General features: G+C 43.0%; 1 protein-coding gene across 1 annotated transcript; it reads left to right on the top strand.

Annotated features, from left to right (window-relative positions):
- Positions 1–14,151: 14,151 nt before the first annotated feature.
- Positions 14,152–37,181, top strand: LOC121009415 (cytochrome P450 2A13-like). Its single transcript, XM_040442523.1, has 9 exons — positions 14,152–14,356; positions 16,341–16,503; positions 18,532–18,681; positions 19,275–19,435; positions 27,033–27,209; positions 27,485–27,626; positions 33,880–34,067; positions 35,700–35,841; positions 36,940–37,181. The coding sequence occupies exons 1-9, from the start codon at positions 14,177–14,179 to the stop codon at positions 37,122–37,124; spliced, it is 1,488 nt and encodes a 495-aa protein (XP_040298457.1). The 5' UTR covers positions 14,152–14,176; the 3' UTR covers positions 37,125–37,181.
- The last annotated feature ends 13,448 nt before the right edge of the window (positions 37,182–50,629 follow it).

Here is a 50,629-nt window from a genome sequence, read left to right as displayed (position 1 = left end):
ACCTGCACTGCATATGTGCCAGACGAAGGGAAAATAATATAGGGAATCGTTCTGTGAGTTCAGGGACCCAGGGGGTGACATATTTATTGTTTTTTCTGTAAAGTACAGATTCTGTGGGGACAAATTATTTATTTTTTGCAAAAAAGTACATTTGCGCCCTAAACAGAATTTGTGACAGTCCAATACAAGTGTTAAATACTGCTGTTATATTCTGGTTTTAAAATAACACCCATTTTGTGCAAGACCCTACATTTGCGGCCTTTGCTGCATTTCTGTGAGTCCAATACAAGTGTTAAATACTACTGTTATATTCTGGTTTTAAAAAAACACCCATTTTGAGAAAAACCCTACATTTGGGGCCTTTGCTGCATTTCTGAGAGTCCAATACAAGCCTTAAATACTGCTGTTATATTGTGGTTTTAAAAAACACCCATTTTGTGCAAGACACTACATTTGCTGCCTTTGCTGCATTTGCGACAGTCCTATACAATCTTTAAATATTGTTGTTATATTCTGGTTTTAAAAAAACACCCATTTTGTGCAAGATACTACATTTGCGGCCTTTGCTGCATTTCTGAGAGTCCAATACAAGCGTTAGATACTGCTGTTATATTTTGAGTTTAAAAAACACCCATTTTGTGCAGACCCTACATTTGGGGCCTTTGCTGCATTTGTGACAGTCAAATACAAGCTTAAAATACTGCAATTATATTCTGGGTTTAAAAAAACACCCATTTTGTGAAAGAAACTACATTTGGGGCCTTTGCTGCATTTGTGACAGTTCAATACAAGCATTAAAGGGGTATTCTCATCTTGCTCTTTCAGCCTCACCTGCAGTCACTCTGTTGTTCACTTCCTGGTTTTCTGCAGCTAAGGCTGGGCGGGCTTAGGCTGTTCGAGTGAAGGTTACACCTCCTTATGACATCACACTGAGCACTGAGTTCTTACATGCTAGTTCATGTGAATAGTATGACTCATCAGTCTGGCAGCCTGCAGTGTCTGAGGCCCCTCCCCCCTGCTGGGGAATCATCTGAGAGCCATGTGAAGTGAGCTCAGTGTACAGGAACATATTCTGTCCTGCAGTCTAAGGGTCCATTCACACATCCGTAATTTGGGTCCGCATTCGTTCCGCAATTTGCGGACCCATTCACTTTCAATGGGGCTGGAACGGATGCGAATCCGCATTTCCAGGATCCGCATCTGTTTTTTCAGGATCTGTTTTTTCGGGATCCACAATTCCGTTCCTGAAAAAAATAGAACTTGTCCTATTCTTGTCCGCAATTGCGGTCCAGAAAAGGCATTTTCTATTTTAGTGTCTGTGATGTGCGGTCCGCAAATTGCGGATCGCACATTGCAGGTGTCCGTGATTTGCGGATCCGCAATTTGCGGATCCACAAAACACTTACGGACGTGCAAATGGACTCTAATACAGTTTTACACATAGAACCTGTCTTATCTTTTACAAACCCATTCTGTGCAGCTAAACAGTAGTTCACTACTATACATTAGTTCAAAAGCTTGTTAGCCAGTAGCCGTATGATCTGTGCTTTTGACGTCCATAAAACATGACCATCCCCCACTGACGCAGATTTTTATCCAATACAGCTCTACTACAGCTATGTATAAACCTTAGACCTTTTATCTGTAATATGCATATACAGCTCTGCTCTGTCTTCCCTGAATCTCTTCTCTTACAGCTCTGCTACATCTGTATTATTCACCAATATCAGCATTTTGTTGGAATCACTTCATATACAGCTCTGCTACATCTGTCTATTTCTCTCTCCCACCACCACTGTGCCTGAACCACCTCCTATACAGCTCTGCTACACCAGTCTTCTCTGAATCGCTTTATATACAGCTCTGCTACATCTGTCTTTTCCTCCCCCGCTAGCACTGTGGCTGAACTGCTTCACATACAGCTCTGCTACATCTGTCTTTCTCTCCACTACCAGTACTGTGTTTGAATTACTTCATATACAGCTCTGCTACACCTATCTTCCCTGAACCTCTTTATATAGATCTCAGCTACATCTGTCGTCTGTGCGCCCTCGCATCACGGACCCATTCACTTCAATGGGTCCGCGATCCAGGAGATGCGGTGCACTGAGAGAAACCCCACGGAAGCTCCTCAGAGTGCTTCCATGGTGTTTCTGGTCGTGCCTATGCATTGCAAAAAAGTAGTGCTTTCACTACTTTTTTGCGGAACGGATGGAACACGGACCCATTCAAGCGAATGGGTCTGGGATCCGTCTGCGGCAGCTGCACGGATGTTGCCCGTGCATAGGGTACCGCAAATTGCAGTCCCCAATGCATGAAACGGCCGACACATTCATGTAGATGAGCCCTAACGGAGAGATGGTGGGGCATTTATCCGTGTAGAGAAAGCAGAAGGGGGGAATGGGAAATTCTTGCTTTGTAAAGTCTCAAGTACACTCTTTGTGCCGCCATATGGTTTTATATAGCACCATAATTCAGAAGTATTCTCTCCTAGAACAGTCCATAATGCAATTAGAGGCATGCAGAGGTAGTGTATAGCCCCATAGACTTCTATTGGAACATAACAGAGAGATGGCGGGGCATTTGGCATTTATAACAGAGATGGCGGGGCATTTATAACATTTGGGGGGGCATTTGGCATTTATAACAGAGAGATGGCGGGGCATTTATCCGTGTAGAGAAAGTAGAATGGGGGATGGGAAATTCTTGCTTTGTAAAGACTCAAGTACACTCTTTGTGCCGCCATATGGTTTTATATAGCACCATAATTCAGAAGTATTCTCTCCTAGAACAGTCCATAATGCAATTAGAGGCATGCAGAGGTAGTGTATAGCCCCATAGACTTCTATTGGAGCCATATTGCAGTTCTGTTCTCTGTGTGCTGCCATATGGTGCCATTATATGGCACTATGATACAAAAGTGCCGCCATATAGTGCAAATATAGGACACTTCTATCCAGCAGTATTCTCCCCTAGAACATGTCACAATGAAAGCAGAGGCATGTGGAGGTGCAGTGTGGCCCCGTTGACTTCTCTTGGGGCCACATTACTATTTCATACAACTAGCAGCTTGTGTGGGGCAGTTGGACATCGGCCCATGCTAATGTCAGGAACTCCTGCTAATGTCAAGAAGCGCAAAGCAGGGGGCACCTTATCAGAGAAGGAGTGGGACCAGCTGTTATGTGACTTTTAGTTCAAGGTGCCAGTGACAAGGGGACAGAGCACATAGCGAGGTCTGCTCAGTGAGAGCTGGAGGACGCTGAGCACATTCTGTCACTACACGGCACAGCAGAGTGTAATCGGTCACCACTCCAGCACCTCCTCGCTCTCTCCCAAGTCTGCACTGCAAACAGAGCATGCGCGGCACTGTTTCAGAAGCAGCACAAGGAAATGAACAGCCGGCCGTGCGCGTTCATGAAAAAAAGGAGAGGCCAGCCACTGGATCGATGTGGTTACTCTGCGCATGCGCGGCTCCTGCATTCGGCAGGCGAGAGGTGGCCGTAACTAGGGGAGACACAATGACAACACAGAGGTAGGAGGGCAAGGATTTTATCAAAAAGGGAGGGAATTGGCTAATACATTATATTTACAAAAATGATCACTGTTATATCATTAGCAGATTAAACAGTGATCATTGGGATGAGAATACCCCTTTAGATACTGCTGTTATATTCTGGTTTAAAAAAAACACCCATTTTGTGCAAGACACTAGATTTGCGGCCTTTGCTGCATTTGTGACAGTCCAATACAACCAGTCAATACTGCTGTTACATTGTTGGTTGACAAATTCACATTTTTTGTGACCGTGAAGTAATTGCATGAAATTCGCCTGTCACACTGCTGTGTGAAATCCAAAAAAGTTTCCTCTTTATGACACCGGCACAGCCTTACTGTCAGTGAACTTAATTGTTGACTATTGGCGGTTACATTGTCGCCTGACATAAACCATCTGTTAGTTTGGTGGGTGAACGCAAAGAATGAGGAAAGCGTCAAATAAGGGACGTGGCCGCGGTCGTAGTGCTGCTGGTGGAGCTCCTGTTGCAGGCAGAGGACGTGGTCGATCTGTGCCAGCTACACGCACAAGTGAAACACCTTCCTCAGGTGCGAGTAGGCGACAAAACCTTCAGCGTTATTTAGTAGGGTTGAATGCGGCTCTACGAATGATGAGGCCAGAACAAGTACAGGCGATAGTAGATTGGGTGGCTGACAGTGCCTCCAGTTCCTTCACATTGTCTCCCACCCAGTCTCCTGCTGAAAGACCACAGTTGGCACCTGCAGCCCATGTCCATCAGTCCTTCACCTCACCCCCTTGCAAATCAGCCAAGCAGTCTGAGCCCCAAGTCACGCAGCAGTCTCTTCTGCTTTTTGATGACTCTGCTAGCAGGGTTTCCAAGGGCCATCCACATAGCCCTCCCCCAGAAGTGGAAGAGATTGAGTGCACCGATGCCCAACCACTTATGTTTCAGGATGAGTACATGGGAAGACCACCGCAGCACGTCTCTGATGATGAAAAAACACAGGTGCCAACTGTTTCTGCAGTCCGACAAGGAGGGCAGGGGTAAAGAGTGGGTGGAAGATGATGTGGAGGATGATGAGGTACTAGAAACCACATGGAATCAAGGTCATGCGAGTGACCTGTCTAGTTCGGAGGAAGAGGTGGTGGTCGCAGAGAGGCACCAGCACAGCAAAAGAGGGAGCAGGTTGCAAAAGCATCTGTTACGTTCTTGGGTGACATTTTACCATTTTTGCTGTGAATAAACCCCATGCTCTGGATAATTGACAGGGACCGAAATTTTTAAAAATCGTCTGTTCCATTGGTGGGTGACATTAACCCATTTTTGCAGTTGAAAAACCCCTGCTCTGCATAGGTGACAGGGACTTACATTTCTAAAATTTGAATCTAATTGACGCGCGCCCCTCCTTTCTTTCGATCCTTCCGCTTTAATAACTTGTCCCCCATTTCCGCTCGATCACATTTCAGCCATTGACCTCCCTTGGATGTGGTATCCCTTTCTCACGCTACCTCGTAGAAAAGAACATCGAAAGTTAATAGAGAAGATATCCGTTTACGTTACCGGGCATTGTGATTAGGCAGAAGTTATCTAGAGTCAACAAAGCGGCAGCAGGGCCTCTCCTGTATAACGTTTCCAAATCAAAAATACCCCAGTGACATTCCCTGTAATTTTTTATTAATCATTCCAATAACAGGGCATCTTAAGAGTCCTGTATTGTTATTTATCGTCACTACCTCCCCGAGTCGGGAGTGGGTAATTGCCCTGCGCCCCCTCCTTTACTTGGACGCTTCGGCTTCAATAATTTGACCCACATTTCCGCTCGATCACATTTAATTTCATCCATTGACCTTATTTGGATGTTGTATACCTTTCTCAGACTCCCTCTCTGACATGGAACCCTGATTACCTGTGATCACCATGATAGGTGCATAAAAGAACATCGAAAGTTGATAGGGAAGATTTCCAATTGGATCAAGGCCGTCACGGGGACGTGCGACATGGTTGAGCAGTATGTGAGCGCACGCCTACACGTACTGACTGATGGGTCTGCCCCTTCAACTTCTGGGTCTCCAAATTGGGCACATGGCCTGAGCTTGCCCTTTATGCCTTGGAGGTGCTGGCCTGCCCTGCAGCCAGTGTATTGTCTGAACGTTTGTTTAGCATGGCAGGGGCCGTTATCACAGACAAGCGCAGCCGCCTGTCCACAACCAATGTGGACAAGCTCACGTTTATTAAAATGAACCAGTCATTGATCACACAGGACTTGTCCGTACCTTGTGCAGAATAGACATGTATACCGGCCTCACCCAGCCATTGTTGTACTCCAGCGCACTTTCTCTTTGTTTTATTTTTTATATTTCCCAATGTTTTGGGATATCCCCAAATTTAAATAAAAAATAAAATAAAATAAAAAAACAAAAACTAGTGTTGGCTACCTCCTCCTCCTCCACCACCACCGCTTCCACCTACACCGCTACGTCCAGGGCCTCCTCAACCTTCTACTCCATATAGACCTCCTCCTAGAACAAGATTATTATTATTATTTTTTACGTATTCTATTCATTTCCCTATCCACATTTGTTTGCAGAGCACTTGCCATGCTCTTAACCACATTTTGCTGCCATTTGCAGTCATCTAGCCCTTTCCATTACTTTTTTAGAGCCATTTTAGTTCTCCAAAGTTCGGGTCCCCATTGTCTTCAATGGGGTTCGGGTTCGGGGTCAAGTTCGGGTAAAGTTCGGGTAAAGTTCGGCTGAATCCGTCGAACCTGAACATCCAGGTGTCCGCTCAATTCTACTTACAATCACTGATGGAAATAACTGACCAAATAACTGAAGTGTGAACTCAGCCTTGAAGCTCATGCACACGTACGTTGTTTGGGTCCGCATCCCAGCTAGATATTTTTTTCAGTTGCGGTCCCATTCACTTCTCTGTTGTTCCATTCCGTGGCCCCGCAAAAAAAAATAGAACATGTCGTACTCTTGCCCGTTTTGCGGACAATAATAGGCATTTCTATTATGGGCGGCCCGATCTGTTCTGCAAATGGTGGAACGCACGCGGCCGGCATCCGTGTTTTGCGGATCCGCAATTTGTGGACTGCAAAACATGGCGCGGTCATGTGCATGAGGCTTTAATGGTATGATTGTTGTATAAGACGTTTATCCCGGTGTATACAAAATAAATAGTGCGTTTGTTACTATTACCAATGCGACTCCACTACAATGTCCATCACATCCTGCCCCAGAGTGGTAATATGGTGCTACAGGCGGTATTTCCCACAATTAGCTAGTCATGTCCAGGGCCTGTGAGCATAGAATGTTTTACTATATCTAATGCAGTGCCTTCTCTTGTGGTACACCATCTTGTATTTCCCTGCAGTATAAGGGTTCATGCACACGGACATATTTTTTTTCCATGTACGTTCTCTTTTTTTTTTTTTGCAGTCCGTACGCGGAACCATTAATTTCAATGGGTCCGCAAAAAAAAAAAAAACGGAAGTTACTCAGTGCATTTCATTTCCGTAATTCTGTATGTCAGTTCCGCAAACAAATAGTACATGTCCTATTATTGTCCACATTATGGAGAAGGATAGGACTGTGCTATTAGGGGCATCATCCGTATTTTTTTGTGGATCCGTGTTTTGCGGACCACAAAGTACTTAGGTTCGTGTGCATGAGCCCTAATACACACTTTGCACATGTAACATATCACTTTACATAAATAACATGAGGCATTAAGATTGTTCCATGGTACACTATGTAGCGTACCGTATGTAGTTTGCAGTCTGCCAAACACGGATCCGCAAAAAATACAGTGCATGGTACACCTGCTGCTGATTCCAAATCAGTAACATGTATTACACTACTCAGTCCCATTCCCAAGCTACATATGTGCCCCCAAACCGGCTGTGGAAAGCATAGAGAGGACCTCTCCTGGAGTCCTCTCTATTATGTCGGAAGGAACAGGAGTCCTCACAATGTATTCCATTGCTGGTTTGTGGGCAAACAAACCAGATACAAATTAAAGGTATGTGGTTACAAAAAGTGATCACACCAAAGAATATACAAATATTCCCTACAGGAAAAAATGCTGGGACAAAATTATTTGTGTTGAGCGAATCGACCTTCGGATCCAAGACCAGAGTTGATTGGCTCGAAACTTCATTTGAACGCTGTACGGAGATTCGTCTCTGTACATCATCCAAATGTATAGGCTCCAGAGAGGGAAGTTAGTTATCAATGAAGTCTCGCAAGACTTTGGTGAATAACTTCGGGATTTGATTTTTCAACTTTAAAACCATTTTAAAACATTTTTCCGAATCAGTTTCAGTACCGAGATACCAGCCTGTACCAAAGCCGACTTTGAATTCCTGTTTAAAAATAGTTTTAAAGTTTAAAAATTGAATGCCGAAGACTTTGGTGATAACTAATTTCAACTCGCCCAAGCCCATACAGGTCTCTGTACAGCGTTAAAACAAAGTTTTGAGCGAATCATCTTCGGATCTCTGATCCCAAGGTCGATTCTCTCATCCCTACAAAAAATAAATGTAGTGACAGATATGCTGAGCAGATAACCGACTGGATGGGTCAGAACCGGAACAGAACTAAACAGAATATAGTCATACAAGCCAAAGCCAATACCAGGCGAATCTAAAGCCAAATCAGAAACCGTGAAGTCCTGTCAAGTCCAAATCGTCAGGCAAAATGGGAAGTATTCAGAAAATGTTGAGGTCCAGAAATCCAGAGGTCAAAACTTAATGGCAGGGTATATGAAAAAACACCTTAATTACAGGCAATTGTGGCCAGCAGTTGCCTGCTTGAATAGAGCGCTCCCCAGGTCACCTGGAACGTCCTCCCACGTGACCTGAGATGTTATGACTGTTAAAGACATCCCCCCTGATTGGTCGGCAAGTACCCAGACAAAGTATGCCGGCAGGGCAGCCCGCAATGGAACGCGCCTGACGGCATAATACAGTTGGGCCGAGACACAGCAACAAGAAGAGTGCACCTGCCAGCCAGGTAGGCCCGTTACCATAGAGATGAGGCAGAAATGTCAGCAGCACTGCCTGCCAGCAGGGCACCGGCTATCGTCTGTTTACCCCTGTCACTTGGATATTACTAATGCTATCTTGGCATTACTGAGCCTGAAATGGCTTGAATACAATCCAGGAGACCTCAGGGTGTCATACATGACTATTCAGGGCAATCTATGTGTAGTGTCCCACTAGGTAGGGGTGGGCACTACACAAGGGTCAATTGGGTCACGTGTTACTCCTACTCCTAAGGGACAGTAATATTACATTTAACCATGTACTTTAATGTATTTTCTATGTGTTTTTACATGTATTGTTCCCCTGTGACATGCATAGCAGGCCTATTAGGGTGTAGTTAGGCATCCTAGACACTAGAGGGAGATAGGGAGCCCCTAGTATAAATGTTCAGGCCCAGACAGGGAGGAGTTAGTCTGTAGTCAGGAGTCTGTGGACACAGAAGTGAGAGGGCATCTTAGCCAGAGATATGCTGAGGGCCTCCTCCTGACATGCAGCTAGATAGTCCAGGCTTCTAGTTGCCACCAGGAGGCTAGTGAAGGACCATAGCCTGCCTGAAGTAGTATTGAGATGATAGCACAAGAAGAAGTCACCCCAGTAGAAGAGATGTGCCTCCTGGGAGAAAACTGCAGTACCCTCAATCCAAGCAGTGCCAGCACAACCAGCTCAGATAAGTAACCTGATGGGCAGAAGTACTTTAAAATAGAAGCAAGGGTCAATACGGGAGGAAGATTTATTTACCAAGGATTAAAGCCAGCATTTAGGCATCCGGGCCTTGGGATACAGCCAGCCAGAATAGCTGTGGAGATAGTGCAGCCTGGACTGTGAAGCATTAATTGTATACCCTCCAAGTATCTTGCAAGATTATTACCTGCCATTATTGAATGTAAGCCTGCTTGTGGAACATTGATATAAGGAACTGCATCACCATCTGTATGTACAAAGTTGGACTGTTTAAAGTAAAGCAACATTTGGTTCACTATACCACCTGTGTACCTCACTTATTGCTACTGGAAAACCGGTGTGCCACCGTTACAGGCACTGGCGTCACGATTCTTAAAGGGACCTTGCCCCAGGCACTCAAAACACCTGCAACATCCAGGGCACCTCATTCACCATCAGGCCTGGTCCCTATATACAGAGTGTGCCCCAGAGGAACTTTGTGTCAGCCTCTCCTTCACTGTCGCATGCCTGCCCAGGGTTCTCCTATGAACAGTGAGTAACCCTTGATTGCCCGTGACCTCACAATCGCAATACCCTGCAGGTCTGGCGTGCTGCATATGCACTTTAAAGTCAGGTAGAATTAATTAGAATGTGCTGAGTCCTAATCAAATTGTTCGAATCTGCCCTGAAACACATTTAAAAATAATGTCCTCATCTATAGTGTTCGCTTTTTCTTAGTCACCTCCCTATTCTCCTTTGACCTAACCTTCCTTGTGCATAGCCGTGCCCAGCCACGCCCGCCTGTGAAGGAGCCCAGCACCGACTATGTCTCCTCCTTTCATCAGCGATAGATAGCCGTAATCTCGCGCATGCGCAGTGCCTGTATAGTGTTCCTTCCCTGTGCTGGCATCAGCTTCAGGGAAAGAACTGCGCATGCGTGAGCTCGCGCATCGCGAGATTACGGCTATCTATTGTTGATGAAAGGAGGAGACATAGGCGGTGCTGGGCTCCTTCACAGGCGGGCGTGGCTGGGCACGGCTGGGCACAAAGGAAGGTTAGTGCAGCCCCTTGGACACATTCAACACTCATTTACATATCTATAAAATCCTTTTTTAAAGAAATTAAAACCACACAGCCCTATATAGGACACATATATTGCAGACATGCTAGCGGCGATCTATCCGTGCATGTCCGTATCTCTATAGCCCCAAACCTGGTGACAGAATCCCTTTAACATTATTAATGCCAGCATGCTGTCCGATTACACCAAGTGTGGGTACATTTACTTTATTACTGCCATAGTAAAATCAAAAAAGTTCAAAAAGTTATCAGTTTCTTAGGGCTTGTTCACACGACCGTGTGAAGCACGTGCCCATGCTGTTCATTGCTGATCGCAGCATCTGAGATGACCATTGAGGGCTGTCAGAGGTTAATCTGTTAAAAAAATAAAAATACTCACCTTATCCACTTGATCGTGAAGAGTCCGATGCAGCCATCTTGATTTAAGATCCAGGACAAAATATTGCGCGGTGCGTGATGATGTCATCACTAGGGATGAGCGAATGGACTTCGTTCTTATACTGTACGGAGCAGGAGCTCCTTACGGTATTAGAATGTATTGGCTCCGATGAGCCAAAGTTATTGCTTTGCAAAGTTTTGTGAGACTTTGCGCAATAACTTCCTAAATTAATTTGTACTGTAAAAAAGCATTTCCAGAACTCGTGTTCGGTCTCAAGTGGAACCTGTTTTGGCGCTTGAGCAGCACAGCACATTCTTCAAAAGAACTGTACCGTGCATGAAACGATTACTTACAGTATGGTGGAGGTGTGAGATTACTGTGCCGGGTAAGTGGAGGATTTGAATGCCAAGCCCTGTTTATTAGCCAAGGCCAGGTAAGGTTTCAACAAAAGTGATGAAGATGGTTGCACCGATGGGTTAGAGATAGAGATGGCCTTGCGGTTCACCCGCCGGTCGGTTCGCTGCGAACTTTGCTCATTCGCGATTCACCGAACATATGGCGATATTTGCGCCCGCCATATTCTTTTACATTGTGAAGAACTTTGACCCATGACACATCCATCAGGTGGTACAGGACAGCCAATTGAGACGTTTCAGCACATGGACATACCCCCTACCTTATAAATGAACCTGATCTGGGCGCCATTTTACATTCAGTGTTTTGCCAGTGTAGGAAGAGGTTGCTGTGTGGAGCAGGGACAGGCTGTTAGGGACACCAAACGCTAGCTAATAGGGCCACAAAAGTCATTTTAAGGACTGGTATAGGTCTGCCATCGATAGGTGTGACTTACTGAGGGGTGTAATATACTTATAATATACTTTCAAACATAGAAAGTATATTATAGTGCAATTGTATTGTGCAGCAGTTGTCTGCGGTTCTGCTGCGTCACCGCATCTACACAGAGTGACAAACGCAATTTGAAGAAATTATTTCTACTGGTGTGATTTACCAGTTGCCCCCCAAAAAAACTGATTGAGTCAGGGGTGTGATATACCTTCTTCCACAAATACGGCTCTTCTATGTAACAGGGTCATTTTGAAAATGACAGGCAGAGGAAGAGGGAGGCCATACCGCAGAGGTGGTAGGGGTCGGGCATGTGCACCAGGCAGGAGACTAACTGGAAAGTTGCAGAAGGTGCGTGCGATTACGTCAAAGGACGCAACAGACTTGGTTGAGTGGCTCACTCAGCCTTCCGCTTCTGCACCCTCCTTATCCTCTCTATCTGCACCCTCTTCACTATCTGTTGTGTCCACCCCCAAAGACACCACCACCACCACCACCATATCCCCTCCGCTCGAGTCAGAGGAATTATTTTCCCATACATTATAAGACCTTACCAATGCTCAGCCATTCTTGGCATCGAATCAGGAAAAAGAAGGTGTCAACGGTCGCCACCCAGCAGTCTGACGACAGTACCCAGATCAGCCCAAGGACAGAGGTCCTCGCTGTTGCTGCCTACTCCGAGATCTCTAATGTCAGTGGTGGTGAAGGTAACGAATCAGATGATGACGTGTCGATGGACGTCACTTTGGTGCCCACAAGAGAGATAGAGATAGAGGAGTTCAGAGGGAGAGAAGGAGCAGCAGATAGGGAGGAGAAGGAGGAGAAGCAGGCAGAACTTACAGTGCACAGGAGGCAAAAAGCAGACTGCAAATGTATCTGGAACGCTCCCAGGATGCCGGCACATGGCTCCGCAGTGCAGGCTTTTTTTTATGTGTCTGCTGCTGACAATAGTGTTGCCATCTGCAGCCTGTGCTGTAAACGCATATGTCGCAGTAAGCCCAACACTCACCTAGGGATGACCACCTTAAGAAGGCACCTGGCCTCCCATCACCGAGCCCAGTGAGAGCAACACCGTCAGAACCCACAAAGCCACACTCCCGGCGTTCCATGTCCTGCCTCTTCTTCTTCTCCTCCCAGTTATCCTCCACCTTCCACCGTGCCGTCGTCGCGTTCATCTGGCAAAAGGCAGGCTTCCTTGCCCCAAATGTTCGAGCGAAAAAAGTTGATGATGCCGGATAACCCTCTTGCCCAACGGGTGACCGCTGGCTTGTCAGAACTGCTAGCCCGCCAACTACTGCCAAATAAACTGGTAGACTCTGAGGCCTTTAGAAAACTTGTGGCCATTGGAACACCGCAATGAAAGGTCCCCGGAAGGAAATATTTCTCCCAGAAGGGCATCCCAGAGCTGTATGGCCACGTTCAGCGACAAGTGAATGTGTCTCTGGCACACAGTGTCGGTGCCAAGATACATCTGACCACAGACACGTGGTCGAGCAAACACGGGCAGGGAAGGTACATAACTTTTACTGCCCACTGGGTGAACCTTTTGATGGCCGTCAAGCATGCAACCCGTGGCACCCGTGTAGATTTGGTGTTACCGCCACAGATTGCATGCAGGCCTGCCTCTTATTCTCCTTCTCCTACTCCATCCTCCCTCTCCTCCTCGGCTGACTCCTCCTTTTCCTCTGCTACCATCTCTTCCGCTGCGCCTCCCAAGATCCCCAGAACCTATTTGAGGTGCCAGGTGAGACGTTGCCATGCTGTGCTGCATCTGTTGTGCCTGGAAGCCAAGAGCCACACCGATTCTGCACTGCTTTCAGCTCTGCGGTCACAGGCCGATCAGTGGCTCAATTTGACAGTTGGTAAAGTGGTGTGCGACAACGGTGCCAATCTGCTGAGCGCGCTGAAACAGGGCAAAATGACACATGTGCCGTGCATGGCACACGCCCTGAACTTAGTCGTGCAGCGATTCGTTGCCAAATTCCAGTGGTCCAGGACGTAGTAGACCGCACATATTTTGCGCATGCGCAGAGGCGAAAATTACATTGCCGACATTTTGCATTGAAAGAAATAATGAACGGAGATCGCCAATTCGAATAATACATCTGGTATGTCACTGTCCATGTTGTGGGACTATTTGTGCACTTCTAGTAAGTATTTGGTGGCTGCAAATATGACCTGAAGGTATTCCAGGTTCGCCTGCCTTTAAAGTGAATGGGGCCCGCTGCGAACTTGCGGTTCGTGAACATTTGATCGTGTTCGCAAACCGTCCCGGCCCATGTTCGTCCACCACTAGTTAGAGAGTCTTCCCTCAGTGCACTTATTGATTTCAAAGGTGTTTTCTCTCAAATGTAGCAGTGGATGGAAAAAAGAAAGGCACCATTTTAATTTACTGTGCAAGTGCCTACAAGAGATTATGCTTCGCTTGATGGCAAAATTCCCAGTGACTAATTCCTTTTAAATAAATCTTGCTTATTATGCTAGCATTTACTATATATTATGCAATAGAGCTGTAATGTACACCAGCACACACTGCATGTCCTCAAAGATCACGTGTTATCTGGATTACTGCCATGCTCATGGTCATGTATAAATACAGAGGAACATAGTATAATAGTACAGCCAGAGCTGTGACAACAGGGGCGCAGGATGGCTCTGAACATTGCTTCGACTCTTCTCCTGGCTACAGGACTCACCCTCCTAATTTATCTCATTAAATGGTGGAGTAAAATCAAACAGAAGAACCTACCCCCAGGACCTACACCTCTACCAGGCTTGGGGAACATCCTTCAGCTAAGCACCTCAGAACTACCACAGTCTTTAGTTAAGGTATGTACGCCGCTTACCTTCTATTTTACCCTAAGTAGGACATGGGTTCCCTATTAATTCCCACCATAAATCTCTTCAGGAAGTCAGGATGATCCAGCAATAGAAAAGGGAAGCCTTATGGAATTCATAATTCCCGCAGCTGCATTTCAAGTCAATCATCATATACAAGATATTTTATGACTGTATCTGATGCTTAAACAGCAGCCTATATTCTGCTGATAAATCCAGAGTAAAAAGGGAATTTGATGCCCGGACTGCTGTCCTGTTGTGTTATGGAATCAATCCTGCCTAAAATGGGAGATACCTGATGTTAAGGAAATGATGTGCAGTATATATAAAAATGTGTACAGAGGAAATTATAACATAGGTTTCTCTGTGAAAAATTAAAGGGTCATCTACTTTCGGCAACACAGTTTTGTTAGAAGGATCCTGTGACAGTGAGTAGATGACGGTGTGCCCCCACTGCATGAAGCATCAGCAATCAGCTGTTATGTAAAGCCAGCAACAAATGTTCAATGTGCCTGTAGCACCACCACAGGGGAAATAAAGTATTACATGTGTGGCGTGCCAGAACCGCAGGGGCGACACGTGAGGTGCATGGTGGGCCGATGAGGGATAGTAGTAATACAGTTCATCGGTTTACTCACGGTTAGCAGAAAGCCTCCCTGGGCCGGCAGCACAGTGATGAGGAAGACAGCACGAAACCTTCCGGGGCACACTCTGTGGTAGGGAAGCACCAGCCTAGATGGAGGTTGAGGTGCCCTTGATGACGACGGTGTTTAGGGTGCTTGTGGCGGCTGAGTCCCTTGGTGGTATTTGTCGTAACGCCAGTACCGTTTATGGTGGTACAACCAGTTGTAGTGGTGGTATTGAAGAATGAGGTAGACAGTGGTAGGATATAACTCACAACTTTTACTGTAGCTGGTTTTAGTTGCAGCATATACATCCAGACAGAATACAGTCTCTTGATATTTAGAGGAATTCTGTTGATCCACTGTTAATAGGTTTTGGCTAGGTTCTGACTCAGGCTGTGGGTCAGTAGTTCTTACTGGTAGGTGACTTTGCTTCAGGTCCCTTTTAAACCAGTGTGGTTTGGTGAGGTCGCCCGTGGCTAAAGAATCCTTCATCTGGATTCCCAAAGGTCTTTAATGCTGGGGTAGTGGCTATTATCCTTTGGTTTTAAGTACTTTCTTGACTTTGTCCCTTCTTGGACTAGACTTTACTCCTGAGCAGTCTTGTGCTCGATCTGCACACTCTCTAACTAACAGAAGACTGACCACAGATTAGACCTGAGCTGGACTAGATGTCCCAGAGTGGTGCTATCTCCATCTAGTGGTGGGATGTATAAAGCACACTTGACCAGCCTATGAACAGGAATACAACAGGTAATGTAATGCAAAGTGACATACAACACAGTAATGCAGTTTTTCAGTAATTTTGCAGTTCCCACGTGTCCTGAGTGGGACGCTGCACGTGGTGACCACTGAAATGAATAAGCTAAATGCAATGCATTGACCTATTGAGCTCTCCAGAGAGGTGTTCTTTGTAGCTTCTCTCCTCTCTAGCTACTAAAGGAAAGTACTAAAATGCTACCCTTTCCCCTGTATTAACAACCTGATGGTTCATTACTAACCTGTGCAGAAATCATATTACAGTCTCATGAGATCCAGAAAGGAAAGCAATTCCTACATACAGATGTAGCAAGGTTAACACACAAACTCGTTATCTTGAAACAAAAGCCATTGCAAATCAATTGGAGGTGTTTGCTTAAAGCATTTAGTTTAGATAACACGTCTCATAAAGCATGTGTGTTAACTCTACTACATCCGTAAGTCTTTTAGGTGAGGTCACGGTGTTCTTGATCCCACTGGACAGGATCATCATTTCTAGGTGTACAGCTCCTGTACAGACCCGTAATACTCTCATATGAAAACAGTAACAAGTGTTAAATTTACCATTTTTCATGTTTTCTATATCTGTCTAGCTGAGTGAGACATATGGACCTGTCTATACCCTCTACATAGCCAATCTTCGGACGATAGTACTGATTGGGTACGATGCTGTGAAGGAAGCATTGGTGGACCGCAGCGATGCTTTTAGTGACAGGGGAGACACAGGATCTGGAGAATTTTTTTTTAAAGATTTTGGTAAGATGGTAAAGTTTTTATTGGAACCCGAATAAAATACGTTTTTATTTATTTCAATGTGAATTATTCTATAATACTTTATAGAGGTCATACTGTACATATCTGATACCTATAATATTTGACAGATGGGGGGAGGGTCATCACAGTGTATAATGCTGTGAAAGTATACTTCTCTTACAGTAAGTGTGGTATGTGCGAAAGAGGCCAAATGTGAAACCCGCTGAACCAACCTACTAGTAGAGATGAGCGAAGTTTAGAAAAATTCAATTCGGCAACTTCGCCGAAGTTCACCAAAAATTCAATTTGTTGCAAATTAATTTGTCGCAAATCACTATAAATCAGGTAAACCCAGACCACTCTGCCTTAGGGTACAGCCACAGGGAGCTGCTGTGCTGCGGACAGGTTGCGGCCATGCTGCAGTGAAGAACAGCACAGCCTATTAGCCCACAGCTTCCTTTCATTTAATAATTTAAGAACACTGTATATTTCTTCTTCATTGTTAATGGCCGCAGCACCTTTAATGCACCTTTAAACAGGGGCTGTTGCTGGTATGGGGTTTGGCTGGTCAGGTGGGGGGACAATATGCATATTATTAGTGTTCTGGCCTGCAATCTCCTGCAGGTTATTTGACAGTAAACACAGAATATTAATCAGCTCTGGCATACCCACTTCTCAAACCCCAGCGCTCTCCTTCCCTACAAGTGGGAGCACTTCTTCTGCCATCTGCTTCCCCTCCTTTTTCACATCATCTAATATCGATGAAAATATGTAATCAGTAACATCGAGCTCCTCCTCTCTCTGCATGTTGCTAACTTTTCGAGGACATGAAGACTTTAAAGGATGATTTGGAAGAAGTAAAGCCAGCAAAAAATGAGGATGGTCATCATTAAGACCTGGCCTCCCTAAGAAGTGCAGACTGGATAGTATTGGTTGGCAAGCTGGCAGTGGAATAATAAAGGCTTCCATATTATTGGTATTGAATTACATATCTTATTTAGTTTACGGCTGATGTTGGAATAAGTAAATGTTGGAATAAGTAATTAATCCCTACACTCCCCCTGCAGTCTCCCTATACTCCCCCTGCAGTCTCCCTACACTCCCCCTGCAGTCTCCCTACACTCCCCCTGCACTCCAATATTGTCCTATTAATCATTTTCTGTAACACTGTCCCTAGCGAATAGCGCTTGCCACGTCTCTCCCTATGCGATTTCAATTTTTCATATATATTTAAAATAAATGTTCAAATCTTGCAGTTTTTTCGCTGGCTACGAAAGCTGTCTGGTTGGCCAAGAGCCATTTTTCCATTCTACCACATACACATTGCGCATATGTGTTTATTTGCTGTCAATGGGGATAGAGGAGAAGAACGCTTCTATACACCTCTTATGCATTTTATCTCTAGGAAGAAAAGATTGAGTGAAAAATGAATTTGCCTGACCCTTCTACCGTATATGTCATCTTTCTATGGGGAGAGTCTGCAACCCTCCATACACATAATGCTGTTGGCTGCACCCTTTGAAAGAGGGCCATTTGTCCATTATTACATAAGAAATGTATGGTTCCTAAGCCTTATGATAAACTGATACTTCAACTTCCATAGAGATCACTTTACAGTAGTCATTTCCTACTGTAATCAAAGGCAGGATTACAAAGACAGATAACACCTATATAGAGATAACGCGGTATCCAATAGTCGCAATCGGTGACATCAAAGCTTATGAACTTCCATCTTTGTACAGTGACCTCTGCACAGAGCATGGCGAGAAAATGTTCCCATAGACGACAATAAACATGTCTTATGTATTGACTCTGCAGACTTAATGACTGCTGTAAAGCATGTCTCTAAATGCTGTTAAAAGCAGTTCAGGCAAGATGGCCGCCTCATAATCATGTACAATAAATTAAATAAATCTACCATCAGAAAACAAGAACAGATTATTTCAAAAAAAGAGAATCTGCTTCAGTATTTGGTTTTATTTGGTAAAAAATATAGTATATTCCCTTTAATTTTATTTTTTTTACTTATAGGGGTCATTGCAAGCAGTGGGGAAAGGTGGAAAATTCTTCGTCGTTTTTCTCTGACAACGTTGAGAAATTTTGGATTGGGAAAGAAGAGCATTGAAGAAAGAATCCAAGAAGAAGCCCGATGTCTTTCTGAGAAATTTATGAAGGATAAAGGTTGGTGAAGTTCCAAAGATATCTGTCTCCTACACTCAGGCCATACATATTAGGCCTCCTGCAAAACCGCAGATCCGCAAAATAGGGATACCTTCCGTGTGGAATCAGAATTTTTCTCAGTCCTATAAATAGAAAAGGCTATTCCTGTCCGCAAAAACAGACAATAGGACACGTTCTAAAATTTGTAGGACGTACTGTATATACAAATACGGACAGCACACGGGTGATTTTAATTTTTTTTGGCAGACCCATAGAAACAACGGGTCTATGTGCACAAGACACACCATGAGTGTACAATAGGTGTGGGCCCTACCTTTGGGATATGCTTCTATCTCCAGAACAGGACATGGTCGCACCCAGCTGGGAGTGGAGAAGAGGCTGAGCATGCACAGCTCTCTGCCAGCGACTCAGTGGTACTGTACTTTCAAAAATAGCTGAGCAGATGGACTTGGCTACTTTTGGCCCGTTCTGTAGACAGATGGGACCCGTACCTATCTGATATTTATAGCATATCTTGTGGATATGCCATAAATGACTGATATAAGAATACCCATTAAAAGCAATAATTGACCACTTTTTTTTTTTTCTAACAGATTCTCCAATTGACCCAACATATATATTACGAGCTTCTGTTTCTAATGTCATTTGTTCCGTTGTGTTTGGTGAAAGATTTGACTATGAAGATGAAAAGTTTTTGACTCTCTTATTATATTTTCACAATCTTCTCAAGTTGTTCAACAGTCGTTCAGGGCAGGTAAACGTTACAAACTGTCTAACAGGTATATGGGTGCAATATAATTACCCAGAATTTACACTCTGGAAAGGTCTGCCTTCCATCTGTCCATTTCATATTTCCAGGCACAGGAACCTATTAAGGCCTCTTTCACACGGGCGTCGCGTGTGAGGGCCGGACAAGATGCGGGTGCGTTGCGGGAAAATGAACGATTTTTAGCGCGAGTGCAAAGCATTTTAATGTGTTTTGCACGCGCAGGAGAAAAATCGGCATATTTGGTACCCAGATCCAAACCCGGACTTCTTCACAGAACTTCAGGTTTGGGATCGGTGTTGTGTAGATTTTAGCATTTTCTCTTATAACATGGTTATAAGGGAAAATAATAACATTCTTAATACAAAATGCTAAGTAAATTAGGGATGGAGGGGTTAAAAAATAAAAAAAAATTATTAAACTCACCTCATCCACTTGTTTGCGCAGTCCGGCTTGTCTACTTTCTTCTTCTTTGAGGACCTGGGAGGGAAAAGACCTTTGGTGACGTCACTGCGCTCATCACATGGTCCGTCACATGTTCCATCACATGGTCCATCACCGTGGTGATAGACCATGTGATGAGCGCAGTGACGTCACCAAAGTTTTTTTTCCTCCCAGGTCCTCAAAGAAGAAGAAAGAAGACAAGCCGGGCTGCGCAAACAAGTGGATGAGGTGAGTTTAATTATAATAATTTTTTTTTTAACCCCTCCATCCCTAATTTAATTTGCATTCTGTATTAAGAATTATTTTCCCTTATAACATGGTTAAAGGGAAAATAATAAAGATCGGGTCCCCATCCCGATTGTCTCCTAGTACCATGCGTGAAAATCGCACCGCATCCGCACTTTGCTTGCGGATGCTTGCGATTTTAACGCAACCCCATTCACTTCTATGGGGCCTGCGTTTTGTGAAAAACACACAATATAGAGCATGCTGCGATTTTCAGGCAACGCACAAGTGATGCGTGAAAATCACTGCTCATGTGCACAGCCCCATAGAAATGAATGGGTCCGGATTCAGTGCGGGTGCAATGCGTTCACCTCACGCATTGCAGCTGAGCGGAATTCTTGCCCATGTGAAAGAGCCTTAACCTCTTTGGGGAAAGTATAGTAATGCGCCATTATGGATGGACCTATGACTGAATGTCATTGTTTGGACGCCTTTGCTTAGATCAGGGGTGATCACAGTCTTGGTTCAAAATTAAAACAGAACATCAAAATAAAGCTAGTTTCACACTTGTGGCAGGGAACTCCGGCAGACTGTTCCGGTAGAGAACAGCCTGCCAGAGTTCTCCAGATCCTTCATTGCTGGACACTACCGCTTTCCCACCAGACCCCATTGACTATGATGATTCAACTTCTACCCGGTAAATATGCTGAGAATCGGACAAAAACCACTGTGTGCTGAGTGCTGTGGCATTGCATGCTGGACCTGTCAGTCAGATAACCCGGCCGCAGGTGTAAAAGAAGCCTAAGGAATCTTTGCAGAAAGTACTAATTAAAAATTGTTTACTATTGAGTACCTACAAGGATGGAGGTGTAAATGTAGCTTCATTTTTTTATTGTTATTTAACCACCTCAGCCCCCAGTGCTTAAACACCCTGAAAGACCAGGCCACTTTTTACACTTCTGACCTACACTACTTTCACCGTTTATTGCTCGGTCATGCAACTTACCACCCAAATGAATTTTACCTCCTTTTCTTCTCACTAATAGAGCTTTCATTTGGTGGTATTTCATTGCTGCTGACATTTTTAGTTTTTTTGTTATTAATCGAAATTTAACAATTTTTTTTGCAAAAAAATGACATTTTTCACTTTCAGTTGTAAAATTTTGCAAAAAAAACGACATCCATATATAAATTTTGCTCTAAATTTATTGTTCTACATGTCTTTGATAAAAAAAAAATGTTTGGGTAAAAAAAAAATGGTTTGGGTAAAAGTTATAGCGTTTACAAACTATGGTACAAAAATGTGAATTTCCGCTTTTTGAAGCAGCTCTGACTTTCTGAGCACCTGTCATGTTTCCTGAGGTTCTACAATGCCCAGACAGTACAAACACCCCACAAATGACCCCATTTCTGAAAGTAGACACCCTAAGGTATTCGCTGATGGGCATAGTGAGTTCATAGAACTTTTTATTTTTTGTCACAAGTTAGCGGAAAATGATGATTTTTTTTTTTTTTCTTACAAAGTCTCATATTCCACTAACTTGTGACAAAAAATAAAAACTTCCATGAACTCACTATGCCCATCAGCGAATACCTTGGGGTGTCTTCTTTCCAAAATGGGGTCACTTGTGGGGTAGTTATACTGCCCTGGCATTCTAGGGGCCCAAATGTGTGGTAAGGAGTTTGAAATCAAATTCTGTAATAAATGGCCGGTGAAATCCGAAAGGTGCTCTTTGGAATGTGGGCCCCTTTGGCCACCTAGGCTGCAAAAAAGTGTCACACATGTGGTATCTCCGTATTCAGGAGAAGTTGGGGAATGTGTTTTGGGGTGTCATTTTACAAATACCCATGCTGGGTGAGATAAATATCTTGGTCAAATGCCAACTTTATATAAAAAAATGGGAAAAGTTGTCTTTTGCCAAGATATTTCTCTCACCCAGCATGGGTATATGTAAAATGACACCCCAAAACACATTCCCCAACTTCTCCTGAATACGGAGATACCACATGTGTGACACTTTTTTGCAGCCTAGGTGGGCAAAGGGGCCCATATTCCAAAGAGCACCTTTCGGATTTCACTGGTCATTTTTTACAGAATTTGATTTCAAACTCCTTACCACACATTTGGGCCCCTAGAATGCCAGGGCAGTATAACTACCCCACAAGTGACCCCATTTTGGAAAGAAGACACCCCAAGGTATTCGCTGATGGGCATAGTGAGTTCATGGAAGTTTTTATTTTTTGTCACAAGTTAGTGGAATATGAGACTTTGTAAGGAAAACATAAAAATAAAAAAAATATCATTTTCCACTAACTTGTGACAAAAAAAATAAAATTCTAGGAACTTTCCATGCCCCTCACGGAGTACCTTGGGGTGTCTTCTTTCCAAAATGAGGTCACTTGTGGGGTAGTTATACTGCCCTGGCATTTTCCAGGGGCCCTAATGTGTTGTAAGTAGGTAAATGACCTGTGAAATCCGAAAGGTGCTCTTTGGAATGTGGGCCCCTTTGCCCACCTAGGCTGCAAAAAAGTGCCACACATGTGGTATCGCCGTATTCAGGAGAAGTTGGGGAATGTGTTTTGGGGTGTCATTTTACATATACCCATGCTGGGTGAGATAAATATCTTGGTCAAATGCCAACTTTGTATAAAAAAATTGGAAAAGTTGTCTTTTGCCAAGATATTTCTCTCACCCAGCATGGGTATATGTAAAATGACACCCCAAAACACATTCCCCAACTTCTCCTGAGTACGGAGATACCAGATGTGTGACACTTTTTTGCAGCCTAGATGCGCAAAGGGGCCCACATTCCTTTTATGAGGGCATTTTTAGACATTTGGATCCCAGACTTCTTCTCACGCTTTCGGGCCCCTAGAATGCCAGGGCAGTATAAATACCCCACATGTGACCCCACAAAGTCTCATATTCCACTAACTTGTGTCAAAAAATAAAATCTCACATGAACTCACCATACCCCTCACGGAATCCAAATGCGTAAAATTTTTTAGACATTTATATTCCAGACTTCTTCTCACGCTTTAGGGCCCCTAGAATGCCAGGGCAGTATAAATACCCCACATGTGACCCCATTTTGGAAAGAAGACACCCCAAGGTATTCAATGAGGGGCATGGCGAGTTCATAGAAATTTTTTTTTTTTGGCACAAGTTAGCGGAAATTGATTTTATTTATTTTTTTCTCACAAAGTCTCCCTTTCCGCTAACTTGGGACAAAAATTTCAATCTTTCATGGACTCAATATGCCCCTCACGGAATACCTGGGGGTGTCTTCTTTCCGAAATGGGGTCACATGTGGGGTATTTATACTGCCCTGGCATTCTAGGGGCCCTAAAGCGTGAGAAGAAGTCTGGAATATAAATGTCTAAAAAATTTTACGCATTTGGATTCCGTGAGGGGTATGGTGAGTTCATGTGAGATTTTATTTTTTGACACAAGTTAGTGGAATATGAGACTTTGTAAGAAAAAATAAATAATTTCCGCTAACTTGGGCCAAAAAAATGTCTGAATGAAGCCTTACAGAGGGGTGATCAATGACAGGGGGGTGATCAATGACAGGGGGGTGATCAATGACAGGGGGGTGATCAGGGAGTCTATATGGGGTGATCACCACAGTCATTGATCACGCCCCTGTAAGGCTCCATTCAGATGTCCGTATGCGTTTTGCGGATCCGATCCATCTATCAGTGGATCCGTAAAAATCATGCAGACATCTAAATGGATCTTACAGGGGGGTAATCAATGACAGGGGGGTGATCAGGGAGTCTATATGGGGTGATCACCACAGTCATTGATCACGCCCCTGTAAGGCTCCATTCAGATGTCCGTATGCATTTTGCGGATCCGATCCATCTATCAGTGGATCCGTAAAAATCATGCGGACATCTGAATAGAGCTTTACAGGGGTGTGATCAATGACAGGGGGGTGATCAGGGAGTCTATATGGGGTGATCACCACAGTCATTGATCACGCCCCTGTAAGGCTTTATGCAGACGTCCGTATGTGTTTTGCGGATCCGATCCATCTATCAGTGGATCCGTAAAAATCATGCGGACATCTGAATGGAGCTTTACAGAGGGGTGATCAATGACAGGGGGGTAATCAATGACAGGGGGGTAATCAGGGAGTCTATATGGGGTGATCAGGGGTGATCAAGGGTGATCAAGGGTGAATAAGGGGTTAATAAATGACAGGGGGGGGTGTAGTGTAGTGGTGCTTGGTGCAACATATTACTGAGCTGCCTGTGTCCTCTGGTGGTCGATCCAAACAAAGGGGACCACCAGAGGACCAGGTAGCAGGTATATTAGACGCTGTTATCAAAACAGCGTCTAATATACCTGTTAGGGGTTAAAAAAATTACATCTCCAGCCTGCCAGCGAACGATCGCCGCTGGCAGGCTGGAGATCAACTCTCTTACCTTCCGTTCCTGTGAGCGCGCGCGCCTGTGTGCGCGCGCTCACAGGAAGTCTCGGCTCGCGCGAGATGACGCGTATATGCGTGACTCTGCGCAGGGCTGCCACCTCCGGAACGCGATCCTGCATTAGGCGGTCCGGAGGTGGTTAACCACCTCAGCCCCCCTAGCTTAAACTTCCTTAATGACCAGACCACTTTTTACAATTCTGCACTACACTACTTTCACGGTTTATTGCTCGGTCATACAACTTACCACCCAAATTAATTTTACCTCCTTTTCTTCTCACAAATACAGCTTTCTTTTGGTGGTATTTGATTGCTGCTAAGATTTTTTATTTTTCCGATATTAATCAAAATAGGCCGCAATTTTCTCAAAAAAAGTGTATTTTTAAATTTCTCTGGTTAAATTGTTCAAATATAATTATATTTCTATACAAGTTTGTGTCAATATTTATTGTGCTACATGTCTTTGATAAAAAAATCCAATAAGTGTATATTTATTGGTTGCGCAAAAGTTATAGCGTTTACAAACTATGGTACAAAAATGTGAATTTCCGCACTTTGAAGCAGCTCTGACTTTCTGAGCACCTGTCATGTTTCTTGAGGTGCTAGGATGCCAGGATAGTATAAATACCCCCCAAATGACCCTATTTTAGAAAGAAGACACCCCAAAGTATTCGTGGAGGGGCATGGTGAGTTCATATATTATTTCACAAGTTAGCGGAAAATGACACTTTCTGTGAAAAAAAAAAAGTTTCCATTTCTGCTAACTTCTGGCAAAAAAAAAAAAAATCTCCCACGGACTCACTATGCCCCTCAGTAAATACCTTGGGGTGTCTACTTTTCGAAATAGGGTCATTTGTGGGGTGTGTTTACTGTTCTGGCATTTTGGGCGGGGCTAAATTGTGAGCAACCCTGTAAAGCCTAAAGGTACTCGTTGGACTTTCGGCCCCTTTACGCACCTAGGCTGCAAAAAAGTGTCACACATGTCGTATCGCCGTACTCAGAAGAAGTAGGGCAATGTGTTTTGGGGTGTATTTTTACATATACCCATGCTGGGTGAGAGAAATATCTCTGTAAATTGACAACTTTGTATAAAAAATTAAAAAAGTTGTCATTTACAGAGCAATTGCGGACAAGAAAAGGCATTTCTATATAGTTCTGGCAATGTGCGGATCCGCAAAATGCAGAAAGCACATCCGCAAAACACATACGGATGTCTGAATGGAGCCTTACAGGGGGTGATCAATGACAGGGGGGTGATCAGGGAGTCTATATGGGGTGATCAGGGGTTAATAAGGGGTTAATAAGTGATGGGGGGGGGGTGTAGTGTAATGTGATGATTGGTGCTACTTACAGAGCTGCCTGTGTCCTCTGGTGGTCGATCCAAGCAAAAGGGACCACCAGAGGACCAGGTAGCAGGTATATCAGACGCTGTTAACAAAACAGCGTCTAATATACCTTTCTGGGGTTAAAAAAATTGCATCTACAGCCTGCCAGCGAATGATCGCCGCTGGCAGGCTGTAGATCAACTTGTTAACTTCGCGATCCTGTGAACGCACGCTCCTGTGAGCGCGCGTTCACAGGAAATCTTGCGTCTCGCGAGATGACGCGTAGATGCGTCGAGGAGGAATAACCTGGCTGCCCGCAGGACAGCATAGCCTTATGAGGGCTTGTTTTTTTGCAGGACAAGTTTAACTTTCTAATTCTACCATTTAATATTGCATAGGATGTAGTGGGAAGTGGGAAAAAAATTCAAATTGGGAGGAATTGGAAGAAAACAGCATTTTTTTTTTTTTTCAATTGTTATTAATTGGTAAAACTGACTTGTGCTCTTCATTCTCCAGGCCAGTGCAAATTTGGCAATACCACATACGTATAGTTTTTCATGGGTTTTAATACAAAAAAAATAATAATAATTATGACCCCTATAACTGTTATGTTTACGGAGATATTTGGGGGAACATTTTTTGCAAGACAATCTGTAGTTTTTGATAACACTATGTTTGGGTGTGTATCATGAATATTAGCTGGAGTTTCATACAGCAGGCCCCCGACAGCAATGGCTCTCGCACCGCTCAGCAGCTGGTGCCATCTTTAAAGACCTGAGATCCGTTGTACATATACGGTGGATGTGGAGAAGAACTTAAAGTCAAGTTTAAAGGGAGTCTTTCACTAGGAAATTCACTGATAAACAAGGCACATAACCTTGTAGGCCTAGCTCAGCTGAATGCAATGATATCTTTCATTTGGCGCTCCGTTGCTTCATTCTAGAGAAAAATTTACAAATGAGTATTTAAGTGCCCCAAAGGTGGGCCCAAGGCCTCTCTCAGCTGAGCTAGTCCTACAAGGCATAGTACCTGGTTTATTAGTCAATTTGCTGGTGACAGACTTCATTTATAATGTCAATTAGTTAAATATAACACTCAACTAACAAAATAATACTGATGCTATGTTTTTTTTCTGTTACTTGGTTTCTCCATTAGCTCTTTACCATATTCCCCGCCGTAATGCCCTACATTCCTGGTCCTCACCAGACGATCTTTAAAATTGTCCACAACCTGAAGCAGTTTATTAAGGAGATGGTGAAATCCCACCGAGCCACCCTGGATGAAAACTGCCCTCGTGACTTCATAGACTGCTTCCTCATGAAGATGGAAGAGGTAACATATTTATAAGGTTCCACAGCAGCAAAAATGGAAGTATCTTCGAAAAAAAGATGTTGAAAGCATTGATTCTATTGGTTGCTATGGGCAACACTGCACTTTTTATTTACTCCAAGTCCTATTGTATGACATCAGCGACGAGTGTGTGGGGATTTGGTAATATTAGAAAATTTAAATAACAGAAAATTATATTTTTTTAAATAAATAAAGAATCCAGACTTGGTAATAATTGATCATTAAAATAGTGATGGAATTATTATTATGTTTTTAAGGAAAAAAAGAACCCAGACACCGAATTTCATGATGATAACCTAGAGGGGACAATATTAGATTTATTCTTTGCTGGAACAGAGACTACAAGTTTGACATTGAGATATTGTTTTATTATACTCTTGAAACATCCGGAAATACAAGGTGATTGGTCTGATGTATTTTTTTTTTTTTTTTATAATACAGTACACATACAGTTGTGTGGCTATAGAAGTAAGGCTGTTTTCACATCTGCATTTTCCTTTCCAGTTTTGAGATACGGCAGAGGATCTCAAAAGCAGAGGAAAACGCATCCGTTTGAATAATACAACCAGCTGCATCCGTTCAGAATGGGTCCGGTTGCATTATTTTGAAAATTAACATGCCGGATCCAGGCATCAAATACTATCGTAAGTCAATGGGCGCCAGATCCGGTTGTTCGTGTCTGAAAAAAAGGGATCCGGCACCATTGACTTACAAGTTTTTTTTATGCCAAATCTGGTATGTTTAGTTTCCCATGCCAAACACAAAAACAATGCTTGTGATTGCACCGTTCCCTGCCATTGTACCACTCAGATGCCGGGTTTATACATGATAGCAGAATCTGATATTAATAACACCAACTAATCGAATTCATCCTGAAATTTGGATCAAAGTCCACTTTGCGGACTTCGATTCTCTCATCGCTATCTATAATAAGCACCTGGTATATGGTGGCCCTGTTAAAAATTGTGCATTCGGAATAAAATGACCAATACCATTGGTGTAACTTTTCATAAAAAGCTCCCTCTGCCCTCCCTCTGCTCCCTCTGCCCTCCCTAAAGCTCACTTTACTATAAGCATAGAATGCAAAACTTCCTTCCCTACCACAACCTTCATCCAAAATCAAGGTCAATGAGGTTAATTTCAACAGGATCCATATTTCTAAGTTATTTATAATAACTTATATAAACTCTTTTAGGCCTGAGTTTAGGAGCCTAAGTTGGAGGAAATAGGGCTGGTGAGGCAATCTGTGTGTCACCATAAAGTGCTTCTTTTTGCAGTGCTTCTAGGAGAAAATATCTCTGTATAAAAATATATGTACAGTATATTCTTTGTTTGGAATCTGATGCATATGGAGGTACAATATGCGGCCATAGATTTCTATGGGTGCTGTAGGATAGGACTGTGTTGTACAGTTGTATTTCTTGTGAATAAGACACAGTATCGGACAGAGGTGCCTAGGGCCCACCAGTAAAATGTATTCTAGGGGGCCCAGCTTACTTATGCATTCAAATATTACCTGCTCACACAGCAGCAGACAGCAGCAAGATGCTACAGGATAATTGATTATGGGGATCCCTGCAGCAACTTTGAGAAGGTGGGCTTCTGGTACAGATGAGCGAATTTGTCAAAAATTTGATTTGACTGCTTAGCCGAAATTTACAAATAATTTGATTTGTTATGAATTACTTTGTCATGAATCGCATTCCATTGTATGTAGCAGGTGCAATGACAGGAAACAGCGATCGCGCCACGCCCGTCATTGAACCCTATAGATGCTGAATGCAGCATCTGATATTAAAATTAGGGCTTTTCAGGCATTAATCAAAGTTAAAAAAAAAAAACATACTCTCCTTACCTATTTAAAGAAACCGCACGAAATATCACGCGGTGACAGGACAACATCATCACATCGGTTGAGATTTTGCACGGTTTCTTCAATCAAACGGCCGCTATGGCCACTCCGGGAGCAAATGGATAAGGTAAGTATTTTTTTTTACCACCGTTTCAGGAAAAATAGATTCATAGTTACATATAGTTACAGTACATAGTTAATACGGTTGAAAAAAGACATAAGGACAACCAAGGGATGGGTGGGGACGCAAATCCCATAAAATAAGTTAGATTCATTATTACATAGCGTGAGAAAATTCGGCTTTGCAGCGAATCAAATTTTTTCTCAAATTTGGATCAAAGTCAATTTGTTTGGCTTCGATTCGCTCTCTGGGAAAAGAGGATATTGACTGGCTGGCCTGTCTAGTCTGTACTTATAAGTCATCTTAGCCACTTTATTGCATCTATAATAATAAACTGGGTAGTTTCTTAACCACCTCAGGTCCCCTAGCTTAAACCCCCTTAATGATTAGACCACTTTTTACAATTCTGCACTACACTACTTTCACGGTTTATTGCTCAGTCATACAACTTTCCACCCAAATTAATTTTACCTCCTTTTCTTCTCACTAATAGAGCTCTCATTTGGTGGTATTTCATTGCTGCTGACATTTTTACTTTTTTGTTATCAATCGAAATTTACCCAAATTTTTTGCAAAAAAATGACATTTTTCACTTTCAGTTGTAAATTAAAAAAAAAAAAATACATTTCTATATAAATTTTTCTCTAGATTTATTGTTCTACATGTCTTTGATAAAAAAAAAAAATGCAATAAGTGTATATTTATTGGTTTGGGTAAAAGTTATAGCGTTTACAAACTATGGTACAAAAATGTGAATTTCCGCATTTTGAAGCAGCTCTGACTTTCTGAGCACCTGTCATGTTTCCTGAGGTTCTACAATGCCCAGAAAGTAGAAAAACCCCACAAATGACCCCATTTCGGAAAGTAGACACCCTAAGGCATTCGCTGATGGGCATAGTGAGTTCATAGAACTTTTTATTTTTTGTCACAAGTTAGTGGAAAATGATGATTTTTATTTATTTTATTCTTACAAAGTCTCATATTCCACTAACTTGTGACAAAAAAAATAAAAACTTCCATGAACTCACTATGCCCATCACGAAATACCTTGGGGTGTTTTCTTTCCAAAATGGGGTCACTTGTGGGGTAGTTATACTGCCCTGGCATTTTAGGGGCCCTAATGCGTGAGAAGTAGTTTGAAATTCAAATGTGTAAAAAATGTCCTGTGAAATCCTAAAGGTGCTCTTTAGAATGTGGGCCCCTTTGCCCACCTAGGCTGCAAAAAAGTGTCACACATGTGGTATCGCCGTACTCAGAAGAAGTAGGGCAATGTGTTTTGGGGTGTATTTTTACATATACCCATGCTGGGTGAGAGAAATCTCTCTAAATGTCAACTTTTCCCATTTTTTTATACAAAGTTGTCATTTTAGAGAGATATTTCTCTCACCCAGCATGGGTATATGTAAAAAGACACCCCAAAACGCATTGCCCTACTTCACCTGAGTACGGCGATACCACATGTGTGACACTTTTTTGCAGCCTAGGTGCGCAAAGGGTCCCAAATTCCTTTTAGGAGGGCATTTTTAGACATTTGGATTCCAGACTTCTTCTCACGCTTTAGGGCCCCTAAAATGCCAGGGCAGTATAAATACCCCACATGTGACCCCATTTTGGAAAGAAGACACCCCAAGGTATTCCGTGAGGGGCATGGCGAGTTCATAGAAGTTTTTTTTTTTTGGCACAAGTTAGCGGAAATTGATATTTTTTTGTTTTTTCTCACAAAGTCTCCCTTTCCGCTAACTTGTGACAAAAAGTTCATCTTTCATGGACTCAATATGCCCCTAAGCGAATACCTTGGGGTGTCTTCTTTCCGAAATTGGGTCACTTGTGGGGTATTTATACTGCACAGGCATTTTAGGGGCCCTAAAGCGTGAGAAGAAGTCTGGAATATAAATGTCTAAAAAATTTTACGCATTTGGATTCCGTGAGGGGTATGGTGAGTTCATGTGAGATTTTATTTTTTGTCACAAGTTAGTGGAATATGAGACTTTGTAAGAAAAAAAAAAAATAATCAATTTCCGCTAATTTGTAAAAAAAAAAAAAATCTTCTATGAACTCGCCATGCCCCTCAAAAGTGATCTTTTTATAGCGCCACAGCGATTTTACGGTGTTTTTGCAGTGATCAAAAAATAATAATTTCTGTCACTGCGGTGGGGCGGACTGAATGCAAGTGTGCGCACAAGATCAGGCCTGATCGGGCGAACACTGCGTTTTTTGTAGAGCCTATAGAACATGTCCTATTCTTGTCTGCAATTGCGGACAAGAAAAGGCATTTTCTATATAGTTCTGACAATGTGCGGAAAGCACATTGCCGGTGTCCGTGTTTTGCGGATCCGCAGTGTCCGTGTTTTGCGGATCCGCAAAACACATACGGACGTCTAAATGGAGCCTTACAGGGGGGTGATCAGGGAGTCTATATGGGGTGATCACCCCCCTGTAAGGCTCCATTCAGACGTCCGTATGTGATTTGCGGATCCGCGGATCCGTGGGTCCGCGGATCCGCAAAACACATACTGACGTCTGAATGGAGCCTTACAGAGGGGTGATCAATGACAGGGGGGTGATCAGGGAGTCTATATGGGGTGATCAACCCCCTGTAAGGCTCCATTCAGACATCCGTATGTGTTTTGCGGATCCGTGGGTCCGCAAAACACATACTGACGTCTGAATGGAGCCTTACAGGGGGGTGATCAGGGAGTCTATATGGGGTGATCACCCCCCTGTAAGGCTCCATTCAGACGTCCGTATGTGTTTTGCGGATCCGCGGATCCGCAAAACACATACGGACATCTGAATGGAGCCTTATAGGGGGGTGATCAATGACAGGGGGTGATCAGGGAGTCTATATGGGGTGATCAGCCCCCTTTAAGGCTCCATTCAGACATCCGTATGTGTTTTGCGGATCCGCGGATCCGTGGATCCGCAAAACACATACGGACGTCTGAATGGAGCCTTACAGGGGGGTGATCAATGACAGGGGGTGATCAGGGAGTCTATATGGGGTGATCACCCCCCTGTAAGGCTCCATTCAGACGTCCGTATGTGTTTTGCGGATCCGCAAAACACATACGGACGTCTGAATGGAGCCTTACAGGGGGGTGATCAATGACAGGGGGTGATAAGGGAGTCTATATGGGGTGATCACCCCCCTGTCATTGATCACCCCCCTGTCATGCTCCATTCAGACGTCCATATGTGTTTTGCGGATTCGCGGATCCACAAAACACATACGGACGTCTGATCGGAGCCTTACAGGGGGGTGATCAATGACAGGGGTGTGATCAGTGACAGGGGGGTGATCAGGGAGTCTATATGGGGTGATCAGGGGTTAATAAGGGGTTAATAAGTGACGGGGGTGTTGTAGTGTAGTGGTGTTTGGTGCTACTTTACAGAGCTGCCTGTGTCCTCTGGTGATCGATCCAAGAAAAAGGGACCACCAGAGGACCAGGTAGCAGGTATATTAGACGCTGTTATCAAAATGATCGCCGCTGGCAGGCTTCAGATCCACTTGATTACCTGCAGTTCCTGTGAACGCGCGCGCGTTCACAGGAAATCTCGCCTCTCGCGAGATGACGCGCTGGCACGTGAGTGTGCCTGAGCCAGCCGCCTCCGGAACGCAATCCTGCGTTAGGCGGTCCGGAGACGGTTAAAGGGGTTCTCCAGGAATAAAAAAAACTGAAAATTCTTAAATATTATTTTATAAGAAAATATATTCACACATACCTTTCATTAGTTATAATGGCTTGTTTTGTCTAGAGAGCAATCATTAGGAGAAATAAAATGGCCGCCGTCCTATCAGTACACACAAAACCTGTCCTAATCACACAGCAGGATAAGTTACTTCACCACAATGAGCCATAGTGCTGCCTCCTCCTCCTCTTTGCTCTTCTTGTCAGGAATTGTGATCCTGGATACAGGTGAATCTCTGTGGGAATGGAGATGATGAGGAGACATGAGAGGAGGTGAGGTGTGGATAATGAGCAGCAGCTCTTGTATTCAGCCTCCATTACCACAGCAACACATAACCACAGCCTGTCCTGTCCGTCCTCTCTGTACTTCATGTCTCCTCATGAACTAAATTCCCCAGAGATTCAGCTAAAGTTCTTATCATCTGTATTCAGGATCATGATCCCTGACAAGTAGAGAGGAGGAGGAGGCAGATCTATAACTTAGTGTTGTAAAGTAACTTGTCCTCATGTGTGACCAGGACAGGTTTTGTGTGAACTAATGGGACAGTGGCCATTTTTTCCCCCCTGATGAATGCTCCCCAGACAAAACAATCCATTATAAATAATGAAATGTATTTGAGTATATACTGTATTTATAATAAAGTAATATTTAAGTATTTTTATTTTCATAATTCCTGGAGAACCCCTTTAAATAATCTACCCAGTTTTTTTTATATGATCATAGAATGGTTAAGGTGCTGTACATTACCAATTTATACTGTATGTAGTACAGTAAGTCCACTGTGTAATGTACCATTTGTGCAGGGGCTGGGAGACTAAAGGCCCCCCTTGTTTTTGGGCCCACTGGTGGATTCACCTGTACCTTTGTGGCCCAGTCCGAGCCTGATAAGACATAAGACTTTGCTTGCAATTGAACTATGAATACAATTAGGCTAATAATGATACTAATCTGTAAAAAATGAGCAATGTTGTATCCATTATCTTTTTCAGAAAAGATCCATAAAGAGATTGACAATGTAATCGGTAAAGATCGTTGTCCATCAATAGAAGACAAGAGTAAAATGCCGTATACAGAAGCTGTAATCCACGAGGTTCAAAGATTTGCTGATATTGTCCCTTCAGGATTGCCTCATTCTGTCAGCAAGGACACAACCTTCAGAGGATATCACATTCCAAAGGTATCTGGGGGAATAAAGCTACTCCTTATGGAGACCGCAAAGTTTGACTTGTGAATCTTGTATGGGCTCATGCACACGACCGTTGTTGTTTTGCGGTCCGTTTTTCACTGATCCGTTGTTCAGTATCTGAGTTTTTTTTTCTCTGACTTAAATCCTCTTCCATTCTGTTATTGCACAAAACATATCCGTATGGTTTCTGTAGTTAATCAGTTTTTTGCAGATCGTATACAGAAACAGTAACTTATTAATCACCAAACACATGATCAATATGGGCTGAACATAGCATTTCTACAGTATGGATCTGCAAAATATGGATGAAATACGGATGACATACGGATTTGTTCCGTGTGCGTTCTGTATTTTTTGCGGACCCATTGACTTGAATGGGGCTTCGGACCGTGATTTGCGGACAATAATAGGACTTGCACTATTTTTTGGCGGAACGGCCATGCAAACAAACGGAATGCACACGGAGTAACTTCTGTATTTTCTTCATCCCCACTGAAGTGAATGGTTCCGCATACATTCTGCAAAAAAAAAAGGAACGGAAGTGGAAAGAAAATAAGTTTGTGTGCATGAACCCTAATCAAGACAATCCTTTCCTTCCTGGGGAAGGGGAAACAGTATACCCCCCCCCCCCTGGCAAAAAAAGCTATTAAAAAGCTGTGTGCAGATGGGTTGCTTCTTCCTAGGCCTCTTTCACACTACAGTATGTCCATTTCAGTGTTTTGCGTTCCGTTTTTCACGGATCCGTTGTCCCGTTTTTGGGTTCCGTTGTGTCTCCGTTTCTGTTCCGTTTCTGTTCCGTTTTTCCGTTCCGTTTTTCCGTATGCCATATACAGTATACAGTAATTACATAGAGAAAATTGGGCGGGGCATAACATTTTCAATAGATGGTTCAGCAAAAAACGGAACGGAAACGGAAGACATACGGATGCATTTCTGTATGTGTTCAGTTTTTTTTGCGGACCCATTGACTTGCATTGAGCCACGGACCGTGATTTGCGGACAAACATAGGACATGTTCTATCTTTTCACGGCACGGAAAAACGGAAATACGGAAACGGAATGCATACGGAACACATTCCGTTTTTTTGCGGACCCATTGAAATGAATGGTTCCGTATACGGACCGTATACGGACCGCAAAAAACGGACCGCAAAACGGAAAAAAAAAACGGTAGTGTGAAAGAGGCCTTATGGAGAAGGTTCTGGTTTTGGCTTATCCCATTCCTAAGTCAAGGCTTGTTGGAAAGGCTACACATTGACATGTAGAGTATCTATCCAATAGGAAGCACTAGAGAGACAGCTTTTGTTCTCCTGCATAAGAGTTTATTATTATTCTAATCATATAACATAATGTACTAATCTTCTTAACGTTTTGACTGTCTTAGCTGTCTACCTTTTGCTATCTTTTAAGCTAACAAATCATGCCAGACATTTGACATTTTATTTCAAACCTTGCTCTGCTGTTATTAAAAATGTATATGTAGGCTTCATGGCTAAGCAGGCTATCTACCTTTAGGGGATAGCCATGCTGAGGAAGGTGTGCTGATCTTCTCAGCATCTTGGTTCAATTCTTCCTATCAATTGCTAACTAGAACCCGTTTTTAACATGTTTACTAACTTTCAGGGAACCCTGGTGTTTCCAGTCCTGACCTCTGTGTTGAAAGACCCAAAACAATTCAAGAACCCAGAAGAGTTTGATCCTTCACACTTTCTTAGCGAGGATGGTTGCTTTAAGAAACATGATGCATTTATGCCATTTTCTACAGGTAACCTGATTAGTTGATCATTAGTTTTTAGCTAAGTTGAAAAAAAAATCTGTAACCTATTGTATGGCTGAGCTGGGTGAGCTTCATATTACCTGGGTTTGGTATAGGAAAATATTAGAGGACGTTTGTGGTCGTGGATCTATACTGTGTTTTAAGACCAAAACATTCCTTGACAGGGCCTAGAAATCAATTGCCTTGCCCTGTCTTTATAATTAACAACATCATATTAAGATTGTGCTGTGTAAACACGATCTGCTGCCGGCAAACAACGAGTCATGGGGAGTTATGGGGAAGAGGGATGGCGTTAGTGATTGTTCCTTACCATCTCTAGAGGAGATCGCTGCATGTAAATAAAACAATCTCCTCCACAGCTAGCAGCAGATTTTCAGTAAGGAATGCTTCCTTCCCAACAATCTGATGTAATATCATCCCGTGTAAAGAGACCTTAAAGAGGACCTTTCACTTGTAAAAACAATGTGAACTGAGTATGCTGACATATAGAGCGGCGCCCGGGGATCTCACTGCACTTACTATTATCCCCGGGCGCCGCTACGTTCTCCCGTTATGCCCTCTGGTACCTTTGCTCTGTAAGTTATAGTAGGCGGTGTCTTCCCTTGTCCTGTGGGCATCTCCTTCTCCTAGGCTGCAGCGCTGGCCAATCGCAGCGCACAGCTAACAGCCTGGGAGTTTTTTTTCTCCCAGGCTGTGAGTTGTGCGCTGCAATTGGCCAGCGCTGCAGCCTAGGAGAAGGAGACGCCCACAGGACAAGGGAAGACACCGCCTACTATAACTTACAGAGCAAAGGTACCAGAGGGCATAACGGGAGAACGGAGTGGCGCCCGGGGATAATAGTAAGTGCAGTGAGATCCCCGGGCGCCGCTCTATATGTCAGCATACTAAGTTCACATTGTTTTTACAAGTGAAAGGTCCTCTTTAAGTACACAGTACTAATGTAACAAAATTAAATATGTCCCTGGACTATCCCTTTTGTGCACTTATTGAGTTAAGATAACTCATCAGATTTAGCTTCACTAGAGTGGAAAACTACCAGTATCAAATTTAGCTTGACTTTTTAATATGTATGCTGTATCTTCTTAGGCAAACGCATGTGTATGGGAGAAGGCCTGGCTCGCATGGAGCTCTTCCTCTTTCTCACCACCATACTGCAAAAGTTCACCTTGGAGCCTACAACAGACAGAAAGAATCTGAGCATAAGACCAGAGCCCAACACCAACGCTTCAAGACCTCATTCATACAAGATGAAGGTTGTCCCTCGCTTCTGAGTTGAGGAAAAACTTCTTGCATAGAGAAAACCAAGACAATCTAGAACATGCAAACAAAATAAATCTCTAATTTTTAAAGAGGTTTTCCGGGATTTTATAGGTCATCAATATCAGATCGGTGGGGGTCCGACACCCAGCAGCCCCGCAGATCAGCTGGTTGAAGAGAAGGCTGTTCGCTATCATTAGTGTAGCACTTGCACTGCACATGGCCTTCTCTTCAACCAGCTGATCGGACCCCCGTCATTCTAATATTGATGACCTATCCTGAGGATAGCTCATCAATATTAAAATACTAGAAAACCCCTTTAAGGCCCCATGCACACGACCGTTGTGTGCACCCGTGGCCGTTGTTCAGTTTTCCGTGATTTTCTGAGGACCCATTGACTTTCAATGGGTCCTTTGAAAACTCAGAAAATGCACCGTTTGTCATCCGCCTCCGTGATCCATGTATCCTGTCCGTCAAAAAAATTGGACCTGTCCTATTTTTTTGACGGACAACGGTTCACAGACCCATTCAAGTCAATGGGTCCGTGAAAAAACACGGATGCACACAAGATTGTCACCCGTGTCCGTAGACTACTTTCATACAGACGGATCCGAAGATCCGTCTGCATAAAAGCTTTTTCAGAGCTGAGTTTTCACTTCGTGAAAACTCAAATCCGACAGTATATTCTAACACAGAGGCGTTCCCATGGGGACGTGATGGGGACGCTTCTAGTTAGAATATACTACGAACTGTGTACATGACTGCCCCCTGCTGCCAGGCAGCACCCGATCTTTTACAGGGGGCTGTGATCCGCACAATTAACCCCTCAGGTGCCGCACCCCCTCCCTCCCCAGTTTTAATTTCATTGGTGGCCAGTGCGGACCCCCCCCGGCCCCCCTCCCTCTATTGTATTAATATCATTGGTGGCCAGTGCGGTCCCCCTTCCCTCCCTTTATTGTATTATCATTGGTGGCCAGTGTGCGGCCCCCCCGGCCCCCCCTCCCTCCCTCTATTGTATTATCATTGGTGGCCAGTGTGCAGCCCCCCCGGCCCCCCCCTCCCTCTCTCTATTGTATTATCATTGGTGGCCAGTGTGCGCCCCCCCCCGGCCCCCCTCTATTGTATTAATATCATTGGTGGCCAGTGTGCGGCCTCCCCTCTCCCCCCCCCCCGATCATTGGTGGCAGCGGAGAGTTCCGATCGGAGTCCCAGTTTAATCGCTGGGGCTCCGATCGGTAACCATGGCAACCAGGAAGCTACTGCAGTCCTCGTTGCCATGGTTACTTAGCAATATTAGAAGCATCATACTTACCTGCTGCGCTGTCTGTGACCGGCCGGGAGCTCATCCTACTGGTAAGTGACAGGTCTGTGCGGCGCATTGCTTAATGATCTGTCACTTACCAGTAGGAGGAGCTCCCGGCCGGTGCATGAGGCCTAAGGATATCAATTAAAAAGCACACACACACAAAACACACACACACAAAAAATAAAAAATAAAATCAGAGACTAGTTTCTGGAAAAGTCATGTCGGGATTTATTGTACATAATAAAATTCTAATCTTCTGCATTGGACTGCACTGTGTCTCCTATGTTGTACACTGCATGTCATTTTTTGTCTTTTGAGAATAGGCATTTCTATTGTGGGCGGCCCTTTCCGTTCTGCAAATAGTGAAACGCACGCGGCCGGCATCTGTGTTTAGCGGAACCGCAATTTGTGGACTGCAAAACATGGCGCGGTCATGTGCATGAGGCTTTAACGGTATGATTGTTGTATAAGACGTTTATCTCAGTGTATACAAAATAAATAGTGTATTTGGTACTATTCCCAATGCGACTCCACTACAGTGTCCATCACATCCTGCCCCAGAGTGGTAATATGGTGCTACAGGCGGTATTTCCCACAATTAGCTGGCCATGTCCAGGGCCTGTGAACATAGAATGTTTTACTATATCTAATGCAGTGCCTTCTCTTGTGGTACACCATCTTGTATTTCCCTGCAGTATAAGGGTTCAAGCATACGGAAAAAAAAAAAAATCGTGCACGTTCCTTTTTTTTTTGCAGACCGTATGCGGAACCATTTATTTCAATGGGTCCGCAAAAAAAAAAAAGAAGTTATACTCTGTGTGCATTCCGTATCTGTATGGCCGTTCCGCAAAAAAATTGAACATGTCCTATTATTGTCCACATTACGGAGAAGGATAGGACTGTACTATTTGGGGCATCATCCGTATTTTTTGTAAAATAAATACTGTCATGTGCATGAGACCTAATACACACTCTGCACATGTAACATATCACTTTGCATAAATAACATGGGGCATTAAGATTGTTCCATGGTACACTTAAGGCCTCTTGCACATGACCGCATTTAGTTTGCAGTTTGCCAAAAAAATACGGTGTATGGTACACCTGCTGCTGATTCCAAATCAGTAATATGTATGTCACTACTCAGCCCCATTCCCAACCTATGTGCCCCCATACTGGCTGTGGAAAGCATAGAGAGGACCTCTCCTGGAGTCCTCTATATTATGTCGGAAGGAACAGGAGTCCTCACAATGTATTCCATTGCTTGTTTGTGGGCACACAAACCAGATACAAATGACTGATCCAGAGACATCAATAGAGTCTATACATGTATTACGGTTCTTATTTGGGCTTGCCGGCGGTTTCCCTTTCAGTGCAAGGAGATATAACACAGCATGCAAATAGCAAACACTCGTCTGAGACCAGCCAACCGGACAGCTGCAGCAACAATCAGCTTGAATAACTAAAGAATTTCTGCACAAACTGTCAGAAACCGCCTCAGGAAGCTCATCTGCATGCTCCTCGTCCTCATCGGGGTCTGGACCTGACTGCAGTTTCTTGTCATAACCGACTTGAGTGGGCAAGTGCTCACATTTGAAGGCGTCTGGCACGTTGGAGAGGCGTTCTGTTCACGGATGAGTCCCGGTTTTCACTGTTCAGGGCAGATGGCAGACAGCGTGTGTGGCGTCGTGTGGATCGAGTGGCCCATGGTGGCGGTGGGGTTATAATATGGGCAGGCTTATGTTATGGACAACAAACACAGGTGCATTTTATTGATGGCATTTTGAATGCACAGAGATACCATGACGAGATCCTGAGGCCCATTGTTGTGCCATTCATCCACGACCAGCACCTCATGTTGCAGCATGATAATGCACAGCCCCATATTGCAAGGATCTGTACACAATTCCTGGAAGCTGAAAACATCCCAGTACTTGTATGGCCAGCATACTCACCGGACATGTCACCCATTGAGCATGTTTGGGATGCTCTGGATCGGCTTATACAACAGCGTGTTCCAGTTCCTGCCAATGTTCTGTAACTTCGCACAGCTATCGAAGAGGAGTGGACCAACATTCCACAGGCCACAATCAACAACCTGATCAACTCTATGTGACGGAGATGTGTTTCACTGCGTGAGGAAAATAGTGGCCACACCAGATACTGACTGGTTTTCTGACCCCCCTCAAGTAAGCAAAACTCAGCACATTTCAGAGTGGCATTTTATTGTGGGCAGTCTAACGCACACCTGTGCAATATTCATGCTGTCTAATCAGCACCTTGATATGCCACACCTGTGAGGTAGGATGGATTATCTCGGCAAAGGAGAAGTGCTCACTAACACAGATTTAAATTTGTGAACAATATTTGAGAGTAATGGGTCTTTTGTGCATGTGGAAAATGTTTCACATCTTTGAGTTCAGCTCATGCAAAATGGGAGCAAAACTGAAAGTGTTGCGTTTATATTTTTGTTTAGTGTATATAAGAATATCCAGAGCTCTGCCTGGGGACACAGAAAGTCTGTCTGTGTGTGAGCCAAACTAAGTCGCTTTGCTGGTTGGTATAGAGACCATACACCGGGGAGGCATCTGTGAAGCTGCGAAATCTCCGTGAAGACTGCCTGTTTGTGAAACACTCCCCATTCAAGTTTAGCACGGACCCATATGTATGTACTCTTTTGTATTTTAATGGAGAAGGGACTTACTCAGACGTTTTGGGACTGATGCTCATTTTATATTCCTGGTATCACACAGAAATTTTATTTGTGTCTTTAGTTCTGAGAGAGAGCAGTGTTATTATTGCTTTGCTCTGTGCTTTGCTGAGTCATCTGTATCCTTATTAAAGTACTGTACATTAGATAGTTAGATAGTTAGCTCATATATATAATACAGATAGTCAGTGGAGATTATATCCTGATATAGTGTAGCTGATAGGTTCCAGTGCAGGGTTTTAGGTAGTGTGATAGGAATTACTGTACTGTGCATTTTCTCCAGTCTCAGGAATCTTTTAGCAGCTTGAAAAATGTAGCAAAAGTGAGTCACTACTGTATTGCACGCGCAATACGTGCATATTACATTGCCGATTTTTCGCAATCAAGGAAAAAATGACTAGAGATCACGAATTCTAGGCCCAAAAATTTGTGAAATATCACGAAAACGAATATTGCCTATGCTGCTCATCACTATTCAGCACTATATACTTTTGCATATCACCTCTTAGAATCTTAATAATAAAATTAAAATTATGTGACTACAAAAAGTGAGCACACCAAAGAGTACACAAATATTCCCTACAGTGAAAAATGCTGGGACAAAATAATTAGTGTTGAGCGAATCGACCTTAAAACAGGTACCTTAACCATTTTAAAACAGGTATCCGAATCAGTTTCAGCACCGAAATACCAGCCTGTACCAAAGCCGACTTCGGATTCCTGTTTCAAAATAGTTTAAAAGTTAAAAAATCGGATGCCGAAGACTTTGGTGATAACTAATTTCAACTCGCCCAAGCCCATATGGGTCTCTGTACAGCATTAAAACAAAGTTTTGAGCGAATTGACTTCGGATCTTGGATCCAAAGGTCAATTTGCTCATCCCTAAAAATAATAAATGTAGTGACAGATGTGCTGAGCAGATAACCGACTGGATGGGTCAGAACCGGAACAGAACCAAACAGAATATAGTCATACAAGCCAAAGTCAATACCAGATAAATCTAAAGCCAAATCAGAAACCGTGACATCCTGTCAAGTCAAAATCGTCAGGCAAAATGGGAAGTATTCAGAAAATGTTGAGGTCCAAAAATCCAGAGGACAAAACTCAATAGCAGGGTATATGAAAAGACACCTTAATTACAGGCAATTGTGGCCAGCAGTTGCCTGCTTGAATAGAGCGCTCCCTAGGTCACCCCATGTGACCTGAGATGTTATGACCAGTGTTGAGGGAGCATGCTCGGCCGAACACCAGTTCGGCTCAAGCATCAATATGCTTGGCACATCGCGGAGTTCCACCGAACACCGCGTGTGCTCGAGCGTGATGCGCGAATCAGTATATTTAAATCTAATTTATCCTCTATTTCTATGCAGAAGATCACTGTGAGGGAATCCCTCAGTGTGAGTCCACAGCTTAGGAGTCCCTGCTCTGACTCCATATAAGGAGTCACCGCAGTATATTTAAATCTAATTTAGCCTGTATTTCAGAAAGGTTTCTGCCGGGATTCAAACTCACAACCTTCTGCATTAGAAGCAATGCACTTAACCACTCAGCTGTAATAGCTGCATTGCCAGTTTTAAAAAAAAATATAAAAAAAAAATGAGACTTCTACTGTACTGTACTTCAACTGAGACCTATACAGTAGAAGTCTCATATTTTTATTTTTTTTAGTGATTGGCTATGCAGCTATTTAGTGTAGTGGTTAAAGTTCTGGGCTATGATGCAAACTTTTTCAGAAATAGAGGTTAAATTGGATTTATATATTATTTTTATTTTTTTTGTAATTGTAAAAATTTTATGGCACAAAATAAATGTGTAATTACTATAAAAAAAAAAAAAAATTATATATATATATAGATTTTTATATATATATATATATATATATATATATATATATATATATATATATATAAAATCGTACTTCTGGTATATATGAATGCATAATATGTGGGAAACTACTACTGATATTTTAGACATAATATATTTACATATATTATAATATATTATATATTCTAAATATATAATAATATGTGTAAATTAAGAAACTTTTCTGAAATACAGGCTAAATTAGATTTAAATACACTAGGGTGTCCCCAAGCACTGACTCCATATATGGACATAGCTATATATGGAGTCAGGGGACTCTTAAGCCAAACTAGAGTCCCGACACTCTCTTCCCTCTTCAGAGCAGGGGGTGCCTGGGGTTCTCCCATTGACTTCCAAAGTGCTCGGGTGCTCGAGTAGAACACTTTGAGATGCTCGGGTGTTCTACCGAGCACCCGAGCATCTCAAAGTGTTCTACTCGAGCACCCGAGCACTTTGGTGCTCGATCAACACTAGTTATGACTGATTACGACATCCCCCCTGATTGATCGGCAAGTACCCAGACAGAGGATGCCGGCAGGGCAGCCCGCAATGGAACGTGCCTGCCGGCATAATGCAGTTGGGCTGAGACATAGCAACAATAAGAGAGCACCTGCCAGCCAGGTAGGTCTGTTACCTGGTAACGGGATGCTGACAGCGCAGCTCCAGGAGAGCATGTCTGCCAGCTACCGTGGAGCTGAAGCACTGCCTGCCAGCAGGACACCGGTTATCATCTGTTTACTATAGCCAGATTTGTCCCTGTCACTTTAATATTACTAATGCTATCTTGGCATTACTGAGCCTGAAATGGCTTGAATACAATCCAGGAGACCTCAGGGTGTCCTACATGACTAATCAGGGCAATCTATGCACTTTAAAGTCAGGTAGAATTAATTAGAATGTGCTGAGTCCTAATCAAATTGTTCGAATCTGCCCTGAAACACATTTAAAAAAAATGTCCTCATCTATAGTGTTTGCTTTTTCTTAGTCACCTCCCTATTCTCCTTTCTGACCCTGACCCCAACTAACTTCCCATTTACATCTTCTGTATCCCACTCTCTCTCTCTTTGCTCCATCTACCACCATTTTTGTAAAACCCCCTTCCTTTCCCCCAGATTGTAGTTTAAAGACTCCTCCAGGCACCTAATCATCCATTCACCAGGACACAAATGACATTTTATATTACTGTAAAATAATTTCACCATGCAAACTTAATAAATCCCCGTCATATCGCTCACATCAGGTGTATAATTTGATCAATAAGCTTGCATGTATTTGTACAAGTCATCTGAGATTATTATCGATCGTGTTTACCACGGGTGCAAATACAATCTGACTAACCTCTGACAATCAAGTGCTGATTTAACACTATTAATACCAGCATGCTGTCCGATTACACCAAGTGTGAGAACATTTACTTTATTACTGCCATAGTAAAATCAAAAAAGTTCAAAAAGTTATCAGTTTCTTAGTAGATTTTGTGTAGTTTCTAGTCTACATTTGCTTATTTACAAAGGATCCAAACAGTAATGCTCTATTCACACTTGTGTGTATGCATCTGTGCATAACGGAAGTCATGATGCTTTGCCGGATCGGTTGCTTGACAGATCCCATTTAATTGTAACAGGGTCCCTCAGGTCAGGATTTTGACATCAGATAGAGCAGATAATTTTGACATCCTCCTTTTGACGTCGGCAGCACAGCTCATGAAGAAAGTCAAGCGTCTGAAGCTTGCTTGGTGGGTATATAAGGAGCGCCATAGCCTGTCTGCACACATATCCATCGCTGTCGTGTTTAAAAGGGTTGGTTTGCCAGAGTTGCAAAAAGGAACGCTTATTGGCTTTCAGGCCAAGGGTTGTGGTATTTCTGTTACTGCGCAGTTTGCAAACTGTTCGCGTGCTGCTGTGGTGAAAGCGTATTATGCGCATACAAAGAGAAGTACAGTAAATAAACAACATGGAAACTGCGCCATTCTAGAAATTATCTGGTGGTAATAATTAAAGCGGAGCGATGTTCTAAAAAATTTGATTTGACTGCTTTACCAAATTTCACAAACAAATTTGCTTTGTGATGAATTACTTTGTCACAAAGCACATTTCTTTCTTAGTAGCAAGCGCAATGATGGGGAACGGCGATTGCACCACGCCCGTTATAGAAACCCCTCAGATGCTGCATTCATTGCTGATCGCAGCATCTGAGTTGACCATTGAGGGCTGTGAGAGGTTAATCTGTAAAAATAAAAATAAAATACTCACCTTATCCACTTGATCGCGAAGAGTTACCCATAGCCATCTTGATTGAAGATCAAGCACGAAATCTTGCGCGGTGTGTGATGACGTCATCACTAGGGATGATTGAATCGACTTCGGATAAAATATCCAAAGTCGATTCGCATAGAACTTTGTTCTAATACTGTACGGAGCAGGAGCTCCGTACGGTATTAGAATGTATTGGCTCAGACGAGCTGAAGTTATTGCTTTGCGAAGTCTCGCGAGACTTCGGGTAATAAATTAATTTGTACTGTAAAAAATCATTTCCCGAACTCAGGTTCAGTCCCAAGAGGAACCTGTTTTGGTGCTAGCGCAGCACAGCACATTTCTTCAAAAGAACTGTACCGTGCATGAAACGATTACTTACAGTATGGTGCAGGTGTGAGATTACTGGGCCGGGTAAGTGGAGGATTTAAATTCCAAGCCCTGATTATTGGCCAAGGCCAGGTAAGGCTTCAACAAAGATGGTTGCACCGATGGGTTAGAGAGTCTTTCCTCAGTGCACTTATTGATTTCAAAAGTTCTTTCTCGCAAATGTAGCAGTGGATGGAAAAAAGAAAGGCACCGTTTTATTTCAAAAGAATAGAGGAAAAACAGTCAGCACTGCTGCAAGTGTGAATACTAAACTTGGTACTGCACTAGTGAGATGCGGTTTGTCGGTGTTGCTCAGCGTAAAGATGCTATTAAACATAGAATTAGAGAAAAAGACAAGCGGCACTCACCAACTCTGCTTATGCAGCATTATTCGATAATAAAAGCCAGTGGTATGCGAGCACAGCAGAGGACAGAGGCAACAGCCGTTTCGTGCTGATTGCGCTTTCTCAAGCCTTCACTGACTGCGCGCGCACAAATGTACTACCACACCGACTACGTCACAAATGACAAAATTGACACTTAAAAAATAAAAAATAATTTAAAAGCAGCAAACAATAAAGTAGCAACATTATAGAAACACTGCTAGGTAATTTTTATCATTCAACCCTAGAGGGCCCATTGCTTTGGTTTTAATGAGCCAGGCCGCTTCTCTCTGGAGTAGGATCTGAATTCTGTCCCCATCCCAGTCTGGAATATGGACTACTTCGATCCCTGCACATTTTAAAACACTGCTATTCCCTCCATGTGCCTCATGTATGTGGTCAATCAATCTAGGCTCTCCGATTCTAGTTTCAATAGATCTCCTATGTTCTCTAAATCTAATGTACCTGCATCTGATAGTTTTGCCAATATAAAATCTCCCAAAAGGGCAGAAAATCGCATACACAACAAACTGTGTTTTACCTAATATAAATTGATTGACCACATGCTCAATCCCTCCTATATTCAGATACTTCTGTCTGTGCATATATTTGCACATGGAGCAATGACCACACACAAAATTATCCTTCGGGAGCATTTTTCTAACCAATTCCATTTATGTTCCTGAAACTTACTTTTCACAATGACATCCTTGATGGTTTTACTTCTCTTAAAGCCTACAATAGGGTTAAATTGTGTCTTTCCTTTCAGGATATTATCCTGAGCTAGGATGTGCCAATTATTCAAAATAGCTCTTTTAATAAACAGAGCAATAGGAGTGTAATCAAATGAGAACACTGCCCTATCTCCATTTTCCTTATTCTTAGGGCGTTTATTATGAGAAAAAAATACATTTCGATAAGCCGCATCAATTAACTTCTCTGGATATCCTTTTTGGACAAAACGCTTTTTCAATTCTTTAGATTGCTGAACCAGTTCGTCTTTATCTGAAATAATTATTTTAAGCCACCTAAATTGCCCATATGTTACAGCTGTTTTGACATGGGTGGGTGGAAGGAATCGTAGTGCAGCAACAAATTTGTGGAAGTAGGTTTTCTGAAAATATTAGTAACTATAGATCCACCATCAATTTCTACTTTCACATCCAAAAATTCTAATTCCTGGGAACTAATCTTGCTAGTAAATAACATATTCATATGATTCAAAGTATTCAAATATTCCACAAATTTGTTGAACTGCAACACGGTTCCTGTCCACACAATGAACACATCGTCAACAAATCTAAGAAATACCTTAATGTAAGACACAAAAGGGTTTTTTATCGTAAATACATATTCTTCTTCAAAAACTAAAAGAAAAAGATTAGCAAAAGTACATGCAACTGGGGTCCTCATCGCTGTTCCTGACCTCTGTGCGAACCACTTATTATTCAACATAGATCCATTATGCTTTAAAATGAAATGCAATGTCTCAGTAACAAATTCAACAAAATCAATGTTTTTTTGGGATAGATCCACCATCCTGAAAATATCCTGAAAAAAAAGACACAATTTAACCCTATTATAGGCTTTAAGAAAAGTAAAACTGTCAAGGATGTCATTGTGAAAAGTAACTTTCAGGAACATAAGCAGAATTGGTTAGAAAAATGCTCCCTGAAGGGTAATTTTGCATGTGGTCAGAAGTATCTGAATATAGGAGGGATTAAGCATGTGGTCAATCAATTTATATCAGGTAAAACACAGTTTGTTGTGTATGCAATTTTCTGCCCTTTTGGGAGATTTTATATTGGCAAAAACTATCAGATGCCTGTACATTAGATTTAGAGAACATAGGAGATCTATTGAAACTAGAATCGGAGCGACTAGATTGATTGACCACATGTCACGCTGGACAGGATGCAAGATACAACAGAAATCCACAAACAAGTGTCTAGGCCAGAAGCTGGGGATAAAGATCACCTCCTTACAAATCCCTACCAGCTCTCCCTAGACTTCTGTGCCCACGTTCAGACCCTGGAGGTGGGAATAAACGTGCCCCCGTGCCCTGAGGCTGAAGATTACCTAAAATCCCTCAGATGGTGACAGGGGGAAAGAGACAGCTTGCTTCCTCAGACCTGGAGGAGGCAGACGTCTCTCTAACAGCCTAGACAGAACACTGAGCAAGACAGAAGCTATAACCCGCACAGGACACTGGGAAGGGGCGTAATTTAACTCATACAAACGACCCCACTCAGTGCACCTGAATGGAGGCGGATACAGCTCAACTCCAAAACAAAAACAAAAAACTACAACTTTATCCGGGTGGAATGTATCAGGTACTCTAAATTTTAATCAACCAGAACAGGGTGAGGAGGCAATGGCGATGGTTCCACCAGTTTCACATATTTCTTAAGTAAAGACCTGTGGAACACATCGTGGATCCTCCAGATCTGTGGAAGATCCAGACGAAACGCTACTGGATTGATCACCCCAGATATTTTGTAAGGTCCAATAAATCTTGGACCCAGTTTCCAAGATGGTACTTTCAGTTTAATATTTTTAGTAGATAACCACACCAGATCACCCACACACAGGTCCGGACCAGTAATACATCTCTTGTCAGCCATTCGCTTGTACCTTTCACCCATCCTCTCCAAATTCACTTGAATCTTCCGCCAGATAGAGTCTATCCCTGCAGATCTGACAGGCTGAGGAACACGCTCTGAGCTACGAGACCCCTTGTATTTAAATCTCATTTAACATGTCTTTCAGAAAAGTTTCTCCTGGGATTTGAACTCTCAACCTTTCACATCAGAGGCAAGGCATTTACCCACACAGCTATGACAGCTGCATTACCAGTTACTTAAAAAAAAAAAATAATAAGACTTCTACTGTAGGTAACTTTGATACCTAGTGTACATACACATGACAGCTGCCCCAGCACACTGTTGGGGAAACTGTCATGTGTATGGTTGTACACTAGGTATCAAAGTTATCTACAGTAGAAGTTTTATATATATTTTTTTTAAGCAACTAGCTGTACAGCTGTCATAGCTGTGTGGTTAGGTGCTTTGCCTCTGCCTTTGTCATGGGTTCGAATCCCATCTTAAACTTTTCTGAAAGACAGGCTAAATAGGAACACGAGCACCAAATCTTCAACACTAGAGGCTGCTGGGAACATAGGAAGAGGAAGAGGCCTGCATCGCATCGCTGACATGGAGGTAAGTAGAAAAGTTTTTTTTTGTTTTTTTTTAAATACCGGACTGTTACTTTACTACCACGCATTAAAAGGAATGTTCAGCCAAAAAAACACATATACACAAAAAAAACGCAGAAAAACCGCAACAAGCATCATCAACAAACGCATTACATCACAATTCCTCTTTCAACTGAGGAAAATCTGGAGTAGCAGGTGTTTGTAATTAGGATCCAATTAGAGACAATATAAAGAATGGAGGCTAAGCGGGCAACACCTGACCACTGAGGAAGGGATAGCGTAACATCCCAAAACGCGTCTGGTGCAACAGGTGGACGAACCCGCGACAAAGTCCTCCTAAAAACTGTATAGCCATACAGAAAGAATTCTGAAGAAGCAAAGTAGAGAATAAGGAACAAACATATTCCCTCCGATCCCAGGATTTGAATATACAATATCGCGGTGGAAGAGCGCGTCAGCTCCCTCGAGATTTGTGCTACTCCCGCGAGATCCGAATTGTCTTGCTTCGAGGAGTGCGACGGGAGACGCCGGCAACAATTCATCCCATTTGCCCCTCGCCAAGTGATCGGAAGTTATCCGAACTATATATCGGGAAGGAGGTATGACAAATACCTTTAAAGATTGTCCCTCTACATCGGCAAAATGGGAGTCTAAGAAACATAGGGAAAGACTGTACAAATACAGTTTATATGCGTAGTATCGTACGATTCATCGGAAAACATACAAGTGCGCTTTTTTTGAGACTTTGTAACAGGTGCAACGTGCGCACCCAAAAAGTGACATTTCACTAGTGAGCCCATTAGTGATGATACGAATATAGAGGCATATCTGTTGATACGGCCACAGATGAAATTTTTAAAGTGGTTTGTTAACAGTAAGCGTGAAATGGCTGCAGATTGAATACAGGTTTCTCAAATTTAGCCATCTGTTTGTATTTTATTTTTATTTTTTTGTCTTTTTAATGATTTTATGCATATATGTGTATTTTATACTTTATCATTGAATACATTTTCTGTACATTTCAATTGGATGCTGAATGTATGAGTGCTCGCCCATTCTCTAAATACACAATTATTTACCATTTAGAGGGTTGGGTGTTCCCCTTTTTTGGGCTTGAAGCACCACACCAGAGCTAATCAGAAGTGAGACACTTCAGTTTATTGAAATGTCTGAATCAGTGTCGGCTACAGAGCTTGTTTTCTCTGTGCCTGTTGAACATCGCATGGACATTTCTTATGCCATCCACGCAGAGGACTTCAAGACTTTATGGAATGATATTTATAAATTAAAGGACGAGGTCACGTTGGAGGAAGTGGACAATTTATTCCAATGTCTTTACTCACATTTCTTCAGACACTTTAGAAACCACTTATCAGCAACCCAGCTCATCAAGGTGATGGCATCTGTGGCATCAGCGCACTG

Source organism: Bufo bufo, chromosome 8 (assembly GCF_905171765.1).
Source record: "Bufo bufo chromosome 8, aBufBuf1.1, whole genome shotgun sequence".
Classification (NCBI taxonomy): Eukaryota; Metazoa; Chordata; class Amphibia; order Anura; family Bufonidae; genus Bufo; species Bufo bufo.
This window is presented reverse-complemented; position numbering and strand designations above follow the sequence as displayed.

Excerpts from the sequence above, each read along its gene's own strand:
- LOC121009415 (XM_040442523.1), top strand. The coding sequence starts at position 14,177 with ATGGCTCTGAACATTGCTTCGACTCTTCTCCTGGCTACAGGACTCACC. Across the intron at positions 14,357-16,340 it reads TACCACAGTCTTTAGTTAAG|CTGAGTGAGACATATGGACC; the intron begins GTATGTACGCCG and ends ATATCTGTCTAG. Across the intron at positions 18,682-19,274 it reads GAAATTTATGAAGGATAAAG|ATTCTCCAATTGACCCAACA; the intron begins GTTGGTGAAGTT and ends TTTTTCTAACAG.